Raw genomic sequence first — 72,089 nt, forward strand, 5'->3', positions numbered from 1 at the left:
GAGAAAGAGAGAGAGAGAGAGAAAGAGAGAGAGAGAGAAAGAGAGAGAAAAAAGAAGAAATATAATATTAGGTAATTATATATTTATTACACAATTTATTTATATAACTACATTATTTACATATCTTATATATTTTGTTAAATATAATTAATAAGGATTTTTAAATATTTTTTTTATTTGAGTTATTTATATTTTTTTTAATTGAAGTATTTGTTTGAGTTTTTATCATCGATAATCATAATATATAATTAATGTAAATGTTTTATTTAAAGTTATAAAATCGACGAAAAAACAGAGTGAGTGAGAGAGAGAGAGAGAGAGAGAGAGAGAAGCTTTAGTAAAATTAAAGAAGAGCAAAATTAAGTAAAAAAGAAGCAGAGAAAAAGATAAAGAGATATAGAAAGATAGAAAGAAAGAGAAAAGGAGGAATATAATATAAAAAGGTAATAATACTGTTCTATATTATTAAATAAAGTAAAATAAATAAAATAAAATAAAATGTTATTAGTTGAAATAAGATTGCAAATTGTAGGTGAAGGAGCTATGTGCATTATATGCATTAAACAATTTGTTTCAATAACGTGAATGCAATTTTGCAAATTGATACCTGTATATTAACAAATTTACAATTTACAAAATACTCTATAGAATCAAGTCATTTTATTTTATTATAAAAATAAAAAATAAATAATTTTTATTAACAATAAAGCTTTACTAACAGTATCAACATTTATTTATTTGAAACTTGATCTGACTTTTTAAGTAATAATATGTTTATTATGTTTATTCATTATTGTTTATTGCAAGTAATCAATCTTACAATCTTATAATCTTCTTGATTTACGTAAAGTTAAATTATAAAATATAATATTTTTGTAATTGCACATATATAAATATGTACATAATATAAAACGGATATATAACATTAATTATATTATTAAAATAGATATAATAATTAGCTTTTTAAAGTACACATTTTGGTATATTATCTTCTGCATTTCACAAGTTATAAAATTTATTTTATTCTTTTTATAAATACCTATATCTGTAACACTCAAGTCTGTAAGTAACTTCCTGCCATACACATCTGATTTTGCAATTTCCGCGTTAAAGAGATTAATCAAAACTTCTTTAGTTGAATCCCACTTTGATATCAAACTATCTTCTCTGCCAGGATATAATTCCTTAAAATCTTGCTGAATCTGCAAATTAATTAATTCGGCATATTTAAATTTAAAAAAGAAAAAACCGAAAAGAAAGAAAGAACATCACATTTAATATGTAAGATCAATTTTCTCACTAATAGATATCCATTAGGCAATGTAAGCACCGGCCAATTCTTAAAATAATCATTTACTAAAGTATTAGACTCTTGTTGAATAGAAGACGTTGCCCTTTGTGGCTGCGATATCGGTCTAGTTTCTCTGAGATACTGAAAGCGCAAAGGATGTGTCACTGACCAACTGCGCAAAAGTTCAGGCCAAGACTCAATACTATCATATTTTAAATGAGCGATTGCAGTTTTTACTGCAGAATCATTTGGATCACAACTTCCTGAAAAATATCAGAAAAATAATGACAACTTTCTCTATGAAATCTTATTGAAATTATGTAATTAAAAAAAATTATAAATTCCTCCATTTCTCTATTGCTTCTTATACATTTATATAACTAAATTATATATTTACGGAATCATTCGTTTTCTACATTAAATATTTAACTAACAAATATGATACCCTTATTATTATAACATTTTTTATTTCTTATTACTATTCAAAAATTGCTATACATTTTGACAAACTACAAATATTTTTTTTTCGAAACTTCTTAATATAGTTCTTATATAGTATATTTGTTTAGTAATTTCAAAATTTTGTCCAAAATAGAGTTAAAAAATTAAAATTAAAGTTTAAAATTAACAAATATAAACAATTACATATTCATATAATAAATATAATTATGTTCGTGTGTGTGTGTGTATATATATATATATATACACAAATATTTTTCCTTTGGATATTCATCTAACAACTTCAAAATTTTGTCAAAATGTAATTTATACATATAGAAATAAAATAATTATGTATGTATGTATATATATATGTGTGTGTGTGTGTGTGTGTATATGCATGCGTATGTACAACACACATAAAAGAACATAAAATCCATTAATTTTTGAAAAGATAATCTAAAGAATGCCACTACTTTATTAATATTAATATTAAATTATAAGTACGTAAAATCTGTGCAAAAGAAAAGAAATAGTTTTATAAAATTATTTTAATAATGCCAATAATCAAATCAAGGATCGTGGAAAATTTAAATTCAATGAATCAAAATTTTCAATGAAATTTCCTAAGAGAGCAATTGATTTATAATTGTTACCTGCAAACTTTGCAGGATGAGTAATTCGAGTTCCACTCGAAACAAGAGAAGATTCAGAAAGAGATGTTGCCCAAGATCCAGCAGCTTTTTTCTTAACTTGATATTTAATATTCTTTATTTTATCGGGAAGTTTTTCTGATGCGTTTCTATGTTTGCCTGCTGGTGGGCAATAATACGACTCCTGCATTTTAGACAAAAAGGAAAATATTCATTGACAATCGAAAAATAAAAAAATTGAATAAATATAATTTTGTAAAGAATATTTTTTGCTCATCAACTTCACCTTACTTTCACACGGAAACAACTCACACAGCTTAGTTGCTGCAATATTATATTCTAAAGCTGTTAGCCTATTTAAAAAAACCAAAAAAAAGAAGATAAAATTCAGTTTGCTTTTACTTCATGAAAGAACTGAGAAAACTAATATTTACATGTGATTCAATTGAAGGATGGCATTAGCTACTGCTTCAGTTATGGCAGATCTATCCAAATCGGTGAGCATTCCTCTTTTCTTAAAATTTAAAAGAGCGGCATTACTTTTTAAAGAATGATTCTTCAGTAGTTCCTCGAAGTCCTAAAAGTACAGAAAATACAAGAAATAAAAAGTAATTATCATTTAATATAAATGGCAGATCTATTTAAATGAATATCTGAAAAGTTTCAAATTAAGCAGAGACTAATAAAATAAAAATTACGAACCAAAATTGTTAATTCCTGAAACGATTTAAAGGATAAGTTGGCTCTGGTGTTTGGAATTTTTTTCAACTAATTCAGATATTTTCGACTTTTCTGCAATGGATGGGACACTTTCCTTTATTTTTTTAAATCGCTTTTTTTTCTTGAATTAAATCAAAATTCGAAGAAACAGATGATGACGATAGCTCTTCAAAATTTAATTCTGAGTGTTCAACAGAATGATTCTGGAAAAAATAAAAATAATTTTCTGTTATAGAAGAATTTTTCACTTGAATAGAAAAATGTACATATTTTTATGTAAGAATTTTAAATAAACATTTTCAAATAGAAAAAGACTTCTCCTGAAGAGGTTACTTCATAATTGGTACAATGCAGAGTTTATTTACTGACTAATTAATTTTCTGAAAAAATAGCAATACTTAGAACACTATTTGTATCATTCACTCTTTGGAAGCTGCATGAAATAATTATGTATTTATTTATATTGATGCATTTCTAAAAGCAAGAATTTTCAAGAATTTTTTGGAATCCAATTAATGGAAATCTATTATTATTAGAAATTTTTTTTAAATTTCAGACTAGATATCACCTTACCAAAGTAAGTTTTTCGGGTTCTTCAGATACTTTAGAAACATCATTCATTAGAAATAGGTACAGATTCAATTAATATTGGTATGTCGTTTGTAAATAATATTGAAGAAGGAATCTCCTTAGAATTCTGTAAAAAATGAACATTAATTTAGTATAAAGTTAAAATGAATTTTAATTTAATATAAATATAAATATATATACATAAATATATAAGTAAATATATTTAATTTAATATAAGTGTTAATATGTAGAAAAACATTTTTTTTATTATTAAGGAAGGATTAAAATACGATATTAATCCGAATACATGCTGTTGATAAATAATACCTCTCCTTGAATAGCAGAAACACTTGTTAGACGCTTCCAACTATAAAGAAAACTTGCTCGCAATCCTATCTGAGGAATTAATTCTTTTATTAATTCTTCATTTAGAGCGAGAAGTCTCTTTATGCTATTTATTTTTTGACCTAGGAATAATAAAATATAAAAATAATCACTTGCATTAAAACATGCAACATTCTTGACATCTGCATTGAATAAAAAAAAAGATAATATTTTGCAACACACCCAATGAAATTAAAATACAAATGCATTCCATTTTAAAACATGCACTAACAAAAATAATTAATCTGATTAAGTATGTATAATTCATAATCACTTCTTTAATTGAAGTATTTAAGACAAATATAAGATAGTAATATTAACTAATATCAATTAATTAATTTATAAATTTATATAAAATAATGATTTTGATTATTTAATTATAAATAATAAAAATTTTACTGTATACTAACTTATATATAATTAAATGAAAATATAAAAAAAAATAAATATTATAATTAATATTAATATATAATTAATATTTTTATTCAAAATTAATTAAAAATATTTATTTTTTATTTAAATTATGTTTTATTTAAGTGAAATAAACATCACTATAAACGAATAAAATATCTAATCGTTCTAAGAAACATTGATAAATTTATCCAAGCAATAATATTAAATCATACATCTATTAGCACTTCAGCTATTGGTTCTTATGTTATATGTGTATTTTTCTCATACATCTTTGGATAAAGCTATTGTATCCCAACACTAACAAAAAAAAACTAATTAAAAGAAAACGAAGAAAGCGTTTAAAACGGCATATGTTATCAATAATTAGATTATGTAAATAAGATATTGTAGGCAGTATACAGAATAGTAAATTAATTATAAAAAGAACCTTAACAATATATAAAAGAACCTTAGCAAGACATGGAAAGAATAAAAGAAGCTTTGGAATTTCTCGAAAACTAGGTTAGTTTAATCAGCAAGATTAACATTATATTATATTAGTATTTAAAATATTTCTAATACTTACTTATAAATATTTCCGTCAGGTCACTTAAATCTTCTTCTTTCAGCCACTTCATTAATTCATCCATCCTTTCCAAATTTACTATTTTCTATCTTTAATATGAAGCACGCACATGTAACGTAACTACGCATTGCACAGTACCGGCACGCATATCGCGCACGCGGAAATCGAGTTACGGCGCAGAAGTCGCGAATTAAGAATATATTCTTATTCATTAAGAATATATTCTTATTCATTAAGAATATATTCTTATTCATTAAGAATATATATTAAGAGGACTTATAAAGTATACATTTCAAGAATACAATTTTTTCGGTGGCATACATACAAAGTCGCGGAGAGCTCCACGCCCATCAAAGCCGGTCCAACAGAAAAGAGTCCAATGCAAGCAACCTCTGAGCGATGCAAATCGCAAAGAATAATGTACTACCAAAATAATGCAAAATATAATTATAAGGCACGATAATAAGTTGTTCAGCTAGTCAGAGGCAACTTACTCAGACAGTGAGAAGACCAACCAAGACGACACGGACACTCAACAGGCACATGATCGACTAAGCCCGAACATTCAAACAAAAACGACAAAAAGGCATCGGACCGCATTCGACAAAAACAAACCAATATACGTAGAGAGCAAACACAGATTATATCTCAGATAAGTTTTCAATTATCGACAAGCATGATGTATTCAATTTTAATGTGTCAAACTGAAGGTTCAATCCATTCTTTTGGCGTTTAATATAGATCATCTCCGATATTAATCTTTTCCCTAAAAATGTTTCTTCATCCAAAACCTCAACACCCTCAAAATCAAAAGTATGGTTTAGCGCTCTATGTTCAGCAATGATGGACGTAAGATTTCTTTTATGTTCTTTAATCCTTGTTCTTAATAAGCGTCCCGTTTGTCCCACATAAGACGCATCACAATCTTTGCAGTTGATCTTATAAACTATATTGTTACGTGAATCTTTCTGTAAACAATCCTTGCCGACCTTAATAAACCGGCGCAAATTTATTAATTCCAGTGTAGGAAAGTTTGACATCAAGATCTCTGACGCAATTCCGAAAACGCTCAGATATGTTCCTAACATACGGAACATTAAAATAGGAAATCTTCTCCCTTGCATAGCAAGACGTTAGACGTGCTTTTGCTATCCGCTAAACCATCACTACGCTCATTGTTAAATCTATGAAACAGAACGCTAAGCCGATTAGCAATTGTGTGGAAAATGAAAGAGAGCGGATAACCGTTTTTTAAAAGTATGTTAATAGCAAGTTCGAAATTCTCTTTGTGAAATCTTGGATGAGAAAGCCGGAAAACCTTATCTGTTAGACCGATTATCGTACCCCTCTTCTGGCAAAGAGGGTGTCGCGACTCAAAATGGAGGTATCTTCCAGAGAAAGTCGATTTATGAAACCAATTAAATTCGATACGTCCATTTTGTAAAATAATTGTGATGTCAAGAAAATTCAAACGATTATCGACACTCCTCAATAGTAAACTGCAACCTTCTGTGGAACGAATTGAAAGTGTCCACAACAGTATTGAGCATTGAGGAGGGAGCCGCCATCACAATGTCGTCAACATATCTAAAATAAAATGGAAGGCCCACAGATAGAGTCGCGATTGCCCTTGACTCCAAATCCTGGAGCGTGATCTCAGCGATAATCGGAGATAGAGGAGAGCCCATGGGCGTGCCGAATGTCTGTTGATAGCAGACATCATTGAACATAAAAAATGTAGAGTTCAAAATGAAGCGAACCGCTATTAGAAATTCATCACGAGGTATCTGGCAATTCTTTTCTATATAGTCCCATCTATTCAACAAACTGTCAATCGCCATGTCCATTGGTATATTCGTGAACAAAGAGACTACATCCAATGAGAGCAACTTCATGTCATCATCTATCCGCTCACCATTCAATCTATCGACCACCTGCGCGCTATTAACAATTTGGCTATCCGGTCTCGGAATAGATTTATAAATGATGTCATGTAAAAATTTGGCGAGATAATAGAGAGGCGTATTCTTAGATGAAACTATTATGCGTAACGGATTATTTTCCTTATGAATTTTCGGCAGCCCATAAGCCCTCGGTAGGACGCCATCTGTACAATTTAATGATCTATATTTTGCACTAGAGATATAATTGCGTGCAGTCCACCTAGCCAGAAGATCATGCAGATTACTGATCAGTTTATTAATCGGGTTCCTATTAACCACCCTATACGTGTCTTCATCCGCTAACAAGGTAGACATCTTAGAAAGATAATCGTCCATATCCAACGCGACAGTTATATTACCTTTGTCAGCTCTAGTAAACAAAATATCCGGATTGTCTTTTATGAATTTTTTTGTAGCATTAAAGGAATTCAAAATCCGTTTATCAAAAGGAGACTTATGTGAAATAGAATTATGAAAGCTGTGTATTATAGGAAAAGATCTGTTTCTGACCATCGTACGAACCTCTGTGGGCAGCTTATTAATATTAAACTCCACATTTTTTAATAAATCGACAACAGTTCTTTCTTTTTCGATTACCGGTAAACAAAATTTGTCTCCCAATTGTAGTAAAAGTCGTACTTCTTGAGGTATGGTCGAAGAAGATAAATTGACGAACCATTCATCTCTTAGTTCCAAGGCAGGAGAAACACATAGCGAGAAAGATGAAGGGTCGAGGGCAATACATACAGGCGAGGAGGAAAGTCGAGGATTAAAGGAAAAATTCATATCCACGGATTTTGACAAAAGTTGGCTGACCGGAGGCGTCGAATCTGTAGAATAATTCTGAACAGCGCAAAAATAACGAATAAGACGAATATGCTTCCGTATTTCATTGAGTTGTTTTTTTTAACAACCAATTAAACTTCTTGTCTAATTTTTTACTTTCATGGAAATAATAAGCTCGTTGAAATCTATTCTGCCTGACAAAAAAATCATTACAAATAGATACTGGTAAATTGTTAGATATAAATCGAATTACATCAAACAACTCACGGCGCAGTACTCGAATGTGTCTATACGCATCACAAACTTCATTCTTCAAAATGTCTCTAATAAACCTAGATTTTAAATTAACATGTCGCCTACGTGACACGGAATGGTGTAAGTCATTACGATAACGTTTACAAAAATTTAAATGCTGGGGTGCTACATTGTGACTAATATAAATTAATATAATATATTATCTTAACGCAATGAATCAATTTTGTAATTCTCAAAATTATTGATAAATCTTCCATTATTCTATCATAATTTAAATGTTCAAAAATGAAATATTTAATATACTAATTTTATACATTATAAAGAACATTGATTGTACTAATTTTTTAGTTTTTCACATAAAATACAAATTTTACTAAATTATGTAATTAATTTAAATTAATATAATAAATAATCCTAACGCACATTAGAATTATAAACCTTTTTTTTTGATTATTTAATTTTCATTTATAAACAATGATTTATTAGATATATACTTTATAACCAATCTTTTTCTTCCTTTAGAATATTTATAAAATTATGACTGAAAAAGATATTCCTAATCCCGTAATCAATGAGGATGACGAAGATGTTGATCCAATAAGTTTATTTTCCTCAAATAAAGCTTTGGATAATATCAAAATATTTGATTCAACTGTGTAAGTCTATTTTAATTATTTGGGGTTCACAATATTAGTTTAATTCAATAATGAAGTTTTTATATTTCCTTTTTTGAATTTATTTTATTTTGCAAATTTAGTTTAAAATATATTAATTCAAAATTTCTTATTATAAATTATTCTCATTTTTCCAAAAATTTAATATAAAGCATAATTTTAATTTAAACAATAGAAAATATCTTTATTAACCATAAACAATACCATTCTCTAATTTTTAAATTTATATACTTATTTTCTTACTTTATATTAACACTTCTTTCTACATTTTTTTCTTTATATTAACATTTTTTTAAAATTAATATTTAAAAAAAATGTTAATATAAAGAAAAAAATGTTTTTATTTAATTTAATTTAATTTACAGTTTTAGTTCAAATTTTATTAATTCAATTTTTATTAATGTAATTTTTTATTTTTCCTAAAATTTATATTATAATAAAAATAACTAATTTAACAATTACAAACATTTTTATTAACAATAACAATAACAATAACAATAACAAATACACAATAAAATTTTATAATTTTCTTATTTTTGCGGAATAGATTCAATAAAATAATAAATTAATTCTTCTATTTATTATTAGTTATTTATTATTTCTATTATCATTTCTATTTATTATTAATTATTATAGTTCTCCTTATTTTTTATTTTATTCAATTTTTATTAGCATAAATTAATTGCATTTTTTCAAAAATTTATATTATGATAAAAATAATTAATTTCAAAATTAATTTACAAACAGTTTTATTAACAATATACAAATCATTGATCATTTTTATTAAACACTTTATACAGGGTGATTCAAAATAACCCCTGTGTCCCTGAAATGACATATTCTTGAATCAATTCTAAGACGATTTTTCCTTCGGCAAAATTTCGTCCGAAGCTTAGTTTTTGAATTATTAAAGGAAGTAGTTAACGTATGACGGGTCGAATACAAGAGGCAGGCAAGGGTGGCGCGATTCACCGTCAGACGCGGGAGCTTACGCGGGGCGCCTGCTGCGATCAGCTGATCGCTATACACAGACACACATGCGAACACATACATTCTCTCTCTGTCTGTCTGTCTGTCTGTCTGTCTGTCTGTCTGTCTGTCTGTCTGTCTCTCTCTCTCTCTCTCTCTCTCTCTCTCTCTCTCTCTCTCTCTCTCTCTCTCTCTCTCTCTCACTCTCTCTCTCATTCGCTCACTCACCTGTAAATTTTTTTTTTTTTTTTTTTACGAGAGAGGGGAAAATGCATTTTATGCATACCCACCGGTCGATCCAGTGAGTTATGTGGGACTCGAGTACCAAGTCGAATTACCAACTCGGTACTCCCTACCCACTAAAAACCCCTCTCTTTTCACGAATTTCCTTTAACACACTGTCCCTCTGACTTCCCGAGATCTGTTTTCACATAACGTCAAAAAATAGTTATTATTATCTTGTTCGATGACTTTTGATGTATTGCTGTAATTGCTTGAAGGAGAAATGAATTTTCCGATAGATCGTACGTTCTCAAATTTAACGTAGATATCACGTTGCAAAAGACAAGAAATCCACACTAAATTATTAACTGAAAGTTTTTCTTCTTTCATGAACTGTATTCTTTTATTAAACTTTAACGTAATCACATTTATTTACTCACTCGATGAGACGAGAAATTTACTAATGACTCTATCACTAATCACTATTAATCACTGTCGAATAATAATTGTTGGCGATTAAAAATCATTCGATGAAAGAAACACGCGCGGACACGTTATTACACGACGCGACGACGCGACTACGCGACAATGCGACGATAATTACGACTCGGCGACTGCAAGCAGTTTTTTGTCATGGTAGGTTGCGGTAGGTTAAGGTACTACTGGCGCTATCGAACGCGATCATGTGTTCGATTGAAGAATGCGGTAAACATAATAAACATTTAACATATTAATATTATTATTATCATGAATGTGTGTGATATCCATACATCGTATGATATCTATTTAAAAATTAATTAGATTAAATAAGTGTTTTTAAAATATTTATTACATTTACTATTATCATATAAAATATTAATATTAAATATTTATTTAACTATTTTATCTATTTATTTATCTATTGCACCTATTTATTTTTAACTATTTATTATCAATGATCGAAAATCGGTCATTGATAATAAATAGTTAAAAATAAATAGATGAAATAGATAAATGAAAACATATTAATTAATCGCGTTTTATTCTCTCTCTCTTTTTCTTGTGTTTTTAATTGCAAAATAAGATACTCCATACGTTAAAAAATTGGTCGCTCTGAAAAGAGCGGATTGTTTTTGATCGCCTTAAAAAGGGCGGATTAATTTTGAACATTTATAATAAATGTTCGAAGTGGCCCCCATCCATTCTAACGCAAGCTCTCATGCGTTTCAATAAATTTTGTTGAATATTTTCCATTACGTCTTCTTCTATGGACCATATGGAATATCGCAATCTTGTTTCTAAATCTTCTACATCTTCAGGGAGCGTTTTGTAGATCGTTTCTTTGCAGTATCCCCAAAGAAAAAAATCCAATGGATTTAAATCCGGGGATCTTGCAGGCCAACGTATCGGACCATATCGGCCCATCCAACGTCCAGGAAACTTGTTGTTTAGAAAATTTGTCACAATCCTGGCATTGTGTGGACCAGCACCGTCTTGTTGAAATATAATTTCTTCTCTTTCCAATAGCGGCACTTCTTCTAGGAAATCTGGTAAATTATTCTCCAATAATTCCAGATATGCTCCGCTGGTTAAAATATCCGGGAGGATAACAGGGCCCAGTATTTCTGTTCCCATAATTCCAGTCCAGACATTGAGCTTCCAACGAGTCTGAAAATTTCTGACTCGTGTAGCTCTGGGATTTTCTTCGCTCCACAAATGCATGTTATGTGGATTAAATATTCCTTCTCGTGTAAATAGCGATTCATCGCTAAATATTATACGAGAAGGGAATCTAGGATCTCTATCCACGCTCCTGAGAAAATTTTCGCAGAATGTTCTTCTCAGAGGATAATCTTCTGGTCTTAAATGTTGCACGCGGGTATAATGATAAGCGTGCAACTTTTCTTCTCGTAATATCCTCTGTACCGTTGAATATGAGAGATTGTGCTCTCGAGCAATAGTCCGAATACTTGTCTCAGGCTCTTGCTCGACAGCACGAATCACTTCTTCGGTATTCCGCAAATTTCTTGCGGTTCGGTTTCTTCCAACGTTGTGTTTATTCGGGAGAACATTGCCCGTTTCGAATAATCTTTGGGCTGCTCCGAGTATAACATCAGGCATTGGATGTCTCGCCCGATTTGGGTATAATTCGGCGTATCGTCTTGCAGCAACGTAATGCTGCCCGTCGGATGCACCGAGTGACATTATCATGTCGTAATATTCTTCAATCGTATAGCTTGCCATGTTCTCTTAACTCTTCTTCTAATAATCGAGCGATTATTGATTTCAATATCGATTGTCTCTCCGTATTTATACGATCCTCGCGGGGGTCCATGCCCCCTCCGCGCCTCCCGCGACGAATCCGCGACCCGCGACACGCGACACGCGACCCGCGACACACATTTATATATATATAAAAGTAATATTTTTTTTGGACTTTTCTAATCGTTTATAACAATTCATACAATATTGTATTCTTAATATTTTTGTATTCAAATTTTTCGTCTCAAATTTGGTTTAGGAATTTTTTAAATTTTAATTGCATGGTTTTTTGATCAACCCGTATATATATACTATGCATAATATATATTTGTATATATTATGTAATTTAAAATTTTTTTCCGTATTAGTTACATAATTTAATAAAATTATTCTATTGATTATAGTACATTTAATAAATTTTTTAATTAAATACGAGTATATTTGTTTTAACAAAATCTTAAATCTAGAATATTAAATATAACTAATTTAAATATAATAAAATGTAATTAAATTATTATATTAAAAACCAGAATTAATTTTTTAGATAGTCCATCTTGATGGTGTTCAAGTCCGAGCACCTAAAATTGCAGCCTTTAATAATGGGAATGTCCCATTTGAACTTCATATTAGAAGCAACACTGTTGTTTCTAATTTAGGAAAATACGAACCTACTAATATTATTCGTCTTAAACCTGAATTTATAGAATTAAGTGACCTTCTAAATACGTCTCAAAATTATATATAAGTAAGTTTTATATTTAATTATATAAATTACTAAAAAGAACTATTTTATAGTTGTTTCTTTTTTCATTTTTTTGGTGGTTAGCTATCCAGTCGATAGAGAAATAATTTCGTTCAATTTTATGTACTCAAATAATCCTCTCGAAAACGAAAAAATTCGAATCTATTTATATTTATTTAATTATATTTTCCGTTATACCTTTGTATTCTCAGTTATGAAATTAGCTTCCATTCTAATTTTGATGCTTTTCTAATCAATATAATTCAAATTTGAAATTTTTTAAAACGTTAACATTTCAATGTTATCTAGTTTTAATTTCAAGTTTTAAATAGTTAGAGACTATCTTTTAGTTATATTTATATGTGTACACACCCATATAAATACTCAGACACACACACACACACACACACACACACACACACACACACACACACACACACACACACACACACACACACACATGCAAATATACGCAAACGAATATTCACCCACAAACATTAAAATGAAGATGATTATGTTGATGATGATATTGCTGTTAATATTGATGATGTTGTTGTAGATGATAATGATGATAATGATATTTCTAATAATATTGATGGTGATAATGTTTTTTTGCTCGGGTTTGAACACCATCAAGATGGACTATCTAAAAAATTAATTCTGGTTTTTAATATAATAATTTAATTATATTTTATTATATTTAAATTAGTTATATTTAATATTCTAAATTTGTTTATATATATTATGCATAGTTATATACGGGTTGATCAAAAAACCATGCAATTAAAATTTAAAAAATTCCTAAACCAAATTTGAGACGAAAAATTTATATAATACATGTACTGAATAATATTAATGTTGCATGTATATAAATATTTTGTCGTTTAGTTTCATTTAATTTAGATGAGATACGACACTCATGATTTACTTAAAAATGTTTAATATCATTTAATTTGAATAACTGTACATTCGTAAATTTAATACTATTACGTTATATGCATCATCACAGTTGTTTGTTTTAATTCATTCAAACCTAACCAATTATATTATATACTCCACATTCAAATGTGTAAAAACTGTCAAAACGAAAAAAACTGTCAACGATCAAACACTACGAAGCATGCGGCATGATCAGCGAAAGAATCAATCAGTACCGCGGAATAAAGGCAACAATACACTTCGAGATTTTCGAGATGACTTCGATACATTCGAGAATCAATAACATGCCTTTTTTAGAAATGGATAGGCAAAACATCCATATAAATTAAAGGATATAGAAAAGGCAAAAGAACTAATAAAAACTAAAAGACGTAATGAAAATATCTTAGAAAATCCTGTTAAAAAAAAACAACAGATTTTAGAAAGATGGGGTTCTGGGAGTGTTGCTTCTCAGAAAATGTTGGATGCTGCTATATTACGTTTTATTATTGAGGATATTCAGCCTTTATCAATTGTAGATAGTCCAGCATTTATCAACTTAGTTAGGATCGGATTGCCTTCATCTGTCCAAATAATGTGCAAAAAAACTGTAAAAACTAGACTTAATCAAACTATGATATGAACACATACTATGATATGAAAAGTGCTCTTGAAAATAAATTAAAATAAAACAAATTGAAATAGTTTCAACTACAGCAGATTTGTGGAGCAAAGCGAAAAGGTTATTCAACATTTCTTATTAACATCTTTATTTTTTTATATTATATCCCATAAAACATTAAAATATACTTAGTATATACAATGTATGTACATTTATGTATATTGTATATTCTATGTATATACATTCTTGATAGAATTTACATACATAGGATGTGAAATATACGCGCAAATGTAACCGGAAAAATATACATAGAAGATCCATGGTACATACATATGTACATGATTAGTACATGCAATGTATATACACTTTCCCAGACAGCACAATGACATCTTAAAAACGTATTAAAAATAAACAAATTGAACGTTTCGTATGTATTTAAAATATCCAGATTAGAGCCTAAAATATCTTTAGGATGTTTTATGGATATCCAGTGTTACTATTTTGAACATCCCAAAAATGTCCATTTTAAAGACCAAACGGACTAAAATTGCACTTGTTTCGAACATTAAAAGAAAATTTTAAAAATAGGTATAAATAATTTTTACAAAATATTTTAATGAAAAAATTTAAATTTATTATATTAAATTTCTCATTATTTTATATTATTTTATATTAAATTCGTTTATTCGCCGGACATTTATTTGTCCGACTTATAAAATCAATTTAATATCTGAAACTCGTGATTTAGATCAGAAATTAAATTGAACAGTATATTTTTAATCTTATTTGTTACCTTTTGCAATCTTTATATAATTCTCATAACTAAAACTTAAATACGAGAAAGATAGCGCATCGCACGTCGCGCAGCGGTAAACGAACGAACTAACACATCCTTGCGTGCTCGCGCGAAACTTTGACGTCCAAGATAGGACATCTTGTGGACGTCCAAATATTGGCCATTAACGGATGTCTCAAATCGGATGTACGATGGATGTTCATTTCATGTCCATGGACGTGTGGACGTAAAATGGATATAAAATGAATATTCATAGGATATCCTGTGTTGTCTGGGTTGTCCATCCATTCTTTATACAAACTACATATTTACATTTCACATACGTAGTACATACAAGAACTGTATGTACATATGGAATACATCAATAAATATACATCTTATATATTGTAATGTATATCCAAATTATGTATATGAAATGTATGTACTTAGAGATTATAAAACGCATGTATACATGATATACAGCAATGTATATGCATATTACAAACAGTAAAATATATAAAAACTCTGTATCTACATTTCACATACACTGTACATACATAAACTGTATGTATATATAAAATAGATCATTGAATATACTTCTTACATATTGTAATGTATATTCAAATTATGTATATGAAATATGTATTTAGAGATTATAAAAATTATGTATGTATATATGATGTGCAGCAATGTATATACATATTACATACAGTAAAGTATATAAAAACTATCTATCTACATTTCACATGCAATGTATATACATAAATTGTATGTATATATAAAATACATCTTTGAATATACTTATTACATATTGTAATGTATATTCAAATTATGTATATGAAATGTATGTATTTAGAGATGATAAAACGTATGTATATATGATGTACAGCAATGTATATACATATTACATACAATACAGTAAATAAAAACTATCCAATTATCCAATCGTTCCCAGTAAATCATAATTCTTTGGCACAATTAGAAAATTGGTTAATGAGTTCTGAAAAGAATAAAACAATATTGGTAAGAAAAATCAAAATATTCTTCTACTAAATAAAAAATTCAGTATAGTGTCGAAGAATTAGTAATATTATATCATATTTGAATATTTGTAATTTAATATATTTGAAATATTGATAAATGTTTTCTATATTTAATCCTTTTTCTATATTTAAAAAGATCTGTAAAAATTATATATACTATGTGTTTAATAATATAAATAAATAATTAAATAATTATCTTTTTATTATGATAGGCTCAAAATTTAAGTCGTATTGGAGGATGTAACGTTAAAGAAGTCGTACGAAAGATAATGTACCATGTTTTTACTAATGAAGTTGGCATGTCTTATTCATGGGAAGGAGCCAAAAAAAAGAAAGCTTTCAAAAATTTAGTTGTGGCATCTGTTATTCTCTGTAAGTTATTATTTTTATAAAAAACCTTTTTCTTATTCTCTTATTATATATATTATAATTCGCTTAAGAAAATAATAAAGAAAATAATAATTAAGTAATTATACACACATATATAATTCATTTAAGAATAGAGCTTACTATGAATTTGATATAAAGTTTTTACCTTTAATATCTATTAGTCAAACTTATAATAAAAAATATTTAATTTCGTATAATATCATGAATATCTTTTATATAATATAGATTTCTGTACCGAATACAATATGTTTCGAGCAACGTAAAATATATCTTCTCATATCCTTTATTTATCGGCGCATATTTATATCTCATATTTAGCATTAAATGGTTTTAATTTTAATTCAGTTTATATAAAAGTATAATTTATACAAAACGATTAATATAAAAGCTTTAAATTGTATGTAAGATTAATAAAGAAAGTCTAGATATGGTTATACACCCGGTAAAAAATTTTTCATGTATATTCATGCAGAATTGAATATAATTGTACAAAACTATATATAATTGTGCAAAAATATGTATAATTATAAATGATAGCGTACAGGACATTATATATATTTATATATAAGTGCAATAACTGTTACATATAATTATATATAAGTGCGCATTTTGCATACTTATATATGATGTTCACAATGTTTTATGTATAATTATATATGGATTTCTGTTAGTTTAATATATAATTATATATAAGTCTTGCGTCATATATCAATATATATAAGTAACAAATATAGTTCAGATACAATCATGCATAATTGTATACGATTCTATATAAACGAGAAATTTTGATCGAAATGTATATGTATCTTTTCCTCAATGCACTCATGAACAACGGATAGGTGAAACATTTTGTTTTGTGCTTAATGCTGTGATTGGGATATACTTATATGTATACACATTGCAAAAGATCTAGATACGATGTCAATAAATAAATAATCATAAAATTATTTCACTGTTGATATAAATAAATGTAAAATAAATTTTCTTCTAATATTATGCTTTCTACACCGTTTCGCTGTTGCTTTCAGGTATATATATATTATATACAGGGTGAGCCATTTTAATTAACGCACGCAATTATTTCGGAAACAAAGCATTTTAGAGAAAAATGTTTCAGACAAAAGTTTTATGGTTTCGAGGGGGCCATAAGATGGTATCATTGGTTTGACCTTGAAGAGTTATTTGAAGGTCACATGAAGGTCACCTTCAATTTCTTAAATGGAACCTACTATTTGTCATTGCATATTCTTGTAGCTTATCTCGAGAGCTTTCCAAAACAAAACACAAAAGTTTACGTGTGTGTCACGTACACTATAGATTTTTAGTACTGGCAGTGAATATCGGAACGCAGCTAGCAAGCGAAAGGTACGGGTGAACATAATGCGTATACACGTAGAGATGAATATACAGTGTACAATATTATATTATTATTAAGTTAGTGTTTTTATATAGTTGATGTAATGTGAGTTAATGTATTTTATAATAAATAAAATAATATATATTAAACAGATATATCAGATTCTTACGTATTTATATATATTGACCAATATATTATTATTATATTTATTTTATAAAAAAATATAAAAGTATTTATAAAATATATATAAAAATAATATAAACATTTTACTGTTTCATATCAAAACGGCAAACATCTTGTAGTACATAGATATATTTTATACTTTTTATATTTTATAGATATATTTTATACTTTTTACATAGATATATTTTATACTTTTTATATTTATTTACTTAGAAAATATGAAATTAAAAAATAATGAAATGTAGTGTTAATAAAAAGTGATACATTAAATTTAATAAATTTCAAACATTATTTATAAAATTAATTTATATACAACTGCATTGAAGTAAAAGTATACTATACCCAGATAGCAAAGTCTGTAGAAGCAGATCATGCCAAGCGTCTGATATCAATTATTGTTAGCAAAAAGGCTACAAATTTGGTACAGAAATTGTTATTACCGATAAAATCGACAAATTGATGTCAAAAATAGAGCAGATCCTGCTCACAGAATCTGACAGCAGATTGGCATAGAGAACCGAGCAGGATCTGCTAACATGACTTGGCGTCAAATTGTCGGCAGAAACCGAGCAGGATCTGCACGCGCGCATTTGACAGCAGATTGGAAGCAGATTCCGAGCAGAATCTGCAGCTTTCGTTCATTCATATAAAATAGAGCATTTAAAGGGTCTCGATTTCTATATTATTTTAATTAATGATAAACACACAGAAAACTGAAAATTTGAATGAAATATTTTTTATTGATTATTTTTACATTAATAATTTTTACATATCGCGCTCTTATGTACTAAATTATCATTATATGTTACGATTACATATATATATATATATATATATATATATATATATATATACATTATTACATTAAATATACAATTACATTTTATATACAATACAATATGTACACAATTATTACCATAATTAACACAATATATTTGGAATATTTTATATTATTAATACTATAAAACTTATTTTCGTGCTGGTATGCCTCGCGAATTTATGGGTATGTTCGAATATGCTCAGGATATCGATGTTCATCAGTAGCAGATTCAGGATTATCTCATGGCACTTGATGTCCGTCAGGAAAAGCCAATTCTGAACTAGCCCACGCATTATATTTTGTCGTGGATAACTTTGATTCTGTAACAAATGAAAATGCATTTATTTACTTGTATATATTTTTTTATACTTTTAAGGCTGCAATTCTTTTATATATACACACACACACACACACACACACACACACATATATATATATATGTATGTATGTATGTATGTATGTATGTATATGTATATGTATATGTATATATGTATACACGGCCAATGGATTATTTTAAAAGTTTGGCGCTGAAAAGTGCCGATTATTGCGACAACTGCGAGTTTATCCAACTCAGATGAATAAAAAGGGCACTGAAAAGTGCCGTTTAGCACTGACAAGTGCCGTTTGGCACTGAAAAGTACCGTTTGGTATTAGATAGAAAATGCCGTTTGCTCTCCTCGCGCGCACACGCGCGTGTAGTCCTGCTCATCGTAGTTCCCTGTGGGTCGCGTCGTAGTCCTTCTCATCGTGGTTCCCTGGGTCGCGTCGCAGTCCTCTTCGTCGTGGTTCCACAGGTCACGTCGCAGTCCTTCTCGTATGGTTCCACTGATCGCGTTGCAATCCTCCTCGTTGTGGTTCCACTGGTCGTGTCTCGCAGTCCTTCTCGTCGTGGTTCCACGGGTCGTGTCGCAGTCCTCCTCGTATGGTTCCACTGAATGTACATAAAAATTTATGACGTTACAAATCAAATTAGAAAAGAATTAAAATAAGAAATTAAATGAAAATTATTATACATACTTTGTCTAATCGTTGGTAGGTTCTTGATCTGTACTCGATGCGTTCGATGCTTCTTCGTTCCACAGATTGCGATCGATCCTTGGGCCGCCGGCGCGTGGAACAGTCTTCTTTCGCGATCGGCTCCTATGTCTCTCCTTGGACATTCTCAAGGCTTCCCGCATTTGCACTTGGAATTCCGAACGTGTTGGTTTCTCAAAATGCTTGTTTTGACACACTCCATCTAAAAAATAAAGACAAATTGCATTATCGTTAAGAACACACGAAGTAATAATTATACGTAAACAAATATATTTATCTCGTACCATAAATCGCCATAATAAGACGAGTATTGTATAACGATCGGTGTCCTTCACGGCCCCACCATGTAAAGGATGATGCGACGGAATCCTTTAAACTTTCCTTCAAGGAAAAGTTTACTGCTTCTCTCAAGTTAAATCCACCGATGTAACGGAAATAATTTACCTACGTATCGAAGATTAATGTAGTTGTATATTGGAAGGACTATAAATATGTAAAAAAGTAAAATTTCCACTTACGGCGTTGGAATATTCATCTTCTTCGATTCTCTCAAAAGCATCCATATCTCCAAGTGATGCTATTGGGAAGGTGGCCGGTTTTTGTGGTGCGTGACGGCGATCTTGAACGCATTTCCAGATTTTATCCAGAATAGAATTCATTCGTCTGTAAATAAAAGGATAAATTAATACAATGAAAATGTCATCAAACATATTAGTAGAGATTTGGTATCTAAATAAATATGACTCTTACTTCATTTCTGCTTGTACGGAATTTAAGCTCTCCTGTAGTTTCCTGTTAACATTAAATAACATTTAAAGATTAATAGTTCTATAAAGAAATATAAACATTTTTCAAATGTTTTCAATATATTTTTTTTGTTATATTAATTATAACAGATAACTTTTAAATTAAGTAATAACTAAATATGTATAAATTTACCGAATATCCGACTTTTCTTGCGTAAAATTACGTTGATGACTATGTGCCGTCGATCCTCCAGTCGATCCACCGACATACCAATTTTGCGAAGTCACTGTGTGTGTTCCAGAATTTCCATAGTCCTGAAAATGTGTAGAAGGATTATCGGCGTAGCTTATGTTTTCTGGTTGCAATGTATTATAATTATGTGTAAGTGTATTATGTGTTGTTTGTGATATGTCGCGGTTGTGAGAAAATGAGTATGAAGGTTGCATGTTTATGTATGATTGTGTGTGTGTTTCATTTTCTAATTGAGATTGCATAATCGTAGGATTTCGACCGGGTGATAAAAAAATCGTGTCAGATTGAGGGGCCGCTATATGTGATTCAATGTTCGTCTGTGGTGATTGAATGTATGTGTGAGTGTCTTGTGTAAAAGAATTATTATCGTTATAATGTAAATAAGTAGAATCTTCTGCAATAATCCTCTTGATATGTTGGACGTCTTCTTGAATTTCTGTAGCGCTGATTCTTCTTCCGATCCTTGCTTGTTTTGGAGGGTGAGCCTCATCCGAGGATGTTGTCTTATACCGGGACGGTTTCGAGATAACTCGCTTTGGTCGTTCGGACATTTCTGCCTGTATAAATATAAAAATAATAAAAAAAAAATATAAATACATATTAACTTATAGTACATAATATATAGAAAATTTATGTAACTACAGAAAAAAGAAAGCAAAAAATGAGTTTTTATAATTTTCCTAATAAAAAACTTTTAAACAATTAATAATTTTTTTTTATTATAAAAGATAGAAAATTAGAAAATAAAAACATTGAAATTATATATAATTGAGATATAAAAGAAAATTAAAATATAAAACAAATCATCATGCGATTTCTATCGGTTTTGAATGATTATTTAATATAATATTATAAATGATCTTTATATAATAATTCTTACCTCTATATCATTATAGTTTACTCATCTCCTTTCGCTCTCTTTATAAATTATACTGAACCTATTTCTTGATATTAAATATAATTTGAAATTAAAAAAATTAAAAAAAGGATGGAATATTGAAATATTAACAATATGATGATGATTAACAAGTCGATGAGATATATTTGAACATAAACCCACACCGAGACTATTAGAAGAAAATTGATAATAAACGTGCAAACATCATACACATTACTTATGAAAAACAGAAAAGATGAAAGACGAAAGCAATAAAATAGCGAGTATATAAAACAACATCCATTAACAAATATTTTATGTAAATGTTTGAAAAGAATGTAAAAATAAGAGAGACGACCCAAAATAATAAAGAAAAGGAAAGTGTTATAAAACACGATGTGTAAAAAAGAAGAAAGTAGCATATTTTCGAATATCTAAAAAAGTTAAAATTCAAAAAATTCACAAAAATACATCTTACATCCTCTCATGATGTATAATAACAGCGACCACATATTGTAACGTTTCCAAATGATTTTCTCCATCATTGTCCATCGATGTACAATTCCAAAAAGGCATTCTATAACATTTTGCATTAACTTCGTCCAAATGAATATAAAAAGATTCACTGCTTAACGCTGTACATTTATATACTCGAAAAGCCGAAGACACCATACCGACATCGTAAAAATTATCAATCTGTAAAAATTTTTTTACAGCTAAACGATAAGAATTATTATTCATAAGAATATTAAAGACGATACAAATTGATCCGTCATGTAAGATGCAGCAATTGTCACGTTCATCTATACTTAGCAATATTTCATTGAATTGAATCTTACGATACTGAGAACGATTACTACCATCATTATTATGCGATATAGATACACGAGGAATGGAGGAATATCAGAGATTCAGACAATATGGCTCAGCCTATCCACATTTCGGCGCCATAAAAGTTTATAATTTTTGTCTGAATCTCTGATTGGTCGGAAAAGTCGCGGTCAGTGACCGCTATTGTGCACGTTTCGCGGACTTTATCATGCCGAGTTCAACCGTCGCTCAGTGAGGTGAAATCTTTGTTCTCGCACAGTGAAAGATAAAAATATATTGCAGAAGCAAGAAGAAGCAGTGGATCATCGTTTGCAGCTGCATTTATTAAGAGAGAAAAGATAAGTATGAAGCGAAGTAATATAAAATTATCCGTCTCGCGGAAAGTAATAAATAGATTATCGGTTAGACAGCGTAGTAGGGTTATGTCTGAAGTTAGAAGCAGCATACAAAATTGTTCTTCTTCTAAAACTCCCAATATCATTGAAAAAAATACACAAGATTATCATATTCCTGTTGAGAGTTGCAGTTCTTCTATTGATATTGATTTCAATGTAAATGATAATTTCAATATTAGGTATAATTTAGAAGAGGATAAGCTTTCCTCTTCTTCTTCATGTGTTTCTGATCTCAGTGATGTATCCTTATTCTCATCTAGTAATTCTTCTGAATCATTTCGTGAACGTTTAGCATCTTGCTTTGTGAGTAATAATATAACCCATGTTCAAGGCAACAGTATACTATCTGTTCTTCGAACACATCCCTGCTTCTCTTATTTATCAAAGGATGTTAGAACTCTTCTTAATACACCGCAAAATCCTGCTATTATATTCAACGTAGAACCAGGGAAGTACATTCACTTTGATGTTGAGGAAAAATTAGTAGAAAATCTCTTCGATGTTCCATTCGTATCCACTGTGAAGGAATTAGAATTGGATTTTAATACGGGTGGATGTAACTTGAATAAGTCAGGTACTGTCCACGTTTGGCCAATTCAATGCAGAATTGTAAATATGCAACGTACAAAGCCAATAGTTATAGGAATCTATAAAGGTTTACATAAGCCACACGATCCTAATATTTTTTTTGAAAAATTTGTTGCAGATATCATTAGAATCATGTCTAGTGGAGGAATTACTTATCGTGGAAATAAAATCCCAATACGTTTGAGAAGTTTCATAGCTGATGCACCAGCCAGAGCTTTCATTTTAAATCACCGCAGTCATGTGTCCAGTCAACCTTGTTCTAAGTGCAAAGTTTCCGGTATACATACAGAAGGTCGTATTGTCTTCAGTGGTATTAATCATGCTCCTCGAACTGACGAAGAATATATTAGATGCTTAGACGAGGATCATCACAAAGAGGGTAAAAGTCCATTGTCATCACTACCAATGGGTATGGTGTCACAAGTACCTTTCGAATATATGCATCTTGTATGTTTAGGTGTCATGAAAAAACTTTTGTCTGCGTGGATCCATGGTAAATATTCACGACTCTCGAAACTTTCCGGAAGATCTATTTCTATCATATCTGAAAGATTAAAAATTCTTAGAAATTATTGCCCTTCGGATTTCGCAAGACGCCCTACATCTATCGATACTTTTTCTAAATTTAAAGCAACTGAATTTCGTCAATTTTTGCTGTATACAGGTCCAGTTGTATTGTATAATATATTGGACGAACAATTGTATAAACATTTTTTATTTTTACATGCTGCTATTAGAGTTTTGGTTTCGAAATCACCATCGAGGCAACATTTAAAATTTGCAGAGCTTGCGCTACAGAAATTTGTTCTCCGTTCTGAAATTCTTTATGGTTCAACTTTTCATACTTATAATGTTCACGGACTTGTTCATCTCACTGACGATGTCAAACGTTTTGGTAACTTGGATTCATTTTCTGCTTTCCCTTATGAAAATAACATGTTAATTTTTAGGAAATATTGTAGAAAACCGAGTCAACCTCTTCAACAGTTTTTTAATAGAATGGCAGAAAAACGGATTCATGGTATAGATCGTAATAATCGTGAATTTGATTCCTCCATTCCTCGTGTATCTATATCGCATAATAATGATGGTAGTAATCGTTCTCAGTATCGTAAGATTCAATTCAATGAAATATTGCTAAGTATAGATGAACGTGACAATTGCTGCATCTTACATGACGGATCAATTTGTATCGTCTTTAATATTCTTATGAATAATAATTCTTATCGTTTAGCTGTAAAAAAATTTTTACAGATTGATAATTTTTACGATGTCGGTATGGTGTCTTCGGCTTTTCGAGTATATAAATGTACAGCGTTAAGCAGTGAATCTTTTTATATTCATTTGGACGAAGTTAATGCAAAATGTTATAGAATGCCTTTTTGGAATTGTACATCGATGGACAATGATGGAGAAAATCATTTGGAAACGTTACAATATGTGGTCGCTGTTATTATACATCATGAGAGGATGTAAGATGTATTTTTGTGAATTTTTTGAATTTTAACTTTTTTAGATATTCGAAAATATGCTACTTTCTTCTTTTTTACACATCGTGTTTTATAACACTTTCCTTTTCTTTATTATTTTGGGTCGTCTCTCTTATTTTTACATTCTTTTCAAACATTTACATAAAATATTTGTTAATGGATGTTGTTTTATATACTCGCTATTTTATTGCTTTCGTCTTTCATCTTTTCTGTTTTTCATAAGTAATGTGTATGATGTTTGCACGTTTATTATCAATTTTCTTCTAATAGTCTCGGTGTGGGTTTATGTTCAAATATATCTCATCGACTTGTTAATCATCATCATATTGTTAATATTTCAATATTCCATCCTTTTTTTAATTTTTTTAATTTCAAATTATATTTAATATCAAGAAATAGGTTCAGTATAATTTATAAAGAGAGCGAAAGGAGATGAGTAAACTATAATGATATAGAGGTAAGAATTATTATATAAAGATCATTTATAATATTATATTAAATAATCATTCAAAACCGATAGAAATCGCATGATGATTTGTTTTATATTTTAATTTTCTTTTATATCTCAATTATATATAATTTCAATGTTTTTATTTTCTAATTTTCTATCTTTTATAATAAAAAAAAATTATTAATTGTTTAAAAGTTTTTTATTAGGAAAATTATAAAAACTCATTTTTTGCTTTCTTTTTTCTGTAGTTACATAAATTTTCTATATATTATGTACTATAAGTTAATATGTATTTATATTTTTTTTTTATTATTTTTATATTTATACAGGCAGAAATGTCCGAACGACCAAAGCGAGTTATCTCGAAACCGTCCCGGTATAAGACAACATCCTCGGATGAGGCTCACCCTCCAAAACAAGCAAGGATCGGAAGAAGAATCAGCGCTACAGAAATTCAAGAAGACGTCCAACATATCAAGAGGATTATTGCAGAAGATTCTACTTATTTACATTATAACGATAATAATTCTTTTACACAAGACACTCACACATACATTCAATCACCACAGACGAACATTGAATCACATATAGCGGCCCCTCAATCTGACACGATTTTTTTATCACCCGGTCGAAATCCTACGATTATGCAATCTCAATTAGAAAATGAAACACACACACAATCATACATAAACATGCAACCTTCATACTCATTTTCTCACAACCGCGACATATCACAAACAACACATAATACACTTACACATAATTATAATACATTGCAACCAGAAAACATAAGCTACGCCGATAATCCTTCTACACATTTTCAGGACTATGGAAATTCTGGAACACACACAGTGACTTCGCAAAATTGGTATGTCGGTGGATCGACTGGAGGATCGACGGCACATAGTCATCAACGTAATTTTACGCAAGAAAAGTCGGATATTCGGTAAATTTATACATATTTAGTTATTACTTAATTTAAAAGTTATCTGTTATAATTAATATAACAAAAAAAATATATTGAAAACATTTGAAAAATGTTTATATTTCTTTATAGAACTATTAATCTTTAAATGTTATTTAATGTTAACAGGAAACTACAGGAGAGCTTAAATTCCGTACAAGCAGAAATGAAGTAAGAGTCATATTTATTTAGATACCAAATCTCTACTAATATGTTTGATGACATTTTCATTGTATTAATTTATCCTTTTATTTACAGACGAATGAATTCTATTCTGGATAAAATCTGGAAATGCGTTCAAGATCGCCGTCACGCACCACAAAAACCGGCCACCTTCCCAATAGCATCACTTGGAGATATGGATGCTTTTGAGAGAATCGAAGAAGATGAATATTCCAACGCCGTAAGTGGAAATTTTACTTTTTTACATATTTATAGTCCTTCCAATATACAACTACATTAATCTTCGATACGTAGGTAAATTATTTCCGTTACATCGGTGGATTTAACTTGAGAGAAGCAGTAAACTTTTCCTTGAAGGAAAGTTTAAAGGATTCCGTCGCATCATCCTTTACATGGTGGGGCCGTGAAGGACACCGATCGTTATACAATACTCGTCTTATTATGGCGATTTATGGTACGAGATAAATATATTTGTTTACGTATAATTATTACTTCGTGTGTTCTTAACGATAATGCAATTTGTCTTTATTTTTTAGATGGAGTGTGTCAAAACAAGCATTTTGAGAAACCAACACGTTCGGAATTCCAAGTGCAAATGCGGGAAGCCTTGAGAATGTCCAAGGAGAGACATAGGAGCCGATCGCGAAAGAAGACTGTTCCACGCGCCGGCGGCCCAAGGATCGATCGCAATCTGTGGAACGAAGAAGCATCGAACGCATCGAGTACAGATCAAGAACCTACCAACGATTAGACAAAGTATGTATAATAATTTTCATTTAATTTCTTATTTTAATTCTTTTCTAATTTGATTTGTAACGTCATAAATTTTTATGTACATTCAGTGGAACCATACGAGGAGGACTGCGACACGACCCGTGGAACCACGACGAGAAGGACTGCGAGACACGACCAGTGGAACCACAACGAGGAGGATTGCAACGCGATCAGTGGAACCATACGAGAAGGACTGCGACGTGACCTGTGGAACCACGACGAAGAGGACTGCGACGCGACCCAGGGAACCACGATGAGAAGGACTACGACGCGACCCACAGGGAACTACGATGAGCAGGACTACACGCGCGTGTGCGCGCGAGGAGAGCAAACGGCATTTTCTATCTAATACCAAACGGTACTTTTCAGTGCCAAACGGCACTTGTCAGTGCTAAACGGCACTTTTCAGTGCCCTTTTTATTCATCTGAGTTGGATAAACTCGCAGTTGTCGCAATAATCGGCACTTTTCAGCGCCAAACTTTTAAAATAATCCATTGGCCGTGTATACATATATACATATACATATACATATACATACATACATGCATACATACATACATATATATATATATGTGTGTGTGTGTGTGTGTGTGTGTGTGTATATATATAAAAGAATTGCAGCCTTAAAAGTATAAAAAAATATATACAAGTAAATAAATGCATTTTCATTTGTTACAGAATCAAAGTTATCCACGACAAAATATAATGCGTGGGCTAGTTCAGAATTGGCTTTTCCTGACGGACATCAAGTGCCATGAGATAATCCTGAATCTGCTACTGATGAACATCGATATCCTGAGCATATTCGAACATACCCATAAATTCGCGAGGCATACCAGCACGAAAATAAGTTTTATAGTATTAATAATATAAAATATTCCAAATATATTGTGTTAATTATGGTAATAATTGTGTACATATTGTATTGTATATAAAATGTAATTGTATATTTAATGTAATAATGTATATATATATATATATATATATATATATATATATATATGTAATCGTAACATATAATGATAATTTAGTACATAAGAGCGCGATATGTAAAAATTATTAATGTAAAAATAATCAATAAAAAATATTTCATTCAAATTTTCAGTTTTCTGTGTGTTTATCATTAATTAAAATAATATAGAAATCGAGACCCTTTAAATGCTCTATTTTATATGAATGAACGAAAGCTGCAGATTCTGCTCGGAATCTGCTTCCAATCTGCTGTCAAATGCGCGCGTGCAGATCCTGCTCGGTTTCTGCCGACAATTTGACGCCAAGTCATGTTAGCAGATCCTGCTCGGTTCTCTATGCCAATCTGCTGTCAGATTCTGTGAGCAGGATCTGCTCTATTTTTGACATCAATTTGTCGATTTTATCGGTAATAACAATTTCTGTACCAAATTTGTAGCCTTTTTGCTAACAATAATTGATATCAGACGCTTGGCATGATCTGCTTCTACAGACTTTGCTATCTGGGTATAGTATACTTTTACTTCAATGCAGTTGTATATAAATTAATTTTATAAATAATGTTTGAAATTTATTAAATTTAATGTATCACTTTTTATTAACACTACATTTCATTATTTTTTAATTTCATATTTTCTAAGTAAATAAATATAAAAAGTATAAAATATATCTATGTAAAAAGTATAAAATATATCTATAAAATATAAAAAGTATAAAATATATCTATGTACTACAAGATGTTTGCCGTTTTGATATGAAACAGTAAAATGTTTATATTATTTTTATATATATTTTATAAATACTTTTATATTTTTTTATAAAATAAATATAATAATAATATATTGGTCAATATATATAAATACGTAAGAATCTGATATATCTGTTTAATATATATTATTTTATTTATTATAAAATACATTAACTCACATTACATCAACTATATAAAAACACTAACTTAATAATAATATAATATTGTACACTGTATATTCATCTCTACGTGTATACGCATTATGTTCACCCGTACCTTTCGCTTGCTAGCTGCGTTCCGATATTCACTGCCAGTACTAAAAATCTATAGTGTACGTGACACACACGTAAACTATAGAATTTTAGTACTGGCAGTGAATATTGGAACGCAGTCTACGTGTCTCTAGAAATCAATCGATTTCAATTGTATTAACGATAGGTATGATAAATTGCTTATGTTCATTGGAATATGGTATAACAACGCATTTACTTTTAATTATATCCAATAGGCAACCTCTAATGTTATCAGTCTTTTTAGTAATAAAACTAAAATTTATGGAAGATACCCGATTATTTTTGCATATTTCTTCTGGTAAAATATTATATTCTTTGCATAATAATACATTAGTTTCAGTTCCATCATTTGCTTTTGTCACGGTACATAAATGTAATATATCCAATATCAATCCATTCTTTGTTAATATTGTACTATTATATCTTTTTAATAATCTAGGATAATTTAAAGTATGGTAAAGAATATTTCTAAAAATAAATCGGTCAAAAGTAAAAGCCATGCTTTCGGCGGATTCCCCTATTAATTCTTCTACAATAAGTTTTTGTATAACAGTTAACACTATTTCTTTTTTTATTCCAAATGCTTTTAAAGAATTTTCGTATTCTATACATCTTTTAATATGACACACTTTCATTAAGTTATCAAAAATAGCTTTGCCTTTCGAGCTACAATTTTCGCCAGTAAAAATCGATCTGTTGTTGTTAATAAACCTTAATCTAGAATAAAACTTAGATATTTGTTGCGTTATGCATTGTGAACCATTGAACAAAGTTTTTAGTGTTCGATTAAAGCCTTCAAAATGAAAGGTTGACCAAGCACGTAATTTTTCACTGATGCAGGTATATGCAATAACAAATGAATATTATAATTCATGAAATCATCGCCATACAATTCTTCTATTTGCAATACAAATGTTCGTAATGCTTGTTCAGCAGCGATAAATTTGTCTTCAGGAATATGTGTTTGTAGAAAAATATACATACTAAATACAAAAAGTAGCCAATGTTTAATAAATTTCTGTGGCATTAATCTACTTAAACAAGGTAATGAATAGTACAGTAAAATATTCTTCCACTCTGATGCCTTAAACAATTTTCTTTGAACGATCGTGGTATTCGTGTTATTTCTGATGGAGGTAATATATTTGTCAATTTATTATCAAAAACTTGTTGGTATTTCCCTAAATACCACTCTTTATCATGATTGCTGGAATCAAACCACGCCATAACAAACTGTTTAACTACGCCTTCCGCAACACTGTGCATATAATCTGGCGGGAAAGACTTAATTATATCAAAGAGCGGTATAAGTTGTATTACCGAAGGACCCTTAACTCCTTTTACTGAATGATTTTTTGAAATACTTTTTGTAACATGTTTGTTGTGTTGATATTTATGATGTAAAGCATAAACATCTCCACAATAAACATGTTTAAAACCCCTGCTTTTTGTCTTGACTACCTTTCCTTTATTATAGCAATACGAACATCCGTATTTGCCGTTAAACTGTTTCATGTTTTGTATCATCGGCCTTGCTATTGAATCAACAGGAGCTACAAGTGTATGAACTTTAATACATATTGCTTCATCCTTATGCATGAATGTTGTTGTAATAAAACCATTATTATGTAAATCAATAAGTTCATCAACGAATGACTGAAGAAAAATGTTCATATTTGCTTTCGTAGATGTGTCAAACCATATGCCAGCTAAGAGAATGTGTTGCCTTCGCAAACGATAAGGCAATTCGTTAATCGTAACTAAAATCGGCCAAATGGATGACATAGAAGACTTAAATAATTGTACTCCATCTGAATTCCACTGGAGGATAATATCATTATCTCCAATGATATTTTTACTTCTTAAATTACGGTAAATGTTTCCATTAACGATATCACTTTCCATTTCTTTAGTTTTTCGGAATTGTGCAAAATCTTCAGTCTTTACTAATTCTATTAATTGCTCTCTGAGTGGAATATGCATAAAATAATTGTTTCTTTTATCGAGATACTTTTCTTTGTAAATTGTTGTACAAACTTCACATTTCATTCGATTATCGGTACGTAAATTCAATATCATATAACATTCCGGACAATAATAATATTTACGCGCTTTATTTTCTGGTAATGACTTTAATAATAAATATTTGGAGCCATGATGTGTACGAGGAAGATGACAATCAATTACTTGAATAAGAGATTCCAACGCAGCATCGGTCAGTTGATGACGAAGAGCTAAACTTACAAGCAACATTTTGCTTTCTTCTTTTGAAAGATTGCATCCTTCGTACAGTATTTGACGAAACTATAACATGAGAAAATTTTACATTACTTATTACTACAATAAAAGGATAAACTTCCGAAAACTGATCACCTCCGATTTGAATGAAATTTTGTAAAAAGCTTCCTTTTAGCTTAAAATACAAGCCTGTAAAAGGAATTTTGGCGACTCCTACAAAAAAGTCATTTCTTTAAAGAAAATGAAAAATATAATAATAAGGGAAATATATATAATAATAGATAAGATTAGAATATATACACAAAAAAATACTAAACAAAGCTTTATTAGCTTACTAGTTAACATTACTTCTTTGAACGATACATACGTACTCAGCACAAATCGAAACGTAGATCACGAGTAACGGCTAGCAAAAAATGTAAACAAATCGTAACAAATGTAAACAAGGTCGCACAACAAGCCAAATACACACGCGCACACACACACGGGGGGGTGCAAGGGGGGGCCTTCGGCCCCCCCTCCCGCACCCACCCCGTCTCCCTCGCTTCGCGTGGAAAGTTACAAACTCATGTGGAATCTCGCTTTTAAAAAGATGACTTTTTTGTAGCAGTCGCCAAAATTCCTTTTACAGGCTTGTATTTTAAGCTAAAAGGAAGCTTTCTACAAAATTTCATTCAAATTGGAGGTGATCGGTTTTCGGAAGTACACCCCAATAAAAATACCAAAATTAATCTTAAAGAACGCTATTATCTCTTTGAAATAAGTTTTTAGATTTCTTCCCATGAAAATGTTTGATTACAATAAAACTTGAAATATTTTAATTTTGGGATGAGATGTTCGGAAATTTTTTAACAGCATTGTATAAAACACAACTATACATTGCATAATTAAGACTTCATTTGTGCACAAAAATCAGCAAATTCTTGGTAACTATGTCCAATAGAAAATTATTCAAAACGATATTCACTAATCACATAGAAAACGGTAAGTCTATAGTTTTCTGTATAGTTATAATGAATTATTTTTAATAGTTTTTCATCGAACTAGTTATCAGCGATATTTTGTAAGGTGGTACATGTATATTACCTGCTCCATGTGTGGATCTTGATTATGATCATTGGCATTATCAATAACATTATTGTCATCTTCATCAGCAGTTGGAATTTCTTCATATTCGTCCATGTCAGAGGCCAAATCAATTTCATACTCTGATAAGTTATCTGTAGATGATGAACTATCATCTTCTGTATAACTTAAGCATGATAAAATGTCATCTACTTCTTCATCGCTGCTTTGGAGGCCCTCGGAATCAGAATCTTTCTCAGATGAAAGTATATTAGATTTAATTGCGACTTCATTTATTACTTCATTGCTATTTCCAGCCACATTGATCTCCTCTATTTGACTCAACTTTGAACGTTTTGTGTTCTCATCTGATGAACAAGGATTCTCTTCAATCTATCTGAAACATAAAAAAAATTGAATTAATAGTTGTACAGAAAATACATATAAACCTTGACAGCAATTTTAACTAAAAAAGTATCCATAAAGACTCAAAAAACAAAAATTTTTGCTTGTATATATAAAGACATATTTGTATATTAAAGAAATGTATAAATTAATTTACTTATTATTAATTAAATTAATTAATAGATATGACTTAAAAATACTTACATGATCATTTTTTTTTTTCGAGAAAGTGCCGTTGATGCTGGTATTTCGGGGTTATGTTCCTCGTATATGTATTGTTTATACGGTCCTTTTTTATTAACACTCATTGTTAATTAGCGCGTTTTCTGTGATTATGTCATAATTTACAATTTATATTTAGATGGAACGATATAATTGTACTCTCGTTCACGTGCATGTGCTCCACATATCTGTTGCGGAGCATGCATTGCGTACCGTAATACCGTACTGCGCGGAACAGCTGTAGCCGGGAAACAATTCCCCAGCATTCCCGAGCCAGAAATGGCGGGAATCGCGGTCCGGGGCAGCCGGCAGCCGGCAGCGTGTGTGACTGTGTGGCAGTGCGTTCGCCATTGTTTATATTGTCTGTCGAATGTTTATTAAGACGTTTATATTGTCTGTTATATCTTTTATTTTATTAAACAAGATACTTTTATCGTAAAAAAATGAAAGATAGCGAGTGCGTATTAGTAGAATTTATTAACGAGGATTATAAAGTCGCAGTAGGCTACTGGTCGTGGCTTCAAAATGAGACATTACGAAATAAAGAAACACTACAAAAAGTTATCGATGAAAAAGAAGAAATTGCAATTAATTGGCCCGTAAATTGTGAAATTGCTCCAGCATTAAAGATGCAAAGAAAAGTACGAAATTGCTCATGGAAATCCCACGTTGTACATATTTTGTCGTTTGGAGGTAAGTATTTTTATACTAAAATTAATAATATAACCTTATAACTTGCATGTCTCCTATAGAAACATTCTTATTTGTACTCTATATACACATCCTTGCTGGAAGAAAAAAATCATTCAATAAAATGGAAATTGAAAAGTCGCTGAAAATTTCTTTGAAAAATGTATATTGCAATATTGAAATCGTTTTCAGAGAATTTTTACAGAAATGTCTCAAACATGTTTATAATTCCTTTATAAAATCCCTGAAATTGCTTAAAAATTTATGAATATATTGTTGCGCCCGCGGAACGATATTTATCGAACGCGCGCGACACAACCGATCGGCACACGCTAATTACGCGGCACCCGCGCACTCGTAAATAATGACACGGTTTAAAAGATTAAGAGAACTTTAATAACAGAACACAGAACTCAGAGAACACACAATAACGATATTAATAAGCCGCGGATCGAAACGCGTCCGTATAGCTCGACAGCTATTTTCCGACTCAGCTGACTCTCGTTGTTTATAAAAAATTGACCACGGGATCCGGACAACGGCAGGGCCGCAACGACTCGGGCGCGCGCGTAACACTGCCCCTCCTCTTCAAGATTGTCATCCCGACAATCAGCAAGGGGCTCGATGACCAATCTTCGCGGACTCCAGGGACCCCGAACGATATCTTGCTCTCCCTGAGCTGTTGCTCCCGGTTACCGAGCATCGCTCCGACCAGGCCCCAATCCACTGGGCAGACTCCCAATCGATTCCTTCCAGGGAGTTGGCCAGACCCCCAAGAATCGATTCCAGGGCAGCCTCCCATTTCAGTCATCTTCCTCGTGCCCGGCGCAAGTCTTTTTTCCCTGTCCCTTTTCCTGTCCTTTCCGTGCCTTTCTTCGGACAAGAGGGGGGTAACCACCGTGGACCCATCGTCCTAAAAGGATTCCCCAAGTCCTTGCCTCGGCATTCGCCCTCCGGCCCACGGGAAAACCACGGCTCAAAAACCGTGGGCGAAGCAGCCTTCAGGCTCAGTGTTTCATTAGTAACATTGGCGTTTTGGTGCAGTCAGCTTCCGCAAACTTCTAAAGAATAAAATAACTTGCGCAGAAAATAAAGCAATTTAAACTTAATTTCTTAAACTACCGGGCTCCGGACTATTCAACTAGCTTTAACTAACAAGGACAATTTAACATCTTTCGAAAAAAGAAGCTAACCTATCCGCGTGCACAATTTTCTTCTTGTGTCTTGGGGATCTTTGCAATAAACTACGTCATTTAACTTTTTCACTATCAAGAAAGGACCTTCCCAATTGCTCTGTAATTTAGGAGCTTTTCCCTTCATTCTTCGAGGATTATAAAACCATACTTTCTCTCCTTCCTGAAAAAGTGTTTACCTGTCTTTCCGATCGTACCAGAACTTTATTCGCGAAGATTTTATTTTCATTTGCTCTCTAACATTGGAATGGATCTCCTTCAGTTTTTCCTTCAAATTTCTAACAAAACCCCCGACCGACTGAGATCTATTTTCTGGGGGACTTCCTAATAAAAGATCCAGGGGCAGTTTAAGATCTCGGGCAAAGCACAGTTCTGCAGGAGACACACCAGTAATCTCGTGTTTAGAGGATCTATAGGCTAATAAGAACATGGGAATCCAACGATCCCAATCTCTCTGATTCTCAGAAATATATTTCGCCAAATAATTAATAATGGTTTGATACTGTCGCTCAACCTGTCCATTCGACTGAGGATGCAAAGCAATTGTCCTCGTCTTCCTAATTCCGAGTAGATTCATCAGCTCCGCAAATAATTTGGACTCGAAATTTTTCCCTTGATCTGTATGAACTTCCAAGGGGACTCCGTGTCTAGAGATAACTTGATTAACGAAAACTTCCGCCACCGTTTTTGCCTTAATATTCCTCAAAGGAAAAGCTTCCACCCATTTGGTGAAACAATCAACGACGACAAGTAGATATCTATTCCTGGAAGTAGTAGCTGGAAGAGGGCCGAGAATATCCATTTGTAACCTCTCAAATGGGGCCCCAACGTTATAGATTTGTAATGGCGACTTCCCTTTCCCCAACGGACCTTTTTTGGAAACACAAATTTTACAGGTTTTGCACCATTGCTCCATATCCTGTTTGCAAGTGGCCCAACAAAATCGCTTACGGATCTTCTCCAGAGTCTTATTGACCCCAAAATGCCCTCCAGAAGGAGAATCATGCGCCTCCTCCAAAATTTGGTTAACTCGGTTTCGAGGAACAATAAGTTGAAAGATGCTTGACTTAAGACTCGGCGCTTCCCATTTCCTATAAAGAACTCCATCCTTTAAACTCAGGGCATCCCAATAAGACCAATAAATCCGAGCGGACACATCTCCAGCGGGTATTTCTGCATGTGATGGGCGCACTCCCGTTTCCTTGCCAGGATAAATTAAGGAGGTGCTAGGGTCTTCTTTCTGTTCCTTCTGCCATTCCTGAAGAGTCTCCTCTACCAGAATAATGCGAGCAACTGATTTTCCTGATCTCACTATATTTTTCTTTTCTACCTTAGCGCAATATTCACAACCAAGTAATTCGCACTGCCGTCTGGACAAACCGTCGGCATTCTTATGAACCAATCCCTTGCGATGTATGATCTCAAACTCATATTCTTGGAGCCTCTTCAGCCATCGTGCCAATTGACCTTCTAAATCCCTAAAAGACATTAACCACTTAAGAGAAACGTGATCCGTACGGATCAAAAACTTCCGTCCCAAAAGATAATGTCGGAAAAATTTAATAGAATCGATTATCGCCAAGAGCTCCCGATGAGTAACGCAATAATTTCTCTCAGCCTTACTCAGTACACGACTAAAATATGCAATAACTCTTTCTTCCCCTTCCTGCCTTTGTGATAGGCCAATTCCAATATTTGAGGCGTCCGTATCTAAAATAAATTCTTCCTCCCCTTTCGGAAAAGACAACATTTGAGAAGAAGATAGCATTCGTTTTAATTCTAAAAATACATTTTGACATTTCTCATCCCAAGAAAACTTAACTTGATTTTCCATCAAGGCATATAAAGGTTTAGCCAAAGAAGAAAACCCTTTTACAAATTTTCGATAATAAGAGCAGAACCCCAAAAAACTTCGTAACTGCCTCTTATTATGTGGAACTGGCCAATCCCTCACAGCGGAAATCTTCTCAGGCTCTGTGCTAACGCCTCCCGAAGAAATTATGTGTCCTAAATATTTCACATCTTTTGCAAAAAGAATACATTTCTTAGGATTTACTTTCAAATTAACTGAATTTAATCGTAAGAATACTTTTTTTAGATTCTCCAACATTTCATTAAAACTGCTTGCAAAAATGATTACGTCATCCAAATAGACTAAACAAATTCTAGATAATAATCCTTCCAAAACTTTTTCCATTAGTCTCTCGAAAGTAGCAGGGGCGTTACACAATCCGAAAGGCATTACAGTAAATTGCCACAATCCTCGTCCAACAGAAAAAGCAGTCTTTTCTCTATCCTCAGGCCGAACCTTTATTTGCCAATAACCACTCTTAAGATCTAAAGTGGAAAACCAAGAGTTACCTGAGAGCTGATCGAGGATATCATCAATTCTGGGCAAGGGATAAGAATCTTTTTTGGTTACTGCGTTAAGTTTCCTGTAATCGACGCAAAATCTTAACGTTCCATCCTTTTTCCTTACTAAGACAGCAGGTGAAACCCAGGGACTTTGTGATTCCTCTATAACTCCTTGCCCTTTCATTTCCTCAATAATCTCATCGACCTCCTTTCGCAAATGTATGGGGATCCGACGAGGAACCTGCTTAATGGGAGAAGAATCTTTTACATTGATAACATGTTCCACAATTTCGCAATTTCCAGAAACAATCTCCCCGGAAAATACGTCCTGGTGCTCTTTTAAGAAATCGACAAAAACGTCCCTTTGAGCTTCATTTTAATTGACCGAACTATTTTCAAAAAGCTCTTTTAAGATAAATGGGACTTTCTTAGAAGAATCCTGAATTCGTGAACAACTTAAAGCTTGTTTCCCACCAGACTCCGGAAAACCAAAAGCGTGTCCAAAAACATTTTCCAAATTCACCTTTTCAAGGAAATCTGCCCCTAGTAAACAATCATCATTCATCTCCATTACAAACATTGAAATTTCCACTGAGTATTTTCCCAAGCAAACCTTTACTTTAACTTTACATTCGATAGGCACTATCTCCCCAAAGGGATATCTTACAGATCTCTGATCCGAATAATGTGCTTGCCCGTTTTTACCAACTTCTTATTAAGAATTGAAACGTCCGAGCCCGTATCTAATTTAAAACAACATTTGTTATCGTCTAACTTTCCTTTATAAGTAAAAAGATTTGAATTTAATTTAATCCGATTAACATAAAACGTTTGAAAATTAACATTCGGGGCGTCACCTTCTAAAGTTGTTCTCCCCCCGCCGAGAGCAACTAAGCCGTGTTTCCCTTATTCTCTGGACAATCGGATCGGAAATGTCCGGCTTTCCCGCAATGCCGGCACTCTTTAGTGTTTGGTCTTTTCCAATTCCCCCGCCCGTAATTATTCCCATTTTTCTCGTCTTTACCATCTTTTTCTCCCTTCTCATTATTTTGCGCGCTCCTGTCTTTCCCTTTCTCAAACCGCTTTTGGAAATCCTTGCTCCTCTCAAAATTCTCCCCTTGAATAACTTTAACGGCCTTCGCCCTCTCCACAGCCAATTTCAGCGAGGTGATTCCTTCTAGCTGTAGAGTCCTTCTAACAAATCCATCCGAAAGAGTCGAAACGAACTGCGCGCACGCGATTTTGTCTCGAACCGCGAAGGAACACTCGGGGTAAGCTAAACGAGAGAGTCTTTCTAATTCTGACCCGAACGTAGCAAAATCCTCCCCGAATTTTTGTCTCCTATTCGTAAACTGAGTGTAGTAATTTTGCGAAAGATGTCCTTCGCCGAAACGCAACTCTAATTTCGATTTTAATTCCTCGTATCCAAAATTCTCTAAATCTTCCATAGATTCCAAAACGGAACGCGCCTTCCCCCTCAAATTTGTAGCTAAAGCTACAGTTTTGGTCGCGTCGTCCCAACGATTCGCGCGTGCGATTAAATTAAATTGAGAGAAGAACTCCCGCAACGGAAAAAAACCCGAACCGTCAAAAGTATCGGGTTTAAATTTGTACCCTATTTCATTACGCGCGTTTTCCCCCGCATTTTCAATTTCCCTCTCGGGGCTACGATTCGCTCTTATATTGGAAGGACTTAGCTGTTTCTCCCGTGAAGGACGCCGATCTTCCCGCAGAAACTGCAGCTCCTCTTCGTGCCGGCGCAGCATTGCAGCGATCTCCCCCTCTCGTCGTGCCTGCTCCTCGCGCATTCGCCGCATCTCGAGCAGCACGGCCTGTAAAGCTGACGACTCCATCGCTGCCGATTCTGACGCCGCCGATTCCGTCGCTCTCGACTCCGACAGCGGCTCGGACTGCTCGCGCCTCCTCCTCTTTGCAGCTAGCGTTGCCATCGCACAGAAATCACTGAGTGTCCGTTGATCCCGGACGAGCCCCCAAAATGTTGCGCCCGCGGAACGATATTTATCGAACGCGCGCGACACAACCGATCGGCACACGCTAATTACGCGGCACCCGCGCACTCGTAAATAATGACACGGTTTAAAAGATTAAGAGAACTTTAATAACAGAACACAGAACTCAGAGAACACACAATAACGATATTAATAAGCCGCGGATCGAAACGCGTCCGTATAGCTCGACAGCTATTTTCCGACTCAGCTGACTCTCGTTGTTTATAAACAATTGACCACGGGATCCGGACAACGGCAGGGCCGCAACGACTCGGGCGCGCGCGTAACAATATTAAAACAAAATCTTGATTTTGTAAATAAGAATTTAAGAGATTCTCAAATAATATATGTCTAAAAATTTTCTGAAAACAGTAAAGACATTTCCAAAAAAATTTTCAATAACTTCTTTCCCAGTAAAAGGCACACACACACACAACATTTTTTATGCAATAATTCTAAATTTTATTTTCAATTTATATTTGTAATTATTAGAATGGACTGAAATGTGTACACAGTGCGATAACGTATTAAAATTTGAAATTCCAAACCCATCAAAAAGTGAAAGAAAAGTGATAAAACGAAAAAATTATGACATGAAAACAAATTCCGAAGATGAAGACTCTATTGAAAATGACTTTAAAAAAAATCGAACGGTATATGAATACAATGATGTATATATATAAAATTTTCATTAATGGTTTCTTTCAATTTTATTAATTCTGTGTTAATGTTTTTATACTATTGTTGACTTTTATCGTTTCTTTTGCTATTTTGCAATAAATTAAATTTTCTCATTTTTAAGACATTTTATTGAAATAATTATCAATAATTATATTAATTTAATTACATTACATATTTATCTGATTATTTCTCTTAAAAATTATTTTCCTTTTCTTAATTCCTCTAAAAACTCTGTTTTTGTTAATTTGAAGAAAACTGCTTATTTTTCTAAAATCATGAAGATCATTTCAATAGAATTTTAAAAAAATTTTTCCAAGGAAAAATTTTGGGAAAAATAGCGATTTTCATCAATTAGAAAAAATCCATTTTTAAAGTAAATTAATTTTTTGCGAATTTCAAATCGATTGAATTTTAATTGATATTAATCATATTTAATATATTTTTTATTAAATAATATAAATAATTAAATTTGATTGGTAACTATTTATTTTAACAAAATTAAATTGATTTGAAGTGCAACTATATGTATTAAGATCTAGTTTTTAAAAGTAGATTTTCTATATATTGATTTAAATTATTCATTTCTACCAAGATCGTTATGGTATAAATTTCTTATGTTATATATTTTCAGGAAAAAAAGAAAACTTCGAAATTACGAGAAGCTGCCAAAAAAAGAGTAGAAAACAACATTGTAGAAGCATTGAATATTAAGAAAGATAAATTTCAAGATGTAAGTAGCGTTATTAATTCCAATTAAACATGGTATTAAAAAGTTATTCTCATACAAAGTATTGTGTGGAACGAAATTGTGGACATTTAGAAAAAAAATGAATGACTGAAAGCGAGCGTTAAATCTTTACTGTTTTTGTTGTAAAGAATATTTCAATACTGCTTGTTCTGTTTCTTCATAATTTTACTTAACTAAATATGTGACATTTTATTGAAATTTAGGATAATACCCTGACAGACTCATCCAATAATTCAAGTATTGACGAACGAGTATCAAAACACGATACATATGTCAAAAACAAATCTTTTGCACAAGCATCATCAGGAAGTGAAGGAATTAAAAGATGAGATTTTTCGACTAAAAAAAATTATAAAGTATTCGGAAGGTAAAAATACAATTTTACATATATAAATGTAACAAAGTTTGAACTGTCTATCACCGCTTTTTTGTTTTATTTATTTCCGGAACTTATAATCTATATTACCGTTTTCGCTGTTCTCTTCTCTGCATTATTTATTTTTATTTTATTTATATATTTAATATTTATCTATATACATATTTAATATATTTATATTACTATATTTTTCTTTATTTCATATTTTACTATATTTTATCTGTATATTTAACTTTTACTCTATCTTTTTGTGCCTGATCTTTACGTTCTGTTATGTTTTTATTGTCACTTATCATGCACTACAAAAATTCTCTGTAAATAAGCATCTATTTATATAGAAATTCCTAAATAAATAAAATAATAAATAATTCTTTCAGATATTCAACATATAGACAAATATATTAAAAAAATACTTTCCAGAGCAAAAGATATTGAAGAAAAATTAAAATGTTTAGAAAAAGAAATCAATAAAAACACAAAGCATATTATGGTAAGATAACAAATTTATTATCAATATCAATTAATTTTCATATTAATATCAGAGGTTTTGGTGAATATATACACAAATATCTTGTATGTAATTACTAAATTGTTATATTTTGGTATTATTTTATATTATATAGAGTTGGAATACTATTGAATCGATTCCAATATACACTAATGATAAATTAAGAAATGAATCCGAAATTGTGGCTACTGATATATTGATTGATTGTAATTTAAAAAACAGTCCAGAGAAAAACAGTTCACAGAATGATGAATGCCTGAATCCAATGGATAAGGTAAAGTATACATTTTTTATATTAGTTGCATATATATAAATCATTCAATTATTATATATTAAAAATAGGAAAACAAAACTTAAAGACAATTCATGTATGTGAAACAAATTGAAACAAAAAGTACATAGTTTATTACATATTTATATACATAATTGTCATGAAATTTTGTTAATTCTATAATCTAAATAGATAATTGACAACGCGCGAGCTTATTTGTAAATGCTATTTTTAAGTAAACAATTTTATTTTTCTAATATAGGAGTTTTCGGTTACAAATTCTGGGATTACCAATGCTGATATAATAAAAAATGCCAAAATTGAATATCAACCCTCACATACATCTGAAATAAAAGTATGTTTTATATAAATATGTGTGTCTATATATTAGTGTATTTAATCGTGCAACTTTGAGTATTTTGACATTATAAAAAATTCTATTATTACATAAAATAAGTTTTTCAGGAAAACATTGCTTTTAATGAAAGCGGTCTTCTTAATAAAGACAGTAATAATGAAAATAAAGAAAATTCGACATCCGAAAAGGTGAAATAATTATACATAATTGATGCTATAATGACTTATATATTTACATCTATATGTACTGCTAATATACGAAATTGCTACACGTACTGCTAATATACGAAATTGTTACACGTAAACATTTTTCAGGTGATATCTGGAGGGAGATATTTTGGATTCAAACACATCACAAATACTCAACTGAGCAAGGTCAATGACAGCAGCGTTTCGAAGCTAACTTGTGATCTTCTCAGTTTGGTTTATGAAAAAACGGAGTTAAGAAACTCCAGTTTGACTGGATCTGTAACCAATGCAAATAAATCTTTAAATCCGGATAAAAAATCGACCGAGAAATTAGACCCTGTTCGACTGAAAGCTGTAGAAAGTAAGAAATTTTGCAATTTAACATTATACTTGTGCATATATATAAAAATACATAATATATTTAAAATTGAGCTTAAAATATCTGAATTATGCATGCTATTCAAAAATATATGTACATAATTGAATTTGATAAATTGTTACAGAAAGAGATTTTTCATTCTGTGTTTTCTTTTTCAGATTTTATTTACGAGAAATTCGGCAAGACAGACGACAATACAAAATTGTTCCGTAGTGCCGTTCGAAGCAAGTGCAACAATGCCAAGAAAAAAGTGACATCCGTCAATTCAATTCAATAATCTAAAACATTCAATTTTACAATCTGTTAAAGTCATCCAACTCAAAGATTCTGAGGCCGGTATTTATAATCATTATTTAAGCAATTGTTTCGCGAAATCCAATTTATTCAACAATATATATATATATATATATATATATATATATATATATATATATATTGTTGAATAAGTTGGATTTATATATATATATATATATATATATATATATATATATATATATATAACAGTTTTAAAGTTTGTGATTGGTGAAATTGTCAGACTTCGCTAAGTAATTGCTTAAGCAATATAAGATCGGTTTGACTATTGATTATTAATCCAATATAAGCCATATTAGTTAAACAAATTCTGATAAATTATAAAAATAATCAGTATTAATACAATAAGATTTGTTTAAACTTTAAAAAGTTATATTTATTTAGAATTTGTGGTTTTTAGATAACTGTGCAATAAGATAAATAATTTTATTTGATCATTTTTTTATTACTTTTTCATTATTTTTTTTAATGTTTTATTTCAAAAAAATTTGTTTAAAAATTAGATTTTAGAATTTTTTTAAAAATAACTGCAATAAAAGATAAACAAAGAATTTTATTTGATCATTTTTTAAATTATTCTTTTTAAATAAGATTAATTTTAAATAAGATTTATTTTAAGCAGATAAATAAAAAAATTTAATTTATTAGATTATTAAAATTATTAGTTTATAATAATGTTGTTACATCAAAGGATATGTGTATTATATATAAAAAATTATATAAAAAATAAACAATTATATTTAATTCAATATATTATGTTGATGTATTATTAGGCCCTGCGCACAAAATAGAGAAAATATTAAGAATAAATATATTAAATATTAAAATTTTTAAATAACAAAATCGAAAAAATTCTGATATAAATAAAATACAAATTCGGGTATAAATAAGGACTAATAAGGGCTAATAAATTTGTAAAAGCCCTTTATATTTATACCCGAATTTATATTTTTATATCAAAGTTTTTTTCGATATTATTTTAAAATCTTAATATTATATTTAATATTTATTCCTAATATTTCCTCTACTGTGCGCAGGGCCTTATCCTGTAATCCCGGCGCACGACATATTACAGGTTATTTTCCTGTAATATTTTCCTGTAATCCGAGCATGTAGTGCGAAAATATTACAGTATATTACAATACTTATAGTCAGTAATTTCGTGTAATATTTTTATGTAATCACTGCAATATAATTTTCTGTAATCCACTGTAGTTTCTTTCCGTAAGGGTGCAACCAGTTATTAGGGACTAGTGCTAGCCCGTCATGGAATTGAACTACATAGAAGTTTTCTGGAAACTACCAACAAAAAATATGTATAATAATGAATTAATTTATTGACAATAAATATATTACAGTCATGTGCATTTCTATATATTACCTGTAAGGAAGATTCTTTTCTTGTTTTTTGGGAAGAAAATTGCTCGCACCTCGATTCAGCCATATCCAATAAGTGTATTAGAAGTGGAAACCACGGTGTAAAATGTTTAAAACAGAGAACACATAACCTGCAAAAATTAATCACAATTTATTATATACAATTAGTTTTATTAAAAATAGTGACATGCAATATTACATATACATAAAGTTTAGTTAATTTTAATTAAATTTTGAAGTTATTTAGATGTGTTATATTTTAAATATACCTTTCTACAAAATCTCGAGTGTTGATGAGACGAATGCACAGACGAATGTGAATGAATATGGACAAGTATCGTGTCGAATAGTCACAAATGCAAATCTTCTTGATTACGTTTATATATAACTTTTTCCTTTATTGCCACTTGATGAGTAATGCAGACAAATATAACCAGCACACGTAAATTGCACGTTAGTCGGATGAAAGCAACGAAGTTAATTATAATCGTGAGTCGATCGATAAGTCGATAACCAACTAACGAAATATGGATTTATTAAAACCAGAATGTTGTCAATCATGTTACGATGGAAAAATAGAAAATAAAAAATAATTGCTTTTCACTATGAACAATGCAGCGTATAGAACCATTAATTATGTATAATAGCATATGTGTGTGTGTGTGTGTGTAAATTTATAATGACAGTTTTATTGCGAACATATAATTAAATATTAAAGCTTAATTCTTGCTGTTTATTTTTGCAATTATCGTGTTATAATATTTATTTTTTTTAATTTATTTATTTTATATTGTGTTTATATTGTTAGATTATACATTACATTTTAAAAGTTATTTTATTGTCCACAAACGTGCCGAATAGGAATGACATACAATTTTGAATTAAATTTAATTTTCCACATCTTTCCCTGTATTTCATGCAAAGGACAATATATCACATTACTATTTATTTCTTCAACAGCATTAATGTCCAGATTCTCTGATGAAAATGGTCGTGAATATAAAATATCTGTTTTTCTCAGTTGATAACCAACAATATATATTGTATTATTGGTACATTTCACGATGTTCTTAACTGTCATTAAGTTTCCATTTGTCATGATACAATTATTTGCTTCATTATTGCAGTCGACTTCATAATTTCCTAATAATATTAGTTTTTTGTATTGCGATTCAACAATATCTCGAATTTCATTTGCCAATATACCATTAACATGTCTTGCTTTTAATTCTAATTTATAAAGTGAATGTAATGATTTATTATTCATGCTCTCATATCGATTTTGCCTTCTTTCTGTGTATCGTCGTATAACTTGCTGCAGTGGTTTCTTTGCTTTACGCAGAAAACTTTTTAAAATTTGTAAAAAGTTTTCAAATCTAAACGGAACTAAAGGAATCAAGTGGTCCAAATTGTCGAACTTCATTAGAGAGATGTAATAAATTATGTACATTATGAGACATGTATTCCTTGCCATAAATTTTCTGAAATGAATCTACAAAATGTTGCAACAGTTTTTCTGCATAATCTACATTATTTTTATTTTTTGTTAGCACTGGACTGATGAGTATTGATATAGCTACATGCAAAGTCAAAAAGTTTGTATATACGTTTCTATTTAAAACTGTTTTTAAAACAATAGGTCCAGTGTAAAGTAAAAATTGCCTAAATTCTGTGGCTTTCCAGTATGCTTTCATTTAAACTTCGAGGTCGTCTTGAAAATTCTTTAGGCACAGCACTTCTTAAATTAATAAGTGCTTACGAAATATTATCTTTTGCTTGCACACTAATGCGAACAGCTAGTGGTCCATTCATCCACAACAATATCATTTTTTTTTACAATACCCAAACAAATCAAGTGCATATAGTCAAGAGCAATATTCGACACTAATCCTAAATGAGGCACAGAGAGCAAAATTGTGGGTTCTCCTTGATGATAATCAGAGTCTTTGACGTATAAATCCTTCATCAGTTCTGAGTGCACTTGATCTTTTTTCATAAGGAAAGCACATTTTGGAGTTAACGTAATCTCCATAAATGGTACATTTAGTACAGCTCGAATAGCCATTATGTCCTTTAATATTTAAAATGAAAGATTTTGCTGGAGCATCGCAAATAATGGCCTTAACATTAACTTTAATATTACAGTTTAATAGGTCTGAATGATATCCTCTCTGTACTAATGGTATTAATTCTTTCACAAATGGTTGTAAGTATTCATTGGCATTGTTTGGTTTCTTTCGACCATAAAACAGCCCGACTATATGCACTTGGTTTGAAATATCATCTGAAAGTAATATTGGCCAGAAACTCGCCAGAAATACTTGGCGATGATCTGGATATTGGCAAACCATCTATATTAATTAATAAATTAATTTCAGATACCTTCAAAGACATACTTTTATAATGTTGCAGGAATACTTCCAAAGTGTTCGATAGACCAAAGTGGTAATACGATCCTCCAGCTAATGCAACTATTTCAGCAGTTTTCTTAAGTGTTTTTAGAAGCACTTTTGCATTCTTTGGTAAAGTTTTGAATTGTGAATGTAGAGCATGCCTCAGAATTTCCATAAGAGCATTAATTGCATTATGTCTAATTTTATACTCAAAAGACCAATTTCGAAAATTGCACAACAATTCATTATTCATACTTTTATCATAAATGTTCATATTATCACCTGCATCGTCACTCGAATCGTCAGAGTCTAATGATAAAGGTTGCATTTCTTCTCGTTCTTCAATATCAATAAAATCTTCGTCGTCTGTGACTACTTCTGTGTTATGTACTTCATCCGAATATTGTTCTTCATTATTATTGTCACTAAAGTTTGGCAATTGATCATTACTAGGAGAAGATGATGTTGAAACTGATGATGATTGATCATTTTCAATTCGACATTTTTTTATGCATTCGCCCAATGGTCCAAAATCAGTCACACCACTGCTTGACGATTCTAGCAAGAAATAATCTATTTCCGTCTCTTTTTGTGCTAATCGTCTCTTGTGCCGCGAAGAAATATCACGGTTGCTTATTTTTTTATCCATTATATACAAAATTATTTATTATATGTAACCTAGAAAAATAACACAATCATAATCAAATACGCATTAATATTGTACAGTTACAACCGTATGGAAATTCTAATCATTACAAAATATAAAAAACACCTTTGATTCACTAAATTATTTTTCACATATATAATCAACACTTATACTTTAATATCTGATCACCGCGATTACGATTACGCAGAAACGTGCCCGACTTTCCGTTTATCAGGTTTTTGCAGGTTAATGGTGCTACTACGATGCACCATCTTATGATATATTATTACATTTTGTCCAATATGTATCAACTACGTGTTTGATACATAAATATTTACATAATATGCGTAGTATACCTGCTATGTATTACATATGTATTTTTACTTGGATACATCAAACATATTGAATTAATTCCGTATTTAACACGTTATATTTCATATATAATAAAATGTAATGTAAATGCAATATTATTACGTATTTAATATATAATTGCAATGAAAGGTGCCGTATGGGTAATAAGGCATATTTTTTATTTTATTTATAGTTGATTGATAAACGATTGTGTAATATATTGTACGCGTGCTTATATTACAAATTTTATATATATATATATATATATATATATATATATATATACAGGGTGAGCCATTTTAAGTTACCCATCCCAATAACTTTTTTATTTTTGAATGTACAACAAAATGTTTCAAACAAAAGTTGCTTGACTTCGAGGGGGCCATAAGATGGTACCATTGGTTTGACCTTGAAGAGTTATTTGAAGGTCACATGAAGGTCACCTTCAATTTCTTAAATGGAACCTACTATTTGTCATTGCATATTCTTGTAGCTTATCTCGAGAGCTTTCCAAAACACTATAATTAATTTTAGAAATCTCTTGAGATAAGCTACAAGAATGTGCGAAAATATATAGGGTGTTCCATTTAAAAAAATTGAAACGACCTTCACGTGACCTTCAAATGACTTTTCAAGGTCAAACCAATGGTACAATCTTATGGCCCCCTCGAAACCATACAACTTTTGTCTGAAACATTTTTCTCTAAAATGCTTAGTTTTTGAAAGAAAAGGGGTGTACGGGTGGTCTAGGACACCCTGTATATATATATATGTATATATAACCTAATAGTCCTTTGAATTTCAGTATTTCACTTTTATAGTATCAGGGTAACATCCCAATAAAGGAGATATACTCTCGTCGGTATGTCGATAATATTACCTTTGATTGGATAACTTTATCCTATGTTGGTAAGGTAGGTATTATCATTATTCATTGTCGGTAAGGTAGGTAACATCGGTATCCTAAGACGGTAATTATCATGAGTCGGTAAAGTAGGAAATGGTTTTATCTTTACAGTCGGTAAATGTTGGTAACTGTGTTATCATGTGTCGGTAACTTTTATGTCGGTAACATTTACTCTGTCGGTAAGGTAGGAAACTATATTATCTTCTGTCGGTAATTTTTATGCGGACAACATCTTATGTCGGTGATTATTTTATCTTATGTAGTTGGTCTGGGGAGATACTAAGTTTATGAGGGTAAATACTACCTTAAAATTATTTCTATCATTCTCAAGTGAGGTTAAGTTATGTATAGCTAGCTTCTTAATAAAGAAAGATTATTTTCAGAAACATTGACAATAATATTTCGCGCGGTGAAATACTATTGACATACTATGAATATTGGCGATAATACATTACGCGGTGGGATGATATTGTAAGACCGTCGCCATGTCATGGCGCGTCCGTCGCCAAGTCTTGGCGCTAGTGCATGTCCGTCGCCATGTTTTGGCGCTAGCGTTTGGCGCTAGTGCGCTATGTTCGCGCATTGTGATTGGCTGCGGCGCTGCGCGCGTTTCAAGGTTGACGATCACGACCGGCGAGAGTAACAGTTGCAAACCGGCGCCGAACAGAGTTACAGCTTTTGTGCGGTGAGACCGTTTTCAGTATCGGCGCGTTTCGTTAACGCCTTTTCGTCGTGATCGTTTCCCTCGGGCAGTGATTAATCCGCTGCGCGTTTCAACGTTATCTTCGGGCGTTCGTGCTTAATATTAACGGCCTCGGTTCCGCGGCATTTGTGTTCGCTCTCTGTACATTCGTTACAAGAATATATTTCTTTTGCCCTTGCAACTCCTAGTCTTTTCTCATTCCGCTTCCGCGAGTCAAACCAAAAACCCTCTCCGGCTCGTTCAGCTCCTGATCACGTGATCGCGCCGATAACCGCGATCTAAATCTAACACTCTTACAGCCTCAGAAGTGGGATAGTGACTGGTTTTTCGTGGTTTTGTGCGGTTTTTTCTTTTTCCGATCATCTAAGTGTGGTGATCTCCGCGCTTTATTGCGCTTTACAAGCTGTAAATAAAAAGCGGCTTTCCCGCCATATTGGTCCCTCGCGTGGAGAACAAAGGACCAGGCCGCCATATTGGTTCTATGTCGGGCCATTTCGGGTGGTTTTTCCGCCATATTGGTCCCGCTTGTAGTGAACAAAAGTACATTGAATTTATTAATTGAACGCTGACTTTTTGGTGCACTTTTGTTTTCGGTGTGTTTTTGTTCGGGTGCATCGTTCGCGATCAGTCGAGAAAGTTCTTCGGGTTCGTCGAGTCAAGAAAGTTCTTCGGGTTCGTCCGGTCGACTTTTTTTTGGTCTCTTCCCGGTTCAAACTTTTTCTACTGTGTGCTCTCATCAGTGCCGTCGTAAAGACAGTTTGACTTTACTCGTTTCGGTGAATTTGTAGTGCACGTACTTTGTTCCCCGTTCAAGATTTTTCTCCAGTTCTTTTAGTTCTTCAAGATGTTCCGTAACCGCCTCGAAGGAATGTCTTACCAGGATTTAAGAAAAGAAGTATCCAGATATGGAATTTCGAATATTCCTAAAAGCCGTGAAGGCTGCATCGATGCTCTGCTCTCGCACCTTGAAATTCACGGTCCTCTTGAAGAAGCGCAAGCTACCTTTTTGGACGCTCATGGAGAGCCTGATTTTCCCAAATCTGCTTCAGGTACGATACCTAAAACCTCAGACAAAATTCCTCTTTCTGACTGCTCTAGTAAGGAAACTTCTCCAGATTGTTTACCGCAACTCTGCTCTCTCCTTGCCCAACAAATTTCTAAGCAGAATGAGCAGATGAGCATGTTGCAGCAAATGTTTTCTTCATTTATGAGCATTAACTTGGATCCAGGACGGCTCTCTCATGCTGATCCTCTCCCAAGACGGTCCTCTCAGGGTGATGTACTTCCAGATTCAAGAATACATCCCTCCAGTGAATCTTCTTCTTTGCCTCCAGGACATGCTGTCAAATTTCTTTCTACTCAAATTCCTCTTTTCTCCGGATCTGAAGAGGATGATGTAAATATTTGGCTGAAGAAAATCGAAAACGTAGCAGACCTTCATAACCTGGCTACGTCTGTGAGGCTTACAGCGGCTACGAGCAGATTATCTGGTAATGCTCGTCGTTGGTTCGACTTGGGCTCTGGTGAGTCCACTAGATCTTGGTCAACTTTCAAAGAATCAATTACTAGCCGTTTTAGAACAAGAATCCCTCATAGTGTTCTTGTCAAAAAATTAGAAGCTCGAAAATGGAATTATTTATCCGAGTCCTTCCAGGATTATGCCACGGACAAAATGGCTTTAACTCAGAAGCTGAATTACTCGGATTTCGACACTATCCACATTCTTATTGATGGGATCACTCATATTTCCATTCAAGCTGCCGCTTTCTCAATCGATACTGAATCCCTGGATGTCTTCTTGGAGAGAATGCAACGTATGACCTCTACGTGTGCTTCGCATCTCAAAAAATTCTCTACCTATACGAAGATTATCAAATCTAAGGATGCTGCATCATCCAAGTACGACAAATCCAATGACAACAAGGAGCCTTCAGGAAGCCCCAGTTCTCAGAAGAAAGAAGTCTTTTGCGCTTATTGCCATAATAAGGGGCATATGAAGTCCGACTGCTTCAAATTGAAGAAAAAAGAAGCGTCTTCTAAGGTTCAACCCTCTTTCTCAACGGTTGCTGCTGTGGAGGAAGCTGCTGAGGAGGCCGAGGAAAATCTCTCTTCAACTGTAGCTTCGGTGTCGCAAGACCGTCGGATTATTGTTCGCGACAAACAAGTTCTTAATGTGAATGAACTTAATGGAATTCCTTGTAAAATATTTGCGTCGGTTGACTCAGGTAGTCCTATTTCTTTTATTCGTAGATCGGTTTTCGAAAAGTTTTTTGACCCTTCAGTCACTCCTTTAAAAGTTTCTTCTAACCTCTATAAAACTATTGATGAGTGTGTTATCAAATCACCCGGTTTTGTTTCTTCCTTTTTAAGATTAGATGTGTTGCCTAATTCCTTACTTTCTTGTGATTTTCATGTTTTGAATCATAATTCTTCCCCAACACATATTTTATTAGGTCGTGATTGTATGAGGGTCAATAAACTTTTTTACGGTATGGATTTTACTGAAGAGGGGAATTGTAAGGATACGTTGGATCTCTTATCTCACGTCGCTTCTGCTGACATTATTGATTTTAAAACCGAAGTATCGGATTCCTTCTCTGAAATTAGTATTGATTTTGATTCACAGGTCAAAGCAAAACTTTTATCTCTTTTGCAAAAAGTAGAAGACACTCCAGTCCCCATTATCGAAGATGACTATTTAGTTAAAATTAATTTAAAAGACAATTCAACGTTTGCTTACGCTCCCCGTAAATTCGCTTGGTCCGAGCGGATTCAAATCAGAGAAATTACAGATGATTTATTAAATAGAAATATTATTAAGTATAGTACTTCGCCGTACTGTTCAAGAGTAGTTCCAGTCAGGAAAAAGAACGGTTCTCTCAGACTTTGTATCGATTTGCGTCCGTTAAATAGTCGTGTTATCAAGCAAAAATATCCCTTCCCCCTTATTGAAGATTGCTTGGCACGTTTAAGCAGTAAAGCTGTTTTCACTCTTCTTGACTTAAAAGATGGTTTTCACCATATTAAGATTCACCCGGATTTCACTAAGTATTTTGCTTTTGCAACACCTGACGGGCAATTTGAATATCTCCGTTTACCCTTTGGTTTTTGCGAAGCCCCTGCTGAGTTTCAGAGACGCATTGTTCAAATCCTTCAACCTCTTATTAGAGAGGATAAAGTTTTAGTCTACATAGATGACATCCTTATTCCGTCTTCATCTATTGAAGAACATCTAGATACTCTTGAAAATGTGCTTATGCTGCTTAAGCGTTACGAGTTACAGCTTAATTATAAGAAGTGTTGTTTTCTGAAAACGACAATCGAGTACCTTGGTTATATTCTTTCCATTTCAGGAATTACTTTGAGTTCAAGGCACGTTAATGCTATTCAAAATTTTCCCCAACCCCGTAAAATTATTGAAGTTCAAAGGTTTTTAGGTCTCACTAATTATTTTAGGAAATTTATTAAAGATTATGCGATTAAAGCTAAACCTTTAAATAATTTACGGAAATCAGTAACTTTTTGCTTTAATGAAGATTGTCTGAAGGCCTTTAATCAATTGAAACATGACTTAATGGCCTATCCGGTTTTAAGATTATACAATCCTCTGCTCCCTACTGAATTACATACTGATGCTTGCAATGTTGCCGTTGCCGGTATATTGCTTCAAAAACAAGACGATAAAACTTGGTCTCCTGTAGCCTACTATAGCCAAGCTACTAATGATGCTGAATCAAGATATCATAGCTTCGAGTTAGAAATGCTCGCGATTGTTAGGTCTATTGAAAGGTTCCACATTTATTTATACGGATTAGAATTCACTATTGTTACCGACTGTAACGCTCTTGTTCATGCTATTAACAAGGCCAATTTAAATCCCAGAATTGCTCGTTGGACTTTGAAAATTCAAAATTACAAATTTAATATCGTTCATCGTGAGGGTCGTCGAATGTCTCACGTTGATGCTCTTAGTAGAGCCGTGAATTTTGTTCAGGCAATGCCTCTTGAAAACGAACTGCAATATAGGCAGTTACTTGACAATAGATTGAAAGAAATTGCTGAAAACCTTGAATTTAAGGACGACGATAAATTTATCTTACTCGATGGTCTTGTTTACAGAAAACATCACAACAAACATCGTTTCGTCGTGCCCGACGCATTAGTCAACAACGTTATTCGCGTTTATCACGATGAATTAGCTCATTGCGGGCTTGAAAAAACTATTCAAGGTATCTCTTCCAATTATTGGTTTCCTTCTCTTCAGAAAAGAGTGCGTGATTACATTGACAATTGTCTAACTTGTTTAATGGCGAATACTACTGTTAATTCTCGCGAGGGTGAGATGCAAATAACTGATTCTCCAACTTCTCCTTTTGTTTCTTTACATATTGATCATTTCGGTCCCATTTCTTGTTCTTCAGACGGATTCAAACATATTTTATTAGTTGTAGACGCTTTTACTCGTTTCACTTGGCTTTTCGCAACAAGGTCAACAAGTTCAAAAGAAGTCATTAAACATTTAACTAATTTATTTAATATTTTTGGTAATCCTATATCCTTAATTTCGGACAGAGGGACCGCTTTCACTTCTCTAGAATTTTCCGAATTTTTAAAAGGTAGAAACATTCAACATAAACTTATTGCAGTCGCTGCTGCTTGGGCCAATGGTTTGGCTGAAAGAATTAACAGATTTCTTAAATCCTCTTTAAAAAAGGTATTGGATGATCAATTAAATTGGAATGATCATTTAAACTCTATACAATACGTTATTAATAACACGTACCACTCTTCTCTGAAGACTTCCCCTTCCAAATTACTTCTTGGATATGATCAGAGAGATCATTCGGATATTAATCTATCTAGATTTTTAAATAACATTGCGAAAACCGATCTCGACCATATCGCAGAAAGGGAATCTTGTCGTCAGTTAGCGTTAGAAGCTACTAATAAAGTTAAGCATTATAACAAAGAATATTACGATGAAAGGCATAAAAAGCCTTCCCTTTATAATGCCGGCGATTACGTTTTAATTAAAGATACGACTGTCAAACCGGATGAAAACAAAAAACTTAAACCTAGTTATAAAGGTCCTTACATGATCGCTAAAGTATTAAACAAAAACAGATATGTCGTTAAAGACATACCTGGTTTTAATTTATCGTCCAGACCTTATAACTCCATTTTATCTCCCGACAGAATAAAATTATGGATCAAGCCGATATCTAAAAACTCTCAAGAAGAGTCTCTCATGTAAATTTTGTTAATATTTATAGTTTTAAGGTCCTAGTATTTAATTTCGAGCGATAATAATTGTATATTGTTCTTTTAAGACTGAGCTTTAAGTTGCGTGCGATAATGTTCTTATTTCGTTCTTGGTGTATTTCTTATTTTTATATAAGCTCTTTTCGTTCTTTAATTTATTTAAATTTGTTGGTTTAAAGATTATTTTTCAGCGTCATTTATAGTTCATTTTTCAGAGATTATTTTTCTCATGCGTAATCATTCGAGACGAATGAAACGTCAGGATGGTCGAACTGTAAGACCGTCGCCATGTCATGGCGCGTCCGTCGCCAAGTCTTGGCGCTAGTGCATGTCCGTCGCCATGTTTTGGCGCTAGCGTTTGGCGCTAGTGCGCTATGTTCGCGCATTGTGATTGGCTGCGGCGCTGCGCGCGTTTCAAGGTTGACGATCACGACCGGCGAGAGTAACAGTTGCAAACCGGCGCCGAACAGAGTTACAGCTTTTGTGCGGTGAGACCGTTTTCAGTATCGGCGCGTTTCGTTAACGCCTTTTCGTCGTGATCGTTTCCCTCGGGCAGTGATTAATCCGCTGCGCGTGAAGCTCCGCTTTCAACGTTATCTTCGGGCGTTCGTGCTTAATATTAACGGCCTCGGTTCCGCGGCATTTGTGTTCGCTCTCTGTATATTCGTTACAAGAATATATTTCTTTTGCCCTTGCAACTCCTAGTCTTTTCTCATTCCGCTTCCGCGAGTCAAACCAAAAACCCTCTCCGGCTCGTTCAGCTCCTGATCACGTGATCGCGCCGATAACCGCGATCTAAATCTAACACTCTTACAATATAATAAGAAATATTGGCAATAGTACATCGCGCGGTGAGATTATAGTTAACAATAGAAATTATATTGATAATAATACGTGACACAGTAGGATTGAGATTTATATGTTCATCGGTGGGATTACAGTTTAAAGATTATAGAGGCAAGTTTTGCGTATTTGAATAAGTAATAAAAATTTTGTTGCGGGACGTAACAGAGGGAAAGTTGAATGTGCGTAAAGCGAATGACGAAATGAAGGTTGTATTGGGAAACAATTGTTGCATTCATGTTTGATGAGCTTCGATACGAACTCGACGGAGTAGAGATTGATCTTAACAGAAATGTTGGAATAACTTCAACGCTCAAAAATTATGTCTCTGACGCACCAGAAAAGTATAAACTTGAAGAACGCTGCGTGGGATTTGACGTACAACGGTGACAAAAATTATTTCAACTATTGCATACCGCTCAACATGTTGCTGGGATTTTGCGAAAATTATAAACGCGTTGTGATTAACGTTCGTCATGAGTTGATTCTGACTACGTTCGCGCAACGATAATAATTGTCTATTCGGACATCCATCGTCGGGAGCTGAGATTGAATTACTCAAGATACAGTGGCGTATGCCTCATGTAATATTGGACGAGATTAATAAATTGTCGATGTTACGAATGTTGGAAAGCGGACGATACTTGAACATGAGTTTCCGATCTTGGGATCTATACGAATTTCCTCTGCTACATAGCACGACTAAGCATTCGTGGACCGTGAAAGCCATCTCCCAACTAGAGAAACCACGATACATGATCTTTGCACTACAAACTGGTAAAAAGAATTCAGTGTCACAAGATGTTACATTATTCGATGACTGCAAATTGACCAACGTTAAACTCTATTTAAACTCGGAATTTTATCCCTACGATGATTTAAATTTAGATTTTGAAAAAAATAGATTCACCGTCCTATTCGACATGTACTCTCGTTTTCGCAAATCTTATTACGGATGCGATAACAGCACCACGCTATTAACCATTTCAAAGTTTCTACATTGCGGTCCTCTCGCGGTCATTGATTGCTCGCGACAAAACGAGTCTGTCAAAACTGCTACCGTGGACGTGAGAATAGAGTTTGAATGCAAGGAAAAAATACCGGCGAATACTACCGCCTATTGTCTCATCTTGCACGATCGGGTTGTTGAATATAATCCATTGACCAATGTAGTCCGCAAAATTACATAAGTCAACAAATATCCCCTCTAATGCGTATGAAGAAAAATATAAAAGATTGAGATGTTTGATGATCGACATCAGTCTGCGATCGGATCTTGTCATCATGGCTGCGCCAACGTTTGTGGATCTGCAAGGATTTATAGTCGGGAGAAATTTTGTCGTGAAGGAAGCTGCGATTCTGAGAAAAGGATCCGTACTTTCTCATTACATTTTTACATGTCCCGTACCATGGCACACGCTCACAAAATCTGAGAGATGCCATGTTTTATGGCTGATTAAAAATCACCATGGATTATCGTGGGATGATGGACACGTTTCATATTGGAAATCGAAACGTTTAATTACGACGGCAGTGATGAGCGCAACGGAGGAGTATGATGCGTCACCTCTCGTATACGTTAAAGGGCACGAAAAACGACAATGGCTGGCCGATATATTGGGCGATGATGCGAGAAATGATGTTATTATCGAAACTTTGGATGCAGACTATGAGGATGTAGTTTCTTTAAATAAGTTAGATGTTAAGAATACTGTGCGTTGTGAAAATCATGTAAAAAATTGCGTTTTACAAAATGTATTTAAGATTTATAATTGGTGGTTGAAACATCATGATAATGATTCATCGAATCCATATTTATAATAAATTGATGATGCAATATATTTTTATCGTCTTTCTTATTCTCTCCTTTCTTTCCATTTCCTTATCTATATACGTGCACAGTATCGTGTTTCCGTACGTGACACAGCTGCCATTAGATATTGTATTTCGATTCATGGTAATACATTTAAATATTTGTTTGATAATTGAATATAGTTTTGCGTTTGATAGTCGTTGATTTCCGTTCATTTCCGTTCGATAGTCGTTCATTTCCGTTCGACAGTCGTTCATTTCCGTTCAATAGCCGTTCAACGATCGTTCATTTCCGTTCGATAACCGTTCAATTACCGTTCGATAGCCGTTCAACAGTCGTTTAATAGCCGTTCGTTTCCGTTCGACAGGCGTTCAATACCCGTTTAATATCGTTCAACGATCGTTCATTTCCGTTTGATGAGCGTTCGTTTCCGTTCGATGACCGTTCAATCACCGTTCGATAGCCGTTCATTTCCGTTCGATGGGCGTTCAATACCCGTTTAATGTCGTTCAACGGTCGTTCATTTCCGTTCGACGGGCGTTCAATTGCCGTTCGATAGCCATTCAACAGTCGTTCGATAGCCGTTCGACGGTCGTTCATTTCCGTTCGATGGGCGTTCAACAGTCGTTCGATAGCCGTTCGACGGTCGTTCATTTCCGTTCGATGACCGTTCAATAACCGTTCGATCGGGGTTGACACATTATATTATAACGTTATATTATATCATGCTAAGTTGCATGGGAACATGTATACTTTTGTCTTACGACGCGTTTTTGGTAAAGCGATAATGATACGTCCTTATTCTAAAGTTGCGTACCGAGACGATTGTCTCTTCACAAAGTCGCGATATGATATTAATATTATATTATACCATGCTGAGTTGCATGGGACCGCGTATACTTTTGTCTTACGACGCGTTTTTGATATGGTGATAATGCCACATCTCTACTATAAAATCTCGTGCCGAGACCTCGTTGCCTCGTCACAGAATTGCAGACAGTGCGCGAGTCAAGAAGTGCCAAATTAAGAAAAAAAATGGATCGCGTAAATATCTATCCCGAGTGGGAAAAAAAATGTTTGACATGTTATGCATCATGTTCCTGAAGCTGACCTTTCTGTGGAATGTAAGTATCGTTTTTGCGAATATTTTGTGAAAAATTGTGTATTTTTTAAAAAATAGATTATTTTATAGTTCCAGGACGAAATGGAAATTCCTGAGTTCGTCAACATAGAGCGTCGACAATGGGTGCGGACGCTGCGCCGGGCTAGGAGAGAACATTTCTCATATATGTGGTGCGACACCCCGGAGAATCGCCAGGTCGAAGACATTTTCGACCTGCGGCAGCTCTTCGGGGAAGAGTCCTACATTGAAATGATAGAAGAACAGTGGGTTCAAGAAGATTGGATCATAGAAGAACAGAAGGAGCAGGAGCAGGAGCAGGAGGAGGAAAGTGAAGAGGAGGAGCAGGAGCAGGAGCAGGAGGATGAAAAAGAGGAAACAGAAGAGGAGAAGAATGAGAAAAGACACGAGGATGAAAGAGAAGAGGAATGGATTGATAAATGTAAGTGTTTTTTCTTTTATAAATCTTATTGTAACTAGGTTTTCATTAACGCAGTGCTACATACGTCCGATGGACGTCGTGATTCTTTTCTTTCTTTGAAGCTATACAAAAACTATACGATAACCATGTGCGCGGGTAACTTTCGGCGATATCCAAATCAAGGAAACGAAAAATAATAAATGAGCCTAGACTACGCGGATAGCATGTCATTATAAATAGAAAAATCCCACTAAAATAAAGAACTGTAATAAAATCGAACTCGCATATGTTTACAGTTTGGACGTCCGTTAGAACCATTACAACTCTAGCAACAAGCGATCCTTCTTAAGAATCGCACCAACTATAAACATATGTATATCTAATATCCTTGCAGTGGATATCTGAGACCGAGAGATTCGAAGCAAAAAATAAACAAGAAAAGCTAGAGCTAAGGATGGTCAGTCGTTGGAACTTAGAAATTTTAAACAAAATCGGAACCAGAGCCACAATAAAAATTTTATAGCGCTCCACACGTGGAGCTATGAAAACAGAAACCCTTCAGGGCTGCAGAATCTTAAGCGGGCAATCAAAAAGAAAGGGGAAACTAAACAATTCGCCTGGCCACCCTTAAACGCTAGCCGAAACGTGAAAAGACTCGCAAGTCATAAAATCTGTCCGCTAAGCTCCCACTCTCTGCTGGATAGAGCCAAATTTTGGAACAAAAGGGCCAGCCTATTACAATCTTAGAACCGCCTTTCCCTCCAAAATCAGCCTCCTTGTTCTTAAAAAGGGGGCAACCGAAATTATCTCATTCGCCCAAAAGGGATTCCCACTATCCAGAAAAGAGGAGGAGCAAAGACTTTAAAAACTCGAGCGCAAGACGCGAGACACAGTCTTTCCGTATTCAAAATTTTCCGGCAACTGCCAGTACTTTCTCCGCAGTTAGTACGTCTGATTCTTAGCTTTCGCGAGTTAAATTAACCGATCAAAAAACGCGAAGTGCACGAAGTGAACGGAGTCCAACATCAACTGAGTCACCTGTTCTCCAGCATTGGGGCCACCCAACTCTCCGACCGCGACTAGAGACCCGTCTTGGCTAAATCGTTTTTTTTTATATACAGGGTTTGCCAAAAGTGTGGAAACCCCTTAATATTTCGAAAAATACGCATTTTAAAAAAAATGTTTCATACAAAAGTTATAGGGTTTTATGTGGCGCATTACACAGCAACATTATTATGACCTCGAATAGCGTTGTCAAAGTTATGTGAAGGTCACCTCCAACTTTTTAAATGGGACACCCTATATGCTTTTGCATATTCTTGTAGCTTATCTCGAGAGCTTTCCAAAACACTATAATTAAGTTAGTTTTCATTAAGTACTTTCCGAGTTATGAGGCTTGAAATCATTTCTTAATTTTACATAAACCATAAAATATCTAGTAAAATATTCATTTTTCGATTATCTTACCTTAATACTTTTATGTACAAAATAATGAGAGGAATCAATTAGTGTAAAGAAAAAACATAGTTGTTTCTAAGAAAAAATATGTAATTTGCAATTAACAATTAACAATTGATTCCTCTCATTATTTTGTACATAAAAGTATTAAGGTAAGATAATCGAAAAATGAATATTTTACTAGATATTTTATGGTTTATGTAAAATTAAGAAATGATTTCAAGCCTCATAACTCGGAAAGTACTTAATGAAAACTAACTTAATTATAGTGTTTTGGAAAGCTCTCGAGATAAGCTACAAGAATATGCAAAAGCATATAGGGTGTCCCATTTAAAAAGTTGGAGGTGACCTTCATATAACCTTGACAACGCTATTCGAGGTCATAATAATGTTGCTGTGTAATGCGCCACATAAAACCCTATAACTTTTGTATGAAACATTTCTTTTAAAAATGCGTATTTTTCGAAATATTAAGGGGTTTCCACACTTTTGGCAAACCCTGTATATCAACGCTCTCAATAAGTAGTAAGTCTAAATCCTCTCTCAGTCCTTATTTCTCCTTCCCATTCGATTGAGAAACGATCTTTAGGTAATTAAAGAGTTTGAGTTACAGATCTTTAAGGTAATAAGAGTTTAATCAATAATACTCTCGATCAGTTAAAATTCCATAGTAACCATCAATAGTAATTTATCGTTAACGGTTCAATTCCCGTCTCCATATAACTCTTATTTATTCGTTCTGGATTTCAGCATTGGAATTCGCGAATAAATCACTCGAGATTCTTACCTATTCGTTCTGGATTTCAGAATTGGAATTCACGAATGTTCCTCTTATTTATTCGTTCTGGATTTCAGCATTGGAATTCGCGAATAAATTACTCGAGATTCTTACCCATTCGTTCTGGATTTCAGAATTGGAATTCACGAATACTCCTCTTACCTATTCGTTCTGGATTTCAGAATTGGAATTCACGAATGTTCCTCTTATTTATTCGTTCTGGATTTCAGCATTGGAATTCGCGAATAAATCACTCGAGATTCTTATCCATTCGTTCTGGATTTCAGAATTGGAATTCGCGAATACTTTCCCACTCTCCAAAGATTTTTTAAACCAATCTATCCCATTAGTTTCCTTTAATTTTTTTTTCTCAATATATATATATATACATATATATGTATATAATTATTTCTTCAAATTGTGACCGGATATATTTCAAATGATAAGATTGAACGATAAATAAACCTTAAAGATCGTTTCTTGATAGAGACCTAATATATCTGACCAATCATCTGTCTTCATTAATAATTACCGTATCTAAATCGCGTATCTTAAATCTTGTTAGTGTCGCCTCGCAATTCGCGGTCAAACATAAAGCGTTGACGGAATCGCCGGAACAGACGGTTAAGAGAGGGGTTGGCTCATCCTATCTCAGAGTCCATTATCGCCCATCCAACAAATCATTCAACCACCGGTATAGGCATTAATAACTCGTCAAAGGACTCTAGCACACACCAACCTAACCAACCCCCCTCAGTCATTGCACCGAATTATTCCCCTATCTCCTCCCCGGGACATTCCTCGACTTCCCCCGGCACACCTGTTCCGGGCCCCGCGCCGTCAATTGCGTCAGGCCCCAGATCTCCTACCCCGACTCCACCGGAACTTTCCCCTTCACCAGCTACTCCTTCTACCCTCGCTTTTGAACCCTCTCCTTTGTCTTCTCCCGCACCCTCCTTAGAATCTCCCTCTCCTTCCCCCATACCTGTTATCACCCTTGATTCAGATCCTCCTTCCCCTTCCACCCCCTCAGAGTCTTCAGAATTCGGCGACCCTCTGGAAGATTTCGCGAGAGATCTTCCCGACCTTGAAGAAGATTCCCACGACTCCGACTTCCCTGCCGATTCCCCGTCGGAACATCCTCACCATAACGAAACACCTGAACCTCCCCATCCTGATTCTCTAAATTATTTCTTATCTCAGTTCCCCCTCTTCAATCTCCCCATACCTGAAGGAACATTCTGCGTGGGCCCAGGCCCAGTTCGCCACCAAGACCTATTTAATCTCATAACCACCGCCCCTTCCAATTCCGTCATCCCCTGGTACCTCCCGGGTTATCAACTCCCTTTAGCTGTCCCTATCCAAGCCCTCTGGAGGAGGTTTCCCCCTTCCACCGCTAGGATTGAAGAACTCTGACCCTACGCTTTTCCCCTTCACCCAATAAATTTGTACATAATTCTCCACTTCATGTAACCTACACACACATATCCGCAAGCGACGAACTCTATACTTCCTTTAATGAGTAAACGTTATTCACATTTTTATTACACATTTACTTTTATTTTGTTTTAAACCTTATATTATATTAATTATATGTATATTGTATTAACCAGTCAGAATTTAACTCTTAACGTAAATTCTTCCCTGTATATTCTGACTGATGACCTCCGAACGATTGTAACACCCGCGAGAACATATACATTCACACACAAATATCCACCAGCATAGCTATAACTGTTAAGATGTATTTTTCTTTCTTTATTTTTGCATAATATATGTATTTTTTCACGTGATTTGTAATTTAATTGTTTAACCCATTCACTTCTATAAATCCTAAGATCGCACTAGGTCCCATCCCGCGTAACAAGGATTAAATTCCTTTACCAAAAAGGGACCACCGAACGAATAGGCTTAAGAACTCAGCGTTAAAGAGACCTTCGGTCGCTGACCTGTGTCAGGCCCTTCACATTCGTTCGGCCCGATCCACACACCAGAGCTGCCAAGTCCGAGACGCAAGCAACGGGCAACACGTAGTGGAGGGGGTAACGGGCATGTACGCGTAAGCGTACGTGTGAGCTCGGCGCTTCGGCTAGCTTCGGATAATAGAAGAGGACAGAATACAGTTTTCTGTCTCCTTCCAACCAAGCTGGCAACGAAAGACGGGCGACGCTGCTCGCGTCTCGATATCTCAATACGTACGATAGCGTTAAACGTTTTTCTCGTTCAACTTGTTATATTAGATATTTTTTATAACTGATAAATATATTATATATTTGCTAATTGTAAGAAAATATATATTTTTCATATTAAAAAATCAAATCGTATAATTCTTAAAAATGAATATATGTATATATATATATATATATATATATATATATATATATATTCGTTTATAAGAATTATGACATTTAATTTTTCATATGAAAAAATATATCAATATTTTCATACAACTGATAAATGTATAATATATTTATCAGTTAAAAATATATTAAATATATTAAATATATTTAATAGATTAATATTTATCAGATAAAAAATACATTTATCGGTTAAAAAATGTGTATAATATAAAAAGCTGTAAGGAAAAAACATTTAATGCTGTCGCACGCATTGAGATATCGAGAAGCGAGCAGCGTCGCCTGTTTCCGGCTTGGTAGGAAGGAGACAGAAAACTGTATTCTGTCTTCGTCCTATCAAGCAGACAACGAAAGCGACGGGCGATGCGCGACGCGCGACGCTGCTCGCTCCTCGATATCTCGATATGCGCTCGATCGTTTTTCTCTTACAGCTTTCCTTTATGTTATAAATTTTTTACAATTAGTAAATATACATATATATACATATGTATATATAAATATATATATACATATACATATGTATATATAAATGTATATATGAAACGTAAAAATATATTATAAAGCTATAATATTTAATATAAATATTTTTAATATAAATATTTGACTTTTTTTTTACATATATATACGTATATATTTAAAATAATAAAAATGAGTGGCGATTTTCCACACCACCCACGAGGTATCACCAATGGCGCGTTAGGTTTCTTTTACGTGGACCTTCGCCTGGAGCCCTATTGTACCACATTGTATTGTATTATATTATCTAGAAGGAAAAAAGGATAAAGAAAATATTTGGAAAGGAAAAAATAAATATTCCCTGAATTATTTTTTAATATTTATTTTTACAAAAAAGATAATTAATAATAATAATAATTATTTATGATATTGCCTCCCCTGCCTCGGCCGCCTCCCCTGCCTCGGTCGCCTCCCCTGCCTCGGCCGCCTCCCCTGCTTCGGCCGTCTCTCCTGCCTCGGCCGCCTCCTCGGCCTCCTCTATTTGGGGCGCTTGCGCCGCCCCTGATGCCCGTGTTCCGCCGGGCGTACCACAGGACACGGGATTTCCCGCCTCCTCTTTTTTTTGGTTTGTTTTCTGAAAAACAAAAAATAATAAATTATAACAAATAATAAACATAATAAACATAATAAACATAAATAATAAATAAATTATAATAATGCATATATATATACATATATATATATATATATATATACATATATATAATTTAATAAAATAGAATTTAATATAAAAAATAACATACCATTTCGCTGCTGCGCCTGCACTTCCTGCTGCTGCTGCTGCTGCTGCTGCTGCTGCTGCTGCTGCTCCTGGTGCTGCCCCTGGTGCTGCTGCTGCTGCTGCTGCTGCTGCTGCTGCTGCTGCTGCTGCTGCTGCTGCTGCTGTAGCTGCATATACCCTTGCAGTTGATGCAACAATTGTTGCATCAACTGCATATCGGGAACATCCTGGAGAACGAGTGCCCCCATTTCAGCATTTATGTCTCCTGTAAAATTGAAAAAAATTATAACATAAAAATTAAAAAGATTAAAGTTTCTTAATATTTTTCTATAAATAATGATTTACTTACGAGACATGTTGACGTTTAGCGCGGGACGTATGTTGCGTTTGTCGCCGTGCTTTGATGGACTGAGAATAAGGCACACTCGGCACTTGTTTATTTGTTTCATGTCGTTTCATTTGTTTTATGCCGATCATTTTTTTCGTAGCATCTCCATCAAATTATCTTGTCGCCTTGTACTCTCGAGTAAACGTATTTTTTTATACGTGCGTCGTGAAATCTTGGTGTTCAGAAAACTGTCACAATCCCGCTTGTGAGTTCTGATTATTTAAAATTGCTATATATCTTTATCTTGTTTAATCTTTATTTTCTTTTATTCACTCTTCTTTGATTCTTTATTTCTGCCTATTTTTTGTTTCATAAACATGTGTGATGAATCAAAAAAAAAACCTAAGCGAAGCTTTTCAGATGCTTGGCTCAATGATGATCGAATTAAATGTTGGATACGTAGAGTATCTTTTGATGAGAGCTTGTATCATTGTATTATATGCAATAAAAATATTTCGTGCAATACACATGTTTTGAGACATGCGGATTCTGCGTGTCATAAAAATAATCTTAAAGAAAATACTTCATCTTCATTAAATATTGAAAATACAATTTCAAATAAAAAAATATCCGAAAAAATTAACATAAATTTAAAGACTAAATTTAAAGAAAAATGGTTGGAAATCGAATTATTTAAACCATGGCTACGCAAAGTATCACACGATGAAAATTCATTTTTTTGTTCATTCTGTGATAAATCCATGGTTGGTGGTTTATCGCAAATTTATCGTCACACAGAATCCAAAACACATATGGAAATATTTAAAAAACATGAAACAGAAATAAAGAATACGAATGAAAATATAAATATAATAAATGATTCACTTTTGTCGTTTGATGAGCGAAAAAAAACAGCAGAAATTCGGTATGCGGCATTAATTGCTGATAAAAATATTTCGCATCAAACTGCAAAAGAAATCCTTAGTTTCTTTCAACATATAGGAAAAGATCCTAATGTATTACAAAACATGAGAATGGGCCGAACGAAATGTAAAAACATTATTACAAATGTTTTATGCCCAGTTGAAACAGATCGTGTCGTCAATAAGCTTCAAAATACAAAATTTACAATTTTTATTGACGAAACATCTGATATAACAAATAATAAATGGATGACTTTTCTTGTTCGATACGTTGATCCAGAGACATTAGATATTCGCTCACAATTAGTTAAATTAATCGATATTGATGCCAAAGATTCAAGCGCAGAAAAGTTGTTTCAGGCATTTAAATGTGAAATGTGGAAATTACAGATACCGTTTTTAAATATCATAGCCTTATCATGCGATAATGCATCTGTTATGACAGGAAAACACTTATCGTTTAAAAAAAAATTAGAAGAAATATGTCCACATTTATTAACATTTTCATGCCCATGTCATTCCTCCGCATTAGCAGCGCATGCTGCTTGTTCTAAAATGCCTACATATTGCGACGAATTTCTAAAAAAAATTGCTACTTATCTCAATAGTAGTCCAAAACGTTCGGCTATTTTTCGTGAATTTTGTGAATGTTTCCAAGAAACAAATCGCAAAATATTGAAATTATGTGATACGCGCTGGCTTTCGCACTATTTATGTATCGAAAGGCTTCTTGAATCTTGGGATACAATTAAATACTTTCTTACTGAAATGGTTGTGAGCGAGAAAACAAATTCTGGAGAATATCTGCTATCTATGATGGACAACGTAGAGATGAAAGCTTATTTTCTGTTTTTAAAATACGTTTTGAATTTTTTTAATGCATTTAATGCATTCTTTCAAGCATTAGAAACAAGGATTCATTTGTTACATCCAAAATCTATAAACTTTCTTTTCCAAATCTGTCGGAATTTTTTAAAAGAAGAATATTTAAAACCATTTTCTACAAATATAATATTCTCACTAAAAGAAAATCAAAAAGCTATAAATGAAATTATTTTAGGATCAGAATGTGAGGAATATCTCAAGGAATTAACGCTCAAAGGTCACATAAACATAGTTAGAATTATTCGAGAGAATTGTTTAATATTTTATGTGACTGCTGCAGAAGAAATACGTAAAAGATTACCTATAAATAATATATTTTTATCAAAGTTACAAGTTTTTCAATCATATATAAGTTTATTTGATAATAATAGAGAAACATCATTCAATGATGTTTCTTTTATAGCTAAAACTATCGGCGGTTTTGATGAAGATGGTTTAAAGAAAGAATGGATTGCCTTACCATTAGATTTTACAATGGAAGAAAAACAAAGCTTTTCTAAATTAAATTTCGACAGCATGTGGAAAGAAATTTTACAAAGTCGTTGTAATAATCTTGTTAAATATCCCAATTTAACAAATGTTATAAATACTATAAGATCGCTTCCAAATTCAAATGCCGATCCGGAGAGAATGTTTTCTCTTTTAAATAATTTAAAAACGAAAAAACGTAACAGTTTTTCGTCGGCTACTGTTAATGCAATTTGTGTTTTTAAATCTGCATTAAAAACGAGAGGAGAAACAGCTATAAAAATGAAAATTGATGAAAAACATTTGTCTCTAATGTCAACGGACAAATTATATGCTCCTGCTCTTAAGAAAGATAAGAGTACTTTAAGACTACATGCTGCAGATACCACTGACATAGCTGGTTCTTCGTCTCACAAATAATAAATTCTGTCTGTGTAACAGACACTACACTTCTAAAAAGTATAGAAAATATCTTGTCTGTGTAACAGACACAACACACACACACTTCTAAAAAGCAAAAGTATAGAAAATATCTTGTCTGTGTAACAGACACAACACACACACACACACACACACACACACACTTCTAAAAAGCAAAAGTATAGAAAATATCTTGTCTGTGTAACAGACACAACACACACTTCTAAAAAGCAAAAGTATAAAAAATATCTTGTCTGTGTAACAGACACAACACACACACACACACTTCTAAAAAGCAAAAGTATAAAAAATATCTTGTCTGTGTAACAGACACAACACACACACACACACTTCTAAAAAGCAAAAGTATAAAAAATATCTTGTCTGTGTAACAGACACAACACACACACACACTTCTAAAAAGCAAAAGTATAAAAAATATCTTGTCTGTGTAACAGACACACACACACACACACACTTCTAAAAAGCAAAAGTATAAAAAATATCTTGTCTGTGTAACAGACATCACACTTCTAAAAAGTGTATCAAAAATATTTTGTCTGTATAACAGACATACTTGTAAATGACGAAATAATATAATATAATACAATACAATGTGGTACAATAGGGCTCCAGGCGAAGGTCCACGTAAAAGAAACCTAACGCGCCATTGGTGATACCTCGTGGGTGGTGTGGAAAATCGCCACTCATTTTTATTATTTTAAATATATACGTATATATATGTAAAAAAAAAGTCAAATATTTATATTAAAAATATTTATATTAAATATTATAGCTTTATAATATATTTTTACGTTTCATATATACATTTATATATACATATGTATATGTATATATATATTTATATATACATATGTATATATATGTATATTTACTAATTGTAAAAAATTTATAACATAAAGGAAAGCTGTAAGAGAAAAACGATCGAGCGCATATCGAGATATCGAGGAGCGAGCAGCGTCGCGCGTCGCGCGTCGCCCGTCGCTTTCGTTGTCTGCTTGATAGGACGAAGACAGAATACAGTTTTCTGTCTCCTTCCTACCAAGCCGGAAACAGGCGACGCTGCTCGCTTCTCGATATCTCAATGCGTGCGACAGCATTAAATGTTTTTTCCTTACAGCTTTTTATATTATACACATTTTTTAACCGATAAATGTATTTTTTATCTGATAAATATTAATCTATTAAATATATTTAATATATTTAATATATTTTTAACTGATAAATATATTATACATTTATCAGTTATAAAAAATATCTAATATAACAAGTTGAACGAGAAAAACGTTTAACGCTATCGTACGTATTGAGATATCGAGACGCGAGCAGCGTCGCCCGTCTTTCGTTGCCAGCTTGGTAGGAAGGAGACAGAAAACTGTATTCTGTCCTCTTCTATTATCCGAAGCTAGCCGAAGCGCCGAGCTCACACGTACGCTTACGCGTACATGCCCGTTACCCCCTCCACTACGTGTTGCCCGTTGCTTGCGTCTCGGACTTGGCAGCTCTGCCACACACACGTCCGAATAAAGTGTGTCACGGGGTAAGTAAGTTACGTTCTTCCATACGGCCCATCCTTTCCAAGGTCTGAACGTAACAGCAGTATCTTTTCTCTTTTCTGTTTCAGGAGCGGTCTCCCCCCCTAACCCGACGCAACCCCCCCCGTATATATATATTATTACTATTATTCTTATTTTTATATTAAGTACACACACACATACAACAAATGTATAACACACATTTTAATAAATTTTATATATTTTAATTGTAAAAAGAAACATATTTATTTATATGCCTTTCCTAGCGCTCCCATCCTTTGGCATTTCTCTCTCGCACTAGTTGTAAGTTTCGCGATATCTTCGTTGCGCTCTCTCTCACGCGTTAATCATAAGTCTCACTATCTTCGGCATGCGTCATTGTTCTTTCGCGCTATCTCTTTCTCTCGCGCTTAGATAGAATAAGTATAGTAATCTCTCTCGCACGCGCTATGACACAAAAATGTATACAGTTAAATAAATTTTATATTTTATATTTATAATTGAAAAAAATGTATTTATTTACACACCTTTCCCTTGCGCTCCCATCCCTTGCGCTATCTCTCTCGCGCTAGTTAGTTGTAAGTTTCGCGCTATTTCTTTCTATCTCGCGCGCGTTGTTCTTGCGATATTATCGTTCTCTCTCGCACGCGTTGTCTCGTGATATTATCATTCTCTCTCGCACGCGTTATTCTCGTTCTCTCGCACGCGTTGTTCTCGCGATATTATCATTCCCTCTCGTACGTGTTGTTCTCGTTCTCTCTCTTTCATATGCTCATCGCTATCACTCACTCACTCACTTACCTTTGCGTCGTTCTTCTCCCACCTATGTGTCATCTTACAATGCGTCGCCCTTGTCCCACGTTGACGTCATCCTTGTCGCACGTTGATGCCATCCTTGTCGCACTGTCCTCTTCACACTTAGCGCTATCCTTTTCCCACACGTAGCGTTATCCTTCTCACACCTTAGCACTGTTCTCTTTTCGCGGATCCCCCTTCTTCTCGCGGACCCCCTCGTCGATCGATCGCGCCGTGGTTCCCTCTTCCCCGCGCGTGACGTCACTCACCGCACGCCGCAATTCCTCCTTCCCCGCGCGTCACTCCCCCGCGCACCGCGGTTCCCCTCGCACCTCACCCCCCCTGAGAGGACCTGAGTTAGAACCCGCCTATAACATCTACTAATACTAAATTAAAAAGTAGATATAAAATAGTAAAAAAGAACATAATAAGTAATAAAATAAAAAGTAAAAAGAAAAAAGTTTAACAAAAAACAACAAATGAAAATCTAAAATAAAAAATAATTAAATGAATAAAAAAATAAAAAAAACGAAAAGTAAATAAAATAAAACAATAATATTAAGTAATAAAAAAAAATATTTCACAAATATTTAATATTTAATAATAAAAATATAAGCTTAGAAAAGTTTGAAATAATATCTATTTGTGAATATTAATACAATAAACTTCAAACTATTATTAAATACTACATTTAAAAAATTATACATATATATGAGAAGTAATTATTATTATTTCAATTTATTCTTATTTGAATTGACTCTTTTCACATATTTAGCGTAATATGATTTACAAAGGCTTAAGATTTTAGAATTAAATAATACTAACAAATTACTTTGTTACATTGTAATTATTATTAATTCTATATTTTACAAGAGCAGTCGGGAGACGCCGCGATAAATTTAAAAACATACGCGCATACATACACACATTCATGTATACACACCGAACACACCTGTGTGTGCGTACACATTCTCACACACACACTGATTGTCTCAGTCATCGCGTATAGCAATCAGCTGATCGCGGCGAGTGCTCCACGTAATCGCCTATATCGCGCCGTCCCTGCCTACCTCTTGTACTCGTTCCGTAAGTAGTTAACCATTTTCCTTTATAGTATAAAAACTAAGCTCCGGGCAAAATTTTGCAAGAGGAAAAATCGTCTTAGAATTCATTCAAGAATTTGATATTTTAAAGACAAACGTTTGTTCAGAATCACCCTGTATATAATTTTTTAAATGTAGTATTTAATAATAGTTTGAAGTTAATTGTATTAATATTTACAAATAGATATTATTTCAAACTTTTCTAAGCTTATATTTTTATTATTAAATATTAAATATTTGTGAAATATTTTTTTTATTACTTAATATTTTTATTATTATAATAGTTTTATTTTATTTACTTTTCGTTTTTTTTTATTTTTTTTATTCATTTAATTATTTTTTATTTTAGTTTTTCATTTGTTGTTTTTTGTTAA

General features: G+C 32.9%; 6 protein-coding genes and 1 long non-coding RNA gene across 14 annotated transcripts; 3 read left to right on the plus strand and 4 right to left on the minus strand.

Moving 5' to 3' along the window:
• Positions 1-19,001: 19,001 nt before the first annotated feature.
• On the minus strand, positions 19,002-22,779 carry LOC145960778 (uncharacterized). Of its 4 annotated transcripts, none has more exons than XM_083080483.1 (8): positions 22,365-22,779; positions 20,950-21,566; positions 20,761-20,802; positions 20,529-20,673; positions 20,295-20,454; positions 19,993-20,212; positions 19,617-19,906; positions 19,004-19,295 (listed from the first exon to the last, which is right to left on the minus strand). In XM_083080483.1, exons 2-6 carry the CDS (start codon positions 21,558-21,560, stop codon positions 19,998-20,000), a joined length of 1,173 nt encoding a protein of 390 aa, XP_082936609.1. In that variant the 5' UTR covers positions 21,561-21,566; positions 22,365-22,779; the 3' UTR covers positions 19,004-19,295; positions 19,617-19,906; positions 19,993-19,997. The 4 variants fall into 4 exon arrangements, with proteins under 4 accessions (XP_082936607.1, XP_082936609.1, XP_082936608.1 ...); XM_083080482.1 differs by having other exon boundaries at positions 21,890-22,779; XM_083080481.1 differs by having other exon boundaries at positions 19,002-19,295; positions 19,617-19,800; positions 20,950-22,779.
• Positions 22,780-22,903: 124 nt separating this feature from the next.
• LOC145960779 (uncharacterized) lies at positions 22,904-28,537 on the plus strand. 5 transcript variants are annotated; one of them, XM_083080488.1, is made up of 8 exons: positions 22,904-23,055; positions 25,969-26,587; positions 26,735-26,776; positions 26,864-27,008; positions 27,083-27,242; positions 27,325-27,544; positions 27,737-27,920; positions 28,242-28,537. In XM_083080488.1, the coding sequence occupies exons 2-6, from the start codon at positions 25,977-25,979 to the stop codon at positions 27,537-27,539; spliced, it is 1,173 nt and encodes a 390-aa protein (XP_082936614.1). In that variant the 5' UTR covers positions 22,904-23,055; positions 25,969-25,976; the 3' UTR covers positions 27,540-27,544; positions 27,737-27,920; positions 28,242-28,537. The 5 variants fall into 5 exon arrangements, with proteins under 5 accessions (XP_082936614.1, XP_082936613.1, XP_082936610.1 ...); XM_083080487.1 differs by having other exon boundaries at positions 22,904-23,059; positions 25,971-26,587; positions 27,631-27,920; positions 28,242-28,535; XM_083080484.1 differs by having other exon boundaries at positions 27,631-27,920; positions 28,242-28,534.
• LOC145960775 (uncharacterized) lies at positions 23,058-25,176 on the plus strand. The gene has a single exon (XM_083080476.1). It carries the CDS (start codon positions 23,062-23,064, stop codon positions 25,174-25,176), a length of 2,115 nt encoding a protein of 704 aa, XP_082936602.1. The 5' UTR covers positions 23,058-23,061.
• A 1,940-nt stretch (positions 28,538-30,477) lies between the features above and the next one.
• On the minus strand, positions 30,478-33,707 carry LOC145960777 (uncharacterized). Its single transcript, XM_083080479.1, has 3 exons — positions 33,486-33,707; positions 32,898-33,273; positions 30,478-31,877 (listed from the first exon to the last, which is right to left on the minus strand). The coding sequence occupies exons 2-3, from the start codon at positions 32,991-32,993 to the stop codon at positions 30,609-30,611; spliced, it is 1,365 nt and encodes a 454-aa protein (XP_082936605.1). The 5' UTR covers positions 32,994-33,273; positions 33,486-33,707; the 3' UTR covers positions 30,478-30,608.
• Positions 33,708-44,803: 11,096 nt separating this feature from the next.
• Positions 44,804-45,381, minus strand: LOC145960785 (uncharacterized). Its single transcript, XR_014435463.1, has 3 exons — positions 45,218-45,381; positions 44,953-45,079; positions 44,804-44,870 (listed from the first exon to the last, which is right to left on the minus strand). It is a non-coding gene; the product is annotated as an uncharacterized LOC145960785 (long non-coding RNA).
• A 4,702-nt stretch (positions 45,382-50,083) lies between these two features.
• On the plus strand, positions 50,084-55,202 carry LOC145960055 (uncharacterized). The gene is made up of 3 exons (XM_083079327.1): positions 50,084-50,997; positions 51,283-54,177; positions 54,595-55,202. The coding sequence occupies exons 1-3, from the start codon at positions 50,793-50,795 to the stop codon at positions 55,200-55,202; spliced, it is 3,708 nt and encodes a 1,235-aa protein (XP_082935453.1). The 5' UTR covers positions 50,084-50,792.
• Positions 55,203-64,701: 9,499 nt separating this feature from the next.
• LOC145960784 (uncharacterized) lies at positions 64,702-66,354 on the minus strand. Its single transcript, XM_083080493.1, has 3 exons — positions 65,587-66,354; positions 65,260-65,502; positions 64,702-65,090 (listed from the first exon to the last, which is right to left on the minus strand). The coding sequence occupies exons 1-3, from the start codon at positions 65,684-65,686 to the stop codon at positions 64,858-64,860; spliced, it is 576 nt and encodes a 191-aa protein (XP_082936619.1). The 5' UTR covers positions 65,687-66,354; the 3' UTR covers positions 64,702-64,857.
• Positions 66,355-72,089: the final 5,735 nt, after the last annotated feature.

Source organism: Camponotus vicinus, unplaced genomic scaffold, assembly GCF_025532165.1.
Source record: "Camponotus vicinus isolate PSW18456_S1 unplaced genomic scaffold, iyCamVici1.0 SCAF_10, whole genome shotgun sequence".
In the NCBI taxonomy this organism is placed as follows: domain Eukaryota; kingdom Metazoa; phylum Arthropoda; class Insecta; order Hymenoptera; family Formicidae; genus Camponotus; species Camponotus vicinus.

Bases quoted from the DNA above. Each gene is read 5' to 3' on its own strand.
- LOC145960778 (XM_083080481.1), bottom strand. From the start codon at position 21,608: ATGTATTTATATTTTTTTTTTATTATTTTTATATTTATACAGGCAGAA. The intron at 20,455-20,528 runs GTAAGTGGAAAT...TTCGATACGTAG, and splicing joins AAGATGAATATTCCAACGCC to GTAAATTATTTCCGTTACAT. The intron at 20,213-20,294 runs GTACGAGATAAA...TTTATTTTTTAG, and splicing joins TCTTATTATGGCGATTTATG to ATGGAGTGTGTCAAAACAAG.
- LOC145960775 (XM_083080476.1), top strand. From the start codon at position 23,062: ATGAAGCGAAGTAATATAAAATTATCCGTCTCGCGGAAAGTAATAAAT.
- LOC145960779 (XM_083080488.1), top strand. From the start codon at position 25,977: ATGTCCGAACGACCAAAGCGAGTTATCTCGAAACCGTCCCGGTATAAG. The intron at 27,009-27,082 runs GTAAGTGGAAAT...TTCGATACGTAG, and splicing joins AAGATGAATATTCCAACGCC to GTAAATTATTTCCGTTACAT. The intron at 27,243-27,324 runs GTACGAGATAAA...TTTATTTTTTAG, and splicing joins TCTTATTATGGCGATTTATG to ATGGAGTGTGTCAAAACAAG.
- LOC145960777 (XM_083080479.1), bottom strand. From the start codon at position 32,993: ATGGACGAATATGAAGAAATTCCAACTGCTGATGAAGATGACAATAAT. The intron at 31,878-32,897 runs GTAATATACATG...CTCATGTTATAG, and splicing joins AAGATCCACACATGGAGCAG to TTTCGTCAAATACTGTACGA.
- LOC145960055 (XM_083079327.1), top strand. From the start codon at position 50,793: ATGTTCCGTAACCGCCTCGAAGGAATGTCTTACCAGGATTTAAGAAAA. The intron at 50,998-51,282 runs GTACGATACCTA...CTTTGCCTCCAG, and splicing joins TTTTCCCAAATCTGCTTCAG to GACATGCTGTCAAATTTCTT. The intron at 54,178-54,594 runs GTATCTCTTCCA...AACTTATTGCAG, and splicing joins GCTTGAAAAAACTATTCAAG to TCGCTGCTGCTTGGGCCAAT.
- LOC145960784 (XM_083080493.1), bottom strand. From the start codon at position 65,686: ATGAAACAAATAAACAAGTGCCGAGTGTGCCTTATTCTCAGTCCATCA. The intron at 65,503-65,586 runs GTAAGTAAATCA...TCAATTTTACAG, and splicing joins GCTAAACGTCAACATGTCTC to GAGACATAAATGCTGAAATG. The intron at 65,091-65,259 runs GTATGTTATTTT...TTTGTTTTTCAG, and splicing joins GCAGGCGCAGCAGCGAAATG to AAAACAAACCAAAAAAAAGA.